Raw genomic sequence first — 71,548 nt, 5'->3', positions numbered from 1 at the left:
TAACGTATTAGCCATATACCAGTGTCTCTGCTTTGCCTTGTTTAGGTGTGACAACAGTATTTTTTTTATTCGATCGAACTCCGTAAGAACGGAAGTATCGATTCATACTTGTTCAATAAAGCGTTTAAACTTTTCTGGGACTCCGCAAGCTCGATGATTTCCGCACCATTTAGCTTGTTTTCGATATCCCAAACACGGGTACGGCGCGGAACAAGTTTCCCGCTTTTTTTTATTTATCATCGCTGACGTTAAACTTTGCTTTCTCTCTCTCTCTCTCTCTCTCTCTCTCTCTGTTTCTCTCTGTGATAAGTGTTCTCTCTTCAAGGCTATATTCAGCGCTCGATATTTTGGATTTTTTCTTGCCTCTCACGACTGTTGTAAAGTGTTGTCCTACCTTCAAGTTAATCCGATCTGCAAGCAGCGAGATATTTCTCGTAATGCACTTGGGATTTTTATTCCTTCTTCATTTTCCAATTCTTCACCTTGCTTATTTCGTTATGGATACCTTAGACATTGTTATTTCTCTTTAATTCATCTTTCTACCTTAAAGGGCATTCTCTGTCATGTTTGGGCATTGCAAACATAAAAGCGCGTGGTCGAATTCACGTAGCGTTCCTTTGATAAATGTTAGCGGCCATCGTAAAGGCAGCTCCGCTGATAATATGTCCAGCATAAGTATTGTCGGGAACATTTTTTCTCCCGAAAAACTAGTGCGTAAGAACTTTTTGCGAATACGGGCCTCGGTGCGTAGACCACGTCGTGATGCTCAAGTCCGTAAACTATTACGCCAATACACGTCCCATAAATAGCTAAAAATCCGAACGAAATCCCGTTCACCCTTCATCTCATATGATTCCCTCTCTTTCTCGCCAGCAGCGATGACGTCACAGGCTTGGCAACTTCGCGTGAGAGGCGTAGCTCCTGCACTTCATAAATGGCGCAAAAAACACGAGAGAGGTTTGTGATGCGTACGGTGCACAGGGCAGCCTATGGAAAGAAAGAAAGAAAGAAAGAAGGAAAGAAAGAAAGAAAGAAAGAAAGAAAGAAAGAAAGAAAGAGAGCGGTGGAGGAAAGGCAGGCAGGTTAGCCAGAGGCGAATTTTCCCTTTGCTTCCCTGCACTGGGGTGGGGGATACAGGCGTTGGAAAGAGGGCAAAGAATGAAAGAGAAAGGGAAAGGAAAAACAACAGGAACCGGTAACAGAAAAGGCGTTACAATCACAGCCTATGGAAATGCGCCGCTAAGTAACAAGGCAGGGGGGAAAGGGAAACAAGGGAGGATCGTGACGTAAACGCTACTTGGAGAGGAGAGTAGAAGGCAGAGAATTATTCTCGCTTGCAGGCTCCCATCTAGGCTTTAAGAGATGGCCTGTTGTGTGGGTAGGGCAGCTGCGCTTCCTCTCAACATAGCCCCGTATCACAGAATATCCGGTGCCGGCGTCCGGCGTCGGACGTCGTTTCGGCGAAAAGATGTTTGAACCAGCCCTATCTAGGTTCTCCATGTGACGCAAGGAAGCTACTGAACTAATCGAATTTCTCAAGCTAAAATACGTAGAAAAATCGTAAACTACGATTTACACACAACCTACACATATCTTAGCGTCGGACGGTAATTTGACTATACGAAAAAAATATAGTTCTGTTCAGCAAAAACTCAAAGAAACCTTTTTTCCAGCGTTTCATAGACCGGCCACAGCGTCCACCATTTGCGCGCGCCGGCACCCGAGAGTCTTGGGGGCCACGGAGCGACGCGCCCGGTTCCTTGCAACACCTCCAGATGGCGCTCGCCTTCTCCGCGTCGCGGACAACGCAAGAGGCCGCGTTTCTACCAGAAAGCCCGTCTTCGTGCATATAGTGTTCGCGGCCAGCGTTTCCCGGTAAACACATACAATTACATACGCTCCAGTTGCCAGGAAGCGTGAGAAGCAGGCAGGGACTTTCGAATGCTATCGCGTTCCACGCTTAAAGGCAAAGCTTAAGCGTCTTCTATCCTTTCGTTTGCTTCTATTCTTCCTATAGATAATCACTCTTTAAAACTCATTGCGGTAGTAGAACGCTCCCTTGAATGCGCTTTACGACTACTAGCATATCGGCCGAATTTTTATGGTGCCGCCTAAGCGGACCAACTTCGTTTCTACAATTAAGTTGCCGCTACTACTCCAGCCTCGTCAACCCTTGATGACAGTATTCAAAAGGAGCAGGAGAATTTGTTATAATATGTAAGTTGGAAACAGCACAAATTGCACGTTGGCAGTAAGCTATATGCAACGCTGGGTCATTTGAATATGTAATACTTCATTTTAGAAACCGACGCAGCCCAACACTTAGGCAAGCTAGCGCACTCTTTGACATTGGAGACGTGGCGCACATCTGAATTCACTCACCATCGCTTGCTTTCCCTCGATCCCTATATGCAACTGCGGCTGTTACCAGGTCTTCCGCGAAATGAGGAAACAGTGCTGTGCCGCTTACGTTTGGGCGTCGCATTCACAAATGCTTATGCATTTCTGATTGGAATGGCTGATAGCGCCGAGTGCAATGCCTGCGGTGTCGAGGAAACCATAGAACACCTACTGTGCTACTGCCCATCTTATGAAAATGAAAGGCAAGACCTCTGCACAGCTCTCAATCAGCTAGATGGAAAGCCGTTCACCTTGAACAAGATCTTGGGATCATGGCCTCGCATATCACAGCTACAAAAGGCCACAAAAGCGCTGCTGCGATATTTGAAAGCGACCGGATTGAGTCAGCGTCTATGATCCGGACTGAGTGACCGACTGATATCTCCAGTGGACTTTCTCTCTCTTTTTTTAAATCTTTCCGTCCCCCTTTCCCTTTCCCCAGTGTAGGGTAGCCAACCGGGCTCAGTCCTGGTTAACCTCCCTACCTTTCATTTATCATTTTCTCTCTCTCTCTCTCTGACTTCATTAGTTCTTTTGACTGAGACCTCAAGAGAACGATATGAAACGGGTCGACAAATAAGATATGGTTACGCTTCCGCACACCCTTCCCCTTCGTTCCGTAGCTTCGGCTAACCATTCTCCGAGTTCCGCAAGTGCTCATGACGTTCGCTCGTAGGTGACTTTAAAGCATTCGTCGTTCTTCTTTTTTTCCCTCTTTCCTGTCTTTTCTTTTGTGTAATCGAGGCAACCGTGTTCGTAGTTTCCAGTACGCGAATTTCTCGCGCGCTGCGCGGGAAGCAAAATTTTCTCGAATTATTATGATCCAGTCGCCAACCCTCGTAGAAATGTTTTTTTTTTTTTTTTTCAGAAGTATTACGTCCTTGTGCGCGCAAACGTCTCTTAAGAAGCTCGTTAAAATGCCTGCGAAATGGTACCTATAGAGATCAAGACGAGCGGCATCGGCTGCTTGTTTTGACAGGGCCGTCATTACGCGTCGCTTAATATCGCCGTCTCCAATTCGCCATGACGCTCGCCGGAGAAACTGAGTCGCATTTAGCGATCTCGAGTTTTCTGTTTAATCTGCTGTTCGGCTATACAAACTCGTGAATCATGCATTCAAGCCCCGAGAAGAGTTCTAAAAAATGTAAGAAGAAAAGAAGGCCTTGAGGCTGAAGAACGAGAAACGACTGACCTAATCTTTTCTTCTTTTTTTTTTTCAACTTTTCTGTGCCGCCGTTTCGATGGCAGCCTATATGTATTAATGGACCTCTGCTACGGACACTGGAAGCCGGAACTAGGAGGCAAGCGAGCACAGTAGCAGCTGCATAAGGACACACACGCAGATAACATTTCCACGAGCGCACTCCCCCCCCCCCCCCCTCCCGCCTCCCTCCGATGTCTACCATGGACGTATAAAACCCGCGCGTAGAGCTGCCTCTGAGAAAATAAGGCGCTGCAAACTACAGTAAGACACGAGAGTCAAGAAATCGGGTTTAAGGGAATTCTCATTTGCTTTCGCTCGAGTCATATACAGAGCTCCGGACTGACAAGTTTATGTTAGGCGGATTCGCGGATTCTCTCTTTCTTTTTCTCTCTGACCCGACGTCTTTTCTTTTTTTTCTTCCGTTGTACTCTTGTTAGTATATCGAAGAACCCTAACGCGAAGACAGCAAAAGCGAACGCGCGCACCAGTAAACGACTCGGCCGGGTCGCCAACTCCAACAGACATTTCATTGATCCTCACTTCATGAAAAGTCCTGTACTCCTCGGCTTTTTCTCTTTTCAGCGTTTATTTTCTTTTCTTTTTTTGCTCACTTTTAAAGCTACAATCCCTTGGAAGCGCATTCTTGGAAAATCGCTAAAGGACGACTAGGCGTGTACGCTTTGTCGAATGTTTCTGAAGTATCGCGCACAACGAAGAAAAGCCTATGCTGAAACGAGTTAAAAGATGCGAACAAAGTTTTTTGTTTTTTATCCGCGAGTTGCTAAGCTGCTTTCCTCAAAGAACCCCGTGTTGCGAAAAAAGAAAATCGCAATTCTTCTGTTGGAGTTGCGTTAGTCGAGATTTCGTCAACGAATCTTCTATAGAATGCGGCACTTCTAGTGCTTTTTTCTTTCTCCCTTATTCGCCAAGCAGCGTGATAGTTCAGGCATTGGTTCTTTTCTTTCTCACTCGCCTACGCGTAAAAGGGGCGTTCTCTGAAAACGGTGGCACAGTGCTTGTAACGTGTGTCCACAAACATTCATCTCCGGCTGAGCGTGTGTTTACTGCTCGTGAAAGGAATTGCTTTAGCGCCATTCCAGAGCGGCAGTTGAAGCTGCACCGTATGGCGAGAACTAAGTCATTGGTCTGCAAACCTAGTCTTGTTATAGTGTCTTCAAAGGGCGAGAGCATTGCGATTCATCTGGGAACAAATGTGCACGTCACGCCCTGCTAACATTCCCAAATCAAGGCGTCGCATTATATTTCTTTAGGCTTAGAGCACTTTCTTTCGTCTCCTGCGTTGTTTAGCTGCTCCTACTTTTTTAGGTAAACAAGCAAGAAAGAGCGCGCACAAGGTCGGGAAACTGTTATTCTAACGTAACTAAGGCCTGTGCTCTAAAAGGCTTTAGAGCAGACCACTACGACACACCAAAGTGGGTTCCAGCGATGTCTGTCTGCTGAAGTGATCGTGGCGCTTCAAGGAGACCGAAGCTTGAAGGAGTCAGGGCCTGCTCAAACGCATTGGACAGTCTAAAGGTGCATTTCTAAAGCGACTCCTCGTTGTAGCAATCGCCGTGAAGCGTTGTTGAAGAGTAGTGTGTCCTTGGCTGGAGAAGTGGCGCCACTCTCCACTCAGCCGAATGGAGAAAAGGCTTCGAGTCTACGCCTGTTAATATGCGGGTGAACCTGCTCGTTATCTTTTAATTTCATCACATTTTTCTTCTTTTTTCTTCAATTTGGCGGATCCTGTGGGCACTGTGGGAACCGACGTAAGAAAAGCCTTGGTTAGTGTTTGCGAAAAACAAAGTTCTTGCTTAGGAAGAGAGTCGGGGACGAAAAGAAAGAAAGAAAGAAAGAAAGAAATGCGGGGAGGTTAACCAGTACATGTAACCCAGTTTGCTACTTTACAGAAAGGGAGGGAAAATGGCGTAATGGAAATATAAAAGGTATTTAGTTCATTCAAATTGTACCGTCCTTTCTAAAACAACTCGAGCGTTTTTCTCTGATATTCCTGTGGGTGTCCTTTGCACAACCGCCGACTCTCCAATGTGTGTTCCCCGCGTTGTTGACCTTTGCCCGGAAATATGTAGCGCCTGCCTACTTTTGTAACGTCTCGTCAGTGTGTTGCACACGTTGCAACTCTCGGTAAGTTGGAACTAACATAGGAATCGATAGACGCACACGAAGCGAAGGCACACGATCACAGCCAGTAACGATCACTGCGCGCGGCGCCACAAACACCAATATCGTTAATAGAAATTTTACAAGCAGAGGACACTGCGAAGTTGAACACGTTTTCGCTTCGAAACGCCTCGCTCAACGCATAAACCGCGTGACGCTCCCGCATCGCAGGAACTGCCGACCGAAACCATTCTATCGCGCACGCTAACTAAACAGAGCATGCACGTGTCGTCACATCCGCTGCTGTCGTCGGCTTCCGCACTACCTTCCGCCATCTTGGGGTACCTTATCAACAGGCGCGTGCCTAGGCTGGCATAGGCCTATAGGTACCCCAACATGGCGCTGCCGTAAACCGGAAGCCGCGGAGTATCGTTGAATGACGAACGTGCAGACTATGTATACCGTGCCGAGCTCGTCCAGCACGAAATACTTCTGAAAGTATTCTGTCTGAAGCTCTGCTTTTCCCGCCGGCGTTTCGGCACGCATATCGGCGCTGCCCCACTTCGCGTTCAAGAGCCGGTGTGCATTCACTTTCCAAGAGGAGAATGTGGGAGAGAGAGAGAGAGAGAGAGAGAGGGGGGGAGGGAGGTCAGCCAACGTGTCCTAACTAGCAGGGCTGTACACTCTGCTTTATGACGTCACGCTGCTTGGGCTTAAACTTGAATTGCCAAGCCCGGCGTGACGAAAAAGCGGCGACATCGAAATCACCGGGGCTTACTCCGGAGCATACCCATTACATTCAAAGGCAAGTTGGGCAAGATAGCACGATGCCATATATCGAGGCGCACCGGCCTCGTGCTGTCTAGGAGGCGCTGGGTTAGCCAAGGTAAATACCCGCTGGCTCACATGGTCACAAAAAGGTCACAGAAGAGGTCAAAGGTCATAGAAAAGAAATAAAAATGTACACAGGAAAAAAATGCGCCTGTCATACACACTTGTTGGAATTTACGCTGTTAGTGAAGCGCGTAAATAAATGCTATACAACTAACGGCGATACGTACAATATTGTCTACTTTCGCGTTATGCAACGTGTAATTACACGAAATGTTTATATTTATCCACCAAGAAGGGCAAAACTTTATTTTCGTGCAATTTTTATGTCTACGCACTAAACCGCTCCCAAGCGCTATGCCGAAATGCATGCCCCCAATGGGGCAGATGCACATTGCAAGACGGATACGCAGCCACGTTACAAGGGTATGATGCCTGTCGAGGGAAGAACGGGAGCGACAAGTGCGTACAGAGAAAGTGCGACAAGTATCGCAATACATTTAGGGATTCTGTACCTTTTTTGTCGCAGTGAGACATGGCCATCCTTTCGGACTGGGCAATCACCAAGCGTCACGCGCTGAGTGTTCAACTAAAAGAAAATGAAATAAATCATAGCATCTGTATATATATATATATATATATATATATATATATATATATATATATATATATATATATATACATACATATATCTACAAATATATGCGGCGAGATAGCGACCGACCCAACTGCAGAGCAGGCTAACTTTCAGTCTTCGCACGCTAACGCGACGCAACGCTCTGCAAATTTCAGAATCGGTCATAGAGTCGACGATTCCTTTAGGCATGTCGCCACAACGGGTTAAAGCCTGCGTTGTCGACTTAGTCTGGACGGGTGTCACAGTACTCTCCCCTCCGTCGAGGGGCGACCGTCCACTTCGTCGAGTACGGTCGAAAGCGCTTTATTCTAGCCACAGTTCACTGTGAATTGTTTATTAAATTACGGGTTTTTACGTGCCAAAACCACTTTCTGATTATGAGGCACGCCGTAGTGTATGACTCCGGAAATTTCGACCAGCTGGGGTTCTTTAACGGGCACCTAAATCTAAGTGCACGGGTGTTTTCGCATTTCGCTCACATCGAAATGCCGTTGCCGTAACCGGGATGCGATCCCGCGACCTCGTGCTCATGCAGCCCAACACCGTAGCCACTGAGCAACCGCGGTGGGTTCGGCGTATTGGCGCTGTTTCGTTTTTGCGGTTTTGGTCAAAACGCGTAAGCACAAATGACTAAAGCTCTATTACCCGCTTCTGAAAACGCGCCCAGCACAAAATTTCGACAGCCTTACAGTTCAACGAACACGGTATACCTAACGACAACGAAGAACGCAGGAAGAGCGGATGCATCCTACGTCCAGCGGACTCTATTAAATAACTGATATCCTTAAAAAGCGAGAAAGGTTGTATATCGCTCTATAACTCACACCCTAACACCCAAAAAACTGTGTAAGGGTGAGATTTATAAATTGATTGACACTTTTTTTACGGATGTAAACTATTGTACAGCTCACTTCCTGGGACGAGCTTTTTGCGTGAGCCCGTTGCCGTGCCACCCTACCTCATCAAGCTGATGACGTCGATGCCGACGACGGTGCAGCGTCGTCGGGATCGCAGCCCAACGGCCCCGAGGAAATAGCACGAAACGTCCGGATTATTCAACGAGGCGCGTCTGCGAGACGCGCGTGCAGACACCAGCCGTTGGATCCTCTGGGCTGACAGGCAACAAGCACTGAACTCACATCTGTATACGTTGGCAGGGTTTCCCTTTCTATTCTTTTTCTTTTTCATTCTTCCTTTTTTTTTTTTTGCCACGGACTAAGAGTATTATTACCCCACTGACAGCCGTTCGTGCAGTGCTTTTTTTTTCTCGCCTTTGCATTCTCACGCATTTTTTTTACCGCCGGAGGAATTTGGTTCGCCATTTACATAACCCTGTTTGTCTGGCCTACTTCGCGTCGGTCTCTTCTCTCTCTCTCTCTTGTTCCTTTGCTTGTATAATCGCTCGTCTCTCCCTATTCCTCTTTCTCTTGGTGTTTGTGTGTCCTTGGATGTGCGTGCGTTTGCGTGCGTGGGCTTTTTATCTTTGTGTTCTTGTCTCGGAGTGTTTGTGCCTGTATGTGTCTCTGTGTGTCTGCACGTGTGGTGCTCGAGTGTTCGTGTTTGTGCGCCTGTTTGTGTGCGTGATGTGTGTTTGTGTCACAGGTGTGTGTGTGTCACAGGTGTTTGTATGTGTGCCGCTTGTTTGCGCGGGCGTGCCTTCAGTCACGCTTCCTTCATAAGCATCGTTCTTCTCGGCCGTGCCGGCAAACTAAAGAAAATCTCGCGATGAGAGACGGCGATTTCCGCGGCAAAACGATAGAGCTGTTGTTGGGAGAAGCGGAACTTTTGAATGTTCCGACGGAGCGAGTGAAAGAGAGAGCGGACGCCATTTTGTTTGTCTTGGTTTCGCAGCGTATGTATATCAAAGCGTCGAGCTTATAAAAACGCGCCTGGCGACGCGCATACCTGCGTGTATGTTTGCATTTGTAATCGCGGAAATTTGCCGGACTACACGTAAGCGAGGTTAAACAGGTTAGAAAGAACGGAAGCAGATCTGCCGCCGCATAGACGGGAAATATGCGCTAACAGACGAAGAAAGGAATGCAGATTGTACGAAAGGAATAGAAGCGGCACGAGAACGGTATTTCCGTTGGCTCGCGCCGCTGCCGCCGCAAATGCAAGAAGGAGCACTTCCCGACAACCTCGCACTTTGCGGGTCTGATGAACGTTGAAGGCAGGCGCAGGATTCGAATGTAAACAGGCGGCCCTGCAGCGTTCGTGGCGTCCGCAGAAAAAAAAAATAATGTGCAACTATGCAACGCCTGCGCTCGAGTCAGAAAGTTGAGGCAAACAAGCCGAGGTGCAATATCTTGTTACTTGTTCTTATAGCTTTCGAGTATAACACGCTTGTTCTTATTTTGTAAAATCAGCACTTGCGAGACACAAATTTCGCAATAGAAACGATAAAGAAGTACGTCGCCTGGCACGTAGTTACGGTGATGACGAAATTCGAAATTGCATTTCCAATGGGTCGCCGTATAGCCACTGCTGGGGGCGTTCGAAAAGACAAATAAAAAAAAAACAACCCATTTTTGCGCGGTCTCTATTGGTGTAGGGCTCTTTCGAGGACTCTCAGTATGCGCACGCGGATGTACTCGCACCAATCGGTTCGACTGACGAGAGCTCTTTGAAATGGCAATGTTGTCTGCATGAACGTGCGCAGCGACAACTCTTGCTCTTGGTCAAAGTTTATTTACGAGCAGTCTCGCGATGTCGCAAACAAAGCCAGCCTGATTTCTTCCTGCTTGCGCCGATCATTGACGCGGTTCTCCGGCTGGGCACCATGCGTGAATTCCTTGCCTTATTTCTCTATCATTATTATTATTGTTTTGCACCAAATAGAGGGCAGAGATAGGTCTATAGTCGCCTCGGGAAGCAAAATGATGTACAAATCTCTCATAAAACCAGTTTCCCCCATTATTGTGTATTTCGACAGTCCACAGACTGTCTATAGATGCCTTACAAACTACAATCTAGAGCACTCTAGGTATTCTTTAGGTGCTTCGAGGGCACCTTACAGACGACCTGTCCGATAACGCGGCAATTCTATGCGCACCCCACAATCTGTACAGATAATCGATAAATTGCGCGCAGCCGCGGTTCAGTAGTTATACCCTTGCACTGCTGAGCATGAGGTCGCGGGCTCGATACCCGGCAGCGGAGGCCGCATTCCGATGAAAGAGGGGGGTGCAAAGAAAAAGCAAAAAAAAAAAACATCTCTCCAGTACTGCGATTTCGGTGCACGTGAAAGAAACTCGAAGGAAGGAAAAAAGTGGAGAAGGAAGGCAGGGAGGTTAACCAGTTAAGCCTAACCGGTTTGCTACCCTACACATGGGAGCGGGATGGGGGGGATGAAAGATGGGAGGAGAGAGAGAGAGAGCACATAACACAACAAACACATCGTCAGTTACAGTCCGTCACTCTCGCGCGGTACGCGACATCACTGTCACAGCCGCTTGTCCAAGCCCGTATCCTTCATAAACCGAAGTAGCCCCTTCGTCGCCTTCAGCTGCGATGTCTTCTGTCGGCGATATGTGAAAATGGTTGCAACTGACAATGGTCTATTGTCCAGGTGCGCTAGAACGGACGCCATGGACTGTCTCTGAACATTATATTCAGGACAGTCGCACAGAATGTGTTCCATCGTCTCCTCGCAAGGACAGGCATTGCAGAGAGCGTTGTCGGCCATTCCAATGCGAAACGAGTAGGATTTCGTGAAGGCCACCCCTAGCCATAAGCGATAAAGCAGGGTGGCCTCACTTCGGCGGAGTCCAGTTGGCATACAGAGATGCATCAATGAGGGCAGGTCGTGTTGATGATTGCTGCGGTTGGTCTGGCTGCTTGGTGTGCACCATAGAGAGAGCGTGATCTCCCGTGCAAGCACTTGAAGCCTGCTGGCTGCGTCGGACCGTGAAAGTGGTATGGCCTCTTCCTGTGCGTCTTCAAGAGCTGTCCGAACGGCTTTATCGGCGTCTTCATTTCCTATGACGACGCAGTGACTTGGCAGCCACTGAAACGTCACGTGATGTCCTTTCTCATGTGATGTATGAAGTAGGCATCTAATATCGAGCACGAGCTGTTCAAATGGCCCGCGACGCAGAGCTGATAGCACAGATTGTAGGGCTGCCTTTGAGTCACTGAAAATTGACCATTGTCGAGGTGGTTCCCGATTGACGAAACAAAGTGCAGCGCGAAGAGCAGCTAGTTCCGCAGATGTAGATGTCGTTGGGTGGTCAGTCCTAAAGCTGATGGTAATACCTCTTGCTGGGACGACCACAGCACCGGACGAAACTCGAGGTGGTCAAAATTGATCCCGAGCTCCCCGTCCAATACGACATCCCTCAATATTCGCTGTGGAGTTTTTCTGCCGTTAAACGGGACAAAAATTGAATCAAATTGTGCCGTTAAACGGCACAATTTGATTTCGTAGAGAGAAAAAGAGAGAGAAGGGGAAACGTATTCCCAGTCTTTATGTATGACCAAGCGGAACAAATTCGCGTTATTGCGCAAGTTTACGCTTTATCCGAGAATTTAACTTTGCCTCACCAGGACGGCCGACCTCCGGATCGTATCATTGCTGGTGCTGACGCAGGTGCTGTTTCAAAGCGATAAGAATGAGTTCGAAGAACAAGGGACATCGGTAACGGTGGCACCAGTACGCAGACTGATGCATTTCTTGCGATTGTAGTTCAGAGGCGTGCGATTTTCGTTTAGGTCGAACAAAAGGCGTGCGGAGAAGAGCACGTTGCGTATTTTGCATTTCGCCTATTTTTGTGGCGGACCCCTGCATCTCTTTCGCCAGGCGCTCGCTTACTTCATGTGCTTCATTAAAGTCGCGTGCTTCCGCTGCCCCCTCCCCCCCCCACCCTCACCAACTGCAGCAGGTTTAAAGTACGTCCTGCAAGCGCGAACGCTTCTTCCCCACCTTGGCGCGCGATCAGAGAAGGCCGCGGTGGTACATTTACGTTGAAGTCATTGCGTGCACATGCAAGGACGACTCCTTATATCTCTTTCTCTTCTCTCTAAATCTTCGTGCTTTCCTTGCGTGCCCTTTTGGTAAAAGCCCTTGTTACACTTCCAACGTTTCCCACCACTTCCGACGTGTCGTATTGATTTAGTTTCACCCTCATGTCCTCCAGTTCACCATGCCTTCTCCCGTAACGTAAATTGCCTGCCTTCTATTCGATGTGCTTCTTTAAAACGTCCGCCTGCGCCTAATCATTCTCTGCCCCGGGCAACTTTTCTTTTTCGTTTTTCTTATCTATCTATCTATCTATCTATCTGTCTATCTATCTATCTATCTATCTATCTATCTATCTATCTATCTATCTATCTATCTATCTATCTATCTATCTATCTATCTATCTATCTATCTATCTATCTATCTATCTATCTATCTATCTATCTATCTATCTATCTATCTCTTTGCTCAGATGTCGTTGCACAGCCTCCAGAAGCAACAAGGAAAGAAGTAAAATGAGAATTTGCGCATGTAGGCGTGCCCTGGAACTTTTCTGCTGTTACTTCTTTCTCTTTTTTTCTCACTCTCTCTCTCTCCTCTGTCGCTCATTGTTTGTCGCTGCCGCGTTATCGGGAGCAGCAAGAGAGGCGAAATGACGGTCCGTACTCGCCAAACATTTTTAAAAGAGACACTAAATCAGTTCACGCTGATTATTATTGTCACCGAGGCGAGATGTAGGAGAAGGGTATATTTACAATGTATTTACAAAGAAAGCTAGGGCAAGAAATGATGTGTGATCCGGCCCACGTGCAAGCGACCTCATCATCGTCTTCATCGCCCTGCCAAACACCGCGTTCATCCATATCAATCGCTTCGTAACAATATATTTTCAAAACAATAATTCCAATATATTCGCCGTAATAAGCTGATTATTACGAGAACACAAAATGGTCAGTTTTATTTTTCAAATTTAGATCCAAAACCGCAGGGTCGATACGTCAGCGTGACGTCACCGATTTCACATTCACAGCGTGTTCTCGTATTTTGGCGGTTGTGGCGTAGTAAAGGTACTATCTGTCACTCTATAATTGCTGAATTATGTCTTTGGAGTAAATAAAATTCAGTCCAGCGTTATCGACATAACATTAACTAGGCTTGTGCAGAGGTCTTCGAACTCCGTGACGTCACTGGACCCTCGTGCTATTACCTCAAACGGGTGTCGCCACCTATCATTGGTTATTGTTTCTCTTCCGGCTTCCCCAGCTTATACAAACAAAGTCGGTGGTTAGATAATTTGTTTAATTGCTCTAGTTAAAATGTATGTCATATAATTTTCCGACTATCTGATCGAAATTCCTCTTATCCACTGCAAGGCCTACCAATTTACTTTCTACAACGAAGCTGTATATGGCTAGCCGATTCGTGTGTCCGTGCGTCCGTCCTTCCGTCCGTCCTTCTGTCGCCTGTGCGCCAAAAACTCCTCCAGTGCAACCCCATGCGCATGCGCGAAAAATAAAGAGGAATAGAGGTGCACGATTGGCTGCGCCAGTAGTGACGTCGTTGCGCTCCGTCGCAACCGAGCCCGCGCGCAGCAGTTTCTCTCCGGCTTCGACACGGGTAAGCCACACGTCATACGTACTCCTGAGGAGCAAGCAGCTTTCGACCAGCAACGCCGCGAGCAGAACCGTGAACGAGCTCGTCTACGCCGTGCCAATGTTTAAGCCCGGCACAAGAACAGGCTCGCGCAACCGAGCGCAAGCAGCAATTGCGTACCGAGGATCCGGCAACCTACCAAGCCGCCGTTTAATGAACCGCCGCGATTAACCAAGGGATAAAACACCGGGCCACATGCTTCATGTTTCATCTTCGCCGGTTAACCATCTGTGCAGAGTGCTTGGGCCGTGATATCCTTATACATTTTTTGTGTTGTTTGCTTAAACAGAGATCACTGACGATTGGTGGATTGGCCAACCATAATTTTGACCTTCCGTGCCTTCAGGGCACAAGCTTCCACAGGCTGTACAACTGCATTCTTAAAGGTTGCTCTCGTCCAATTCTGTTCAGATCTATGCCATGCTACCGAGCAGATAAAATTTAACTTTGACACAGTTCCAAAACACCCTGGCAAGGCAACTTATGCAGCTTCCTCACAAAACAGGACTGAACGCGTTTATGTAACCGTGTTATGTGCCGTTTACAGCAAACGGTACAGTTAAAAAAGAATCATTTTCGGCACGCTCCATTTTTCCGATTGCTATGTTGCAGTCCCCTCAAACGCATACCTTAAGAATTAAAACTAAATATAAAAAAATAAGTTCGGCATAATTTTGGCTTTCTTGCTCCTCCTCAGTTGTGACTGAATACGCCAAACCATGTTCACACTAAGTGCAGAGCGCGTTTGAGGGTGGACCGGCAAAAGTAAAAAGAAAAAAATGAACGATTGAAAACCATCTTTACTTCCTTACTTTTTTGGTAGTGTAATGGTTCTGCTACCCGTTGTTCACAAGCGTGTGTTAAGATTGCCCCATTTAGTAAGAATGATACAACCATGTTCATCAAACATTGCCCAGCCTCGGTTGCGCCAGCTTCCTCTACGACACTGATGTATCACACCGGCTTTGAACTTAGCGGTGTCGATTACTCACACCTAGAAGGGAGCTTACGAAGGTTTCGCCTGAGCCAAAAGCGTTCACACATTTCGCACACTCGTCGAGACCATTCGGTACAAAGCTCCATGGCACTTTTTTGGGGGGCAGAAGAAAAAAAGCACCCACTCCGAGCGTTGCCAAATAACGCGAAGTGCTGGCAAAGGCCGATGAACTCTTTATATACGATCGTTCCTTCGCATGTGTTCTCACACATTACGCTGCAGTGCTTTAGTAATGCGTGGTGTGTAGAATCATTGCCGTGCAGATATTGCACATAGTTTACAGAGAGCCCAACTGCTAGTGTGTACATTTGTTAGGAGCGTATGGCTTCCGTTGTGTTCCTTTATACTTTCCTTCTACATAATTATTCGTATATAATGAATTTCCTTGGATTCTATAACTTATATTTGCCGGGGGTTGGGGGTGGGGGGTGTTGTAATTAACGCGCGATACATTTTTTTTTACCTTCCCTTTTCATTCTCGCTGGCTTTCCTCCTGCTTCTCACCGGAATCACGGTGGCTTTCGTTGAACTGTGGATTTTCTCTCTGAAGCCACGCGCAATCGGGTGAAGACGTAATTCAAGTTTATTGTATCTCTCTGTCTTTCTCTCTCTCTCTCTCCCTCTCCCTCCCTTTTCTCTGGCCCCGTCACCCCCTCTACGTACATTGGACTCGGGAGCGAACGCTAAATCATGCTCTCTCTTCTTCACTTACGGTATAGATGGTGTTGAAATCCAGCCCCCTGGCGACCGCTTCCTCGAAGTAACAGAAACAGATCTCGAAAGCGTTGTTTTTGCATATCGTTTAATAATCCATCAATAGGTGCTGCCTGAATCCACTTCCCAGCGACGGCTCTATGTGGATAGTCGATGCTAATATCAAAGGCCATGTTTTTGCTAACTGCATGCGCCAGAATCGATCGCGGAGCCACTTATACCGACACCTCCTATATCCACTTTACCAGTTTGCTGTTATCCTTGCGTTTAGATGGCCGCTTACGGCGTCTTTCATCTTGGCTTGCTGCCTCCAAGCAGGAAACTGCCCTTGCTGACCATCGTGATTATCGTGAGGTGGCAGTTCACATGACTTCCCAGTGCATGATAGCGATCTATACAATTTTGCGCAAGGCATTCGCCGTGTGCCTGCATCACACTATGGTAAAAATACAGGGAAACTATATACAACGTCGCTTGTAGTGGCATTCGCAAAGACTGCAGCTGATAAATGTTCCCTCATTGTCTAATTTTATAAAAAAAAAAATTTCCAGCGCTGCTTCATTTCAACCGTCCGCCTGATGGGCCGTCCACTAAAGCTAAGCGCCAGCCCATCAGCAGCGGGCTGCACAGCGTATAGTGGCTCGCTTCAGCCGCCGACTCTTCCGTCTAGCGGCGTCGTTTAGAGCGGCGAGAGTTCGTCTAGCCTGGAAACCCTGACGATGGCTCGTTACGGCGCCGTTCCGGACGCACAAACAAGCACGCAACACGGGCTGTTGAAATATAAAGGGCCGCCGCATTTCTCTTCGGAGCAGTGGTTAGAGCACCGTCTCGGGTGGAACCAACGCTGTGGCGGTTGGGCCATCCCGCCGACGGTTCCGGCAGTAATCTCGGTGGAAAAATTTTCGGCCGGCCTCGGGACGTTGGCGGTGTGTACCGCTGTGAAGGGTGCTGCTGCGCGTTTGCCGAGCGGTCGTTATATCACCGCTATACAGCTGCCGGAGGCCCATTGAAGCAAACAATGAAACGTCAGAGTAACTTTCTTCGCCGCCAGTGCGCGGGCGTTTGAGTCCCTGTCTGTACGCGCAGGCCCTCCTGTCTCGCTTCTTCAACTGGCTCACGTGACGTACTCGGCCCGAGGCTGTCCGCATTTTCCTTGAAAGGCGGCATCCTTCTCGCTCGTTTCTAAGAGCTGTAGGTCTAACTCTTCCTTCATCCTCACACACACGCGCCTTGCTCATGCACACACACATACACACACACACACTCGCGGGCTCCATTTGTGATTTTGTAGGCGATCGAAGGCAACTTCATTGCAAACAGTTCTTATTCCCGTTTCCCTCATGACGCTAGTCGCGTGAACGGTGGTTCTTTTACTGTAGCAACAGCTTAGTGAAATCTGCCTTGAATACGGGCTCCGCTGCTGGTTTTTGAGCAGGCGGACTTTGGCCGTTGGCGTATAGAAAGACAGCGCGTTTTGAGTCGCACTCGCTTTTTCGCCACACGGACTGCGTTACGCGGCATACCGAGCTGCGCGGCAAGGGACAGCGACAAAAGAGTGACACCAAAATTGTGACATCATTGCTGCTTACGTTTTAGTGAGAATGGTTGTTTGCCCGAGTTCGTTGGTTGCACATACCAAGAATCATCTCCAGCAAAAAAAAAAAAAAAAAAAAAAAGCGAATACACCGACCGAAGAAACGCGGTGCGTCATCCTTCGTTCTGGGCCCTTGTCAGTGCTTTCTGCTGAAAAAAATCTTCTTGGTACATTTTCGTGTTTTCAACTGGAACTTGGTCACTATGCTGGGTGGGTCTGTATCGTGTAACGAGTTGCACTGCGAGTGTCTTCTTTACTAGTTAGCACTGTCAGTAGCCGTCACGCTTCAAGCTCAAGAGTCAGTCCCGCGGATCACTTTGGATAGCATGATGCACAGCTGTGCCTGCTTGAGAGTACACTGGTACTCTTATAGGGATCCTATAAAGTCCTTGTTACGGAACGCCTCCATGGATTTGATCGCGTGCTTGGATAGCAGAAGGCTTTGCGTCCGAAACTTTAGGCCAAAGCACACATTCTACAAGTGGCATTAACATTACTGCGACGTCAATTACGAACCTGAAACTGTGCGCGTTTTAAGGCGTTAGGTGCGTGTTCTTTCTCTGTGTAGACTTTAGCTTGATATATGTTATCGGGCGCTTTTCTCTCTGAACTACATTAGATGGCACTTTGAAAATGACGTTCTTCTGTAGACCTCCGAGGGCACGCCTTCAGTTACAGGACGCGGAAGCCGCATTTTCATGGGGAAGAAGGTAAAGACACTAATGGAGCCTGCTTTGGGCGCACGCTTTAAGAACCGCAGGGGTCAGAGTTATTCTGGAGCGCTCGACTACGGCATTCGTCATAAACTCCAGTGCCGTTTCGGCTCGTTAAGTACAGACCAAGAAAGGATTATTAGGTTATGAAACATTGGCAAGCCACGCATCTGAAATACCAAACAGAAAGGTCTTACCTTGATCGGAGGATTGGCGTGCCAGGAAAAACGCAAGACAGCTTGAAAAAACAACGAAACATTGGTGGTGACGTCAGCGTTGATGTACTCGCACTAGACCCATTCCGTAGAGTGATGCATCGTGACAGCCGTTGCTCCTCGCTGTATACGCACAGGTAATTATTTACTGATATGGAGTAATCTACTTGCGTTATAAGGGAACCAGAAGGCTCACGCACTGTAATATTGTATTGCAAAGAAACGAAGGCCCAAGAACCTCGAAAAATACTTTCAAATTAGCGATGCCACATTGACATGCCGGCTATGCGGTTGAGACGCGAAACTGGAGAGAGTGAAATTGGACAATAATTTTCTCAACTGATAATCAACCTTTTCCAGCCAAGTGAATGCGAGCTTAGTGTACAAAGAACATTTCACCAGAGGAGCTAGTTTTAAAGCAGCATTTTAATGCCCCTTTGAACCACAATTATCAGTGACAGTATGTACGGTAAGCCCTCGTTTAAATGAAGTCATGAAGACAAATGAAGACTAGCGGTATTTGGTTTGAAGCGGAAAGGCCGTAACAGAGTTGTAGTAAGCGCGATCATGAGAAATTTCGAAGAAAGCCATATTTAGAATGAAACCATTTTGTTATAACGAGAGGCTTACTGCAACTACCACTCATCTTCACTACTGTTTCGTGACGACCGCACGGGGCTGGAACCATCTACCTGCAATTGCCATGCAGCGCTCCAATCCACATCAATTCGAGGCGGCACTGGAACCGCGTTTTCACTGTAATTAAAACTCATCCTTCATGTCCTTGAGGTATAATAAATGAAACGAAACTTCTTTCACCCTTCGCGGTGGCTTAGCGGCTATAGTGTTGCACTGCTAAGCACGAGGTCGCGGGATCAGAACCCATGCCGCGGATACCCCGTATAGGTGGGGCCGAAATCCAAGAACGCCCATGTGCCGTGCATTCGGGGCACGTTAAACAATCCCCGGTAGTCAAAGCTATACCCGGAGTCGCCTCATTACGGCGTGCCTCGTAATCAAATCGTGGTTTTGGGGTTTTGGTGCGTAAAAGCTCCAGAATTCAATTGAGCTTCCTTCACTTCGTGCGCCCTTCCTTTCTCTCGCCCTTTCTTCGCGTCACTCCAAATCGACGGGAGATGGAAACCGCGCGCGCGCGCGCGTTCTCTATTCTTGAGGGGGCCGACAAAGGCGTGAAGCGAGTGCCCCGTCGTCTCGCCCCCGCGGTCCTTGGCCGGCGGTGGCATTGGACTCGCGCATGGCGCGCGTCCGCCATTCTTCGTGGCGTCTAATGAGGCGGCGGCGGGAGCGGCGACTGCTCGTTAGCGAAGCCGGGGAGGTCGCAGGGGGTGCACTCGTCCCGTCGCAGCGCAGCGGCATCTGGCTCGTCGCCTTTTCTTCCGCCGGGCGCATACCGCTCGAGCACGGCCGCGGCGAGGCTTCTCTCCTCGCTGCTGGGGCTTCCTCACTTCGCTTCGTTGCGCCCGGCGACAGATACGCGCGTGTGGCGCAACGCTGCTGGCGCAGAGAAGGGCGCCCGATCCCATTCGGTCTTTACCTCCCTGTCTTTCCTTCTCATCTACTTCTCTCCTGGGACAACAGTTGCGTGCAGTGCACGTTGAAAGCTGCGGCCTGTGTGCCAGCCACCAGCCCTAAGATGATAGATAGATAGATAGATAGATAGATAGATAGATAGATAGATAGATAGATAGATAGATAGATAGATAGATAGATAGATAGATAGATAGATAGATAGATAGATAGATAGATAGATAGATAGATAGATAGATAGATAGATAGATAGAGATAGATAGATAGATAGATAGATAGATAGATAGATAGATAGATAGATAGATAGATAGATAGATAGATAGATAGATAGATAGATAGATAGATAGATAGATAGATAGATAGATAGATAGATAGATAGATAGATAGATAGATAGATAGATGCACCACAGCACTTCGGGAATGATTGGGGCTATTTGGCATAGAATCATAGGATTACACCAGCACGAGGCACGAGTCGGGAAACTCCTGTCCTGAGCGGACCCTTCAGTTTTCTTTCTTTCTCTTTCTTTTTTTGCAACAGTGCAGGCACGTGATATATCCAGCTGACAAAAAGGATAACAGTGAGAGCATCAGATGAAAGAGAGGCGTACAATTTGCAGAAAGCTGACGCAGTCGTCCTCAAGGAAAGAAGAAAAAAGGCAGAGAGAGGATGAGTTCTTTGTGGGCTTGATGGACGATGGAGATTTAGTGCAGTTCAACCGACTGAACAGTCCGTTCAGAAGAAGATATATCCTGTCCATTTGTCCGCCGCTTGTCCTCCGGTGAGCAACTGTGGTCGAATTGAAAGGTCACGTATGGATTATAGTGGCTCAAAATGGGTGGGATAGGCGGGGGGGTGCGAGGGGGTGGGGGGAGTGCGGCTTTCTTCAATTCGTCCCCCATACATGTCGTTTTTTTTTCCTGGCGGACTGAAAGGATAACCGTAGCTGTCTGAGTAGTGCACGTAGCTAGAGAGACGGGCTTCGGGCGTCCTTCCGTTCTTAGCTCCCCCCCCCCCCCCCCCGTCGATGTTCTTGGCAACATGTGGGCTGCCACGCGTAATGCAACGGCAAATGTGTTAGCCTTGCAAGAAAAAGCTACGCCGTCCTTAGTATCCTGGTATCTCGCAGTCCGCCTCACTTTGAGTCAACTCCAAACCCTGCCAGCTCTCTGGCCACTACCCTTTTACCCTTTATCCCCAAGCTCACCTTCGTGTTCTGCTGTGTGCAAGACCGAGTTAGCGTATACTCGGCGACGAGCCCGCACCCTCGAGTTTTCTTAAAAAGAAAGACAGAGGCGCGTGCCTTTTGTTTTGTCCCCTTTCGTGAAACGTGCGTTATAATGGTTATAACAGGGCGAAGCAAACCTCGACAATGACGTCCGCCGTTGTGTTAGCTCAGCGTGACGCTCGCTTTTTGCGATTGAATAGCAGCTCCGATAAAGCGCGACGCTGCCAGCGGGTCTAGCAGATACCACGCTGTAACTATACGCAGTCCAAAGGCGTCGTCGCCCGGACGGCATGTCTGGCCCGTTAATTGTGTGACGGTGCTCTTTGTCCCGGCTGTCAGCTGTTGCACTGATTCAGGGGGGCTTCCAGCCAAAAGCGAAGGGTGCGTATTGTGCGCGCGTCGCTTTTGCGTCGCCTTCATTCATTTATTTATTATTATTCTTGAAATTGCAAACCGAGTAGTCGCGCTTCAGTAGCAGTTTTAATTATCCGCGAAGAGCGCGCCTACATCCTACGACAACGGCTGTGCTTTTAATAGCCTCTCGCATTCAGAATGACGGAACGCAGCTGCCCACCTTAATCGGGGCCACAGCCTACTTATTCAGATTTAATAAAGATTAAGTATAGCCTGGAGACTTGCAGAATAACCGAGGAAGCCTGCTTCGCTGTCGTCTGCAACAATATTTCTTGCCGCGCGTGGGCGTAGCGGTGATGTGACTAACAACGCTTTCTTGCTCACAGGAAAGCCTCCTGTGAGCAAGGCGCTCCAGCCTCTCAAAAGAGGCTGGAGCGCTATTGTTGCCCCTTTATTGTACTTCAGTCGTTCGCGCTGTTCTGTACCGTTCTCAGAAGTTGCGTCAGGACGTCGTCTGTTGAGTCCCTTAAAATGAGAGTCACGTCTTGGTGGCCTGGCTACGTGGGAGAAACAGAAAAGCAAAGGGAGAGATAAAAAAAAACTGCGCATGTCCTTGTGCTGTTCCTAAACAATTAGTACTGGAGGAACGGGGAGAGATTTCGCGATTGCGTACGACTGCACGCAACTATGTATACAACGCTATGGAACGACACGTAACGCTACGAACACGTACACAAAGCTATACTTGATGAAAAGAGCGCTACGAAGACGCATCAAGTATGCAAAACCAACTCGCCCACATCAAGCTTACGCTACAAAGCTATACTTTCGCTGCCGTGCAAAGATTTCTGCGCCATTCGCAGTGTCAGGCGTTGAAGTGCGCAGGCACACGCCAGGGCAAGCGCCCTGATGATGCACCCTGAACTATGGATTTTGCTGATAAAGACGTTCCTGGGGATGCACTTTCTTTCTTATCAGCATGACGCAACTGTGCTATATATATATATATATATATATATATATATATATATATATGTATATGTATATATTTTTGTGCGTGCGTGCGCGCGTGTGTGTGTGTGTGTGTGTGTGTGTGTGTGTGTGTGTGTGTGTGTGTGTGTGCGTGTGCGTGTGCGCGCGTGTGCGTGTGCGCGTGTGCGTGTGCGCGCGTGTGCGTGTGCGCGTGTGCGTGTGCGCGTGTGCGCGTGTGCGCGTGTGCGCGCGTGTGCGTGTGCGTGTGCGTGTGCGTGTGCGTGTGCGTGTGTGCGTGTGTGTGCGTGTGTGCGTGTGCGTGTGCGTGTGTGCGTGTGTGTGTGTGTGTGTGTGTGTGTGTGTGTGTGTGTGTGTGTGTGTGTGTGTGTGTGTGCACACTTCACACACACTTTTTTGACACTTTGACACTCCTAATGCTGACACAATGAAAACGTGCTCACGGGACACAAAATAAGAAAGAAGGACACAGCACTGGGGGTCACGCAGTTCTCAGCTATAGCGTTTCCCCTTCAATAACGACAAACTCACGAATATTCGGCAGGGTTGAGCGATTGCTATATTTAAATTCGCTGGCGCCGGCAGCAGATTTTCTTTGTTTGACATGCAAAGCATCTGCCATCGATTGTCAGGTGCATCGAAACTCGAGCTCGTGCAATAGCTGAAGGCCAGTGGTGTCTAGTTAGATAACCCTTTGACGCTGAGCCCGCCACAACGAAAGCTCTTCCGTTCCTTCACCATGACTCCTCGTCGTTCGTGTAAGGAATCCAAGGTGTTGTCGCAATGTGAACCAGCGGTGCCTTTGACACGGCTTCTGTCGGCACCAGCTCGGCTTCCTGTGGCCTGCCGATTTCCCGCGGCTTGTCGGGGTACTGACTTTGCTCGGTTCCTTGAGGCAGGATGGTCACGTGTTGCTCCTCGGCTTGCTGTGGCCTGCCGATCTCCCGCGGCTTGTCGGGGTACTGACTTTGCTCGGTTCCTTGAGGCAGGATGGTCACGTGTTGCTCCTCGGCTTGCTGTGGCCTGCCGATCTCCCGCGGCTTGTCGGGGTACTGACTTTGCTCGGTTCCTTGAGGCAGGATGGTCACGTGTTGCTCCTCGGCTTGCTGTGGCCTGCCGATCTCCCGCGGCTTGTCGGGGTACTGACTTTGCTCGGTTCCTTGAGGCAGGATGGTCACGTGTTGCTCCTCGGCTTGCTGTGGCCTGCCGATCTCCCGCGGCTTGTCGGTGTACTGACTTTGCTCGGTTCCTTGAGGCAGGATGGTACTGTGCTGCACGGATGTTTCGAGCGCCCCGTCGGTCTTCTGCGGCGCATTGCCCTGCTGGTGGGTTGTGTCGGTGCCCTGCAGAATGCCAGTTTAGCATAAGTATGATGCCCTCAAGTCTACAACGCGTTTCGCAAGCTATTTGCAGCGTCACGACTTCCGAGAAACGTTTTGGCAAGGCAGTGCTGTACACAATACCGAAGAACAACGCACGGCGCTAGCACAGCAAAAAAATAAAAATTTAACAAAGCGAGCGAAATAGAACATGCGTTGGCGGTCCAAGTTGTCTCCTGTGATATGACATCACATCAGCTTATGTTTTACGAGTAATAAATTATTTTGCAGCGCGTTTCTCGTATTAGGGCCATTTCATGGGGCGACAAACATATACATACATATATATATGTATATATAACTTGGTCGATTCGAAGCACGATTTCTTGCTCCGCGGCAACGGATCCGAATTGCACTGGTCGATGTGGAGCGGGTTCGCGCTTCCCGCTGGGGGTTTCGGATCAACACGCTCCTAGCCGGATCGCTCTCACTTGCTCCGTCACCGAGGCGCGGATTCGGGCGGAAATAGCTCGCCCCACTTCCGTCTTCGAGCGAAATTGGTACCCGGTTGGTACGCACAACATTGTGTTGCTTCGCAAAATGGCTGCGTTCGGTGCTGCGGCAGAGCTCGCGTTTAGCGATGAGAGCTCGGACGACAGCGATTACGAGGTGACGCAGGTGCTGTACGAAGCCTTCTATGCACGTTGTCCATGCACAATCCTTGCGGGCGCGACAAGGAAATGACGAACTCTACGAGAGTCGCGCTCAAATTACGCACGGTGGACGGCTACTTTAGCTGCGGTGGAAACGTACAGAGCGGAAGTCGGGCATGGTTTCCGGAACCGGTTTGTGTCACGTGTACGCAGACTTCCTGTGTGATCCCCCGCGGAGCGTTCTTGCGCTCCGCTGGCCGATTCGGATTTGTGAAACCCGAGCGCTCGCTCGAGGATTTCGGGGGCCGCTCCAGATCGGCCAGTGAAAAGCGCCATTACTTGTACTTTGTGTCATGGCAGCGCGGAAGCATACGAGGAAAGGATATAATGACGAGAAACTATCGAAACCGTGAATTTAACAAATAGGTTACGAAGGTACACATTTATCAGCAGCCGTGAGCGTCCCGTTTGAATACTTGTAAAGCGTGGAAGTATTTGGTTTTTAAGTATCCGGTGAGAGCGAGTTTGATAGCAACGCCTACTTACGTTCGCCTTGTCGGTCACTTGTGGTCGGTCGAACGGCGCCACTACTTCCGGCGATGGGAACATGACCACCGGCCCGGAGAGGGCGGGATCTAAGCGCAGGGTGCGGTCGATCATGCATGGCGACCGGGTCCACTTGATGGTGCGGGAGATGCCCACCTTCTGCAGCGTCTGGGACACGCGCGCCGTGATATCGGCGGGTATCACGCTCAGGGGATCCCGAAACGTCAGCGTCAGCTTGGACTTACTGTCTGCAAGATGCGCAGCACAAGATAGCTTTATCCAAACGTTAGAGACCTTGTCGTGCGCCTAACGTGTTAGCGCGGATAAAGTGGAAAAGGTTGACGACGCATGAATTTACAAGAGCTCTCTTAGATACACGCTTTGCACAAGCACACATAGTGGAGTCTGACCAAAGCGTCACGGCGAAGGCAAACGCATCTGAGGCCGCTGCTTGTTGGACTTAGCTCGTTTGTTTTGCCGTAGACGTATATAGGCAACGACGAACGAAGGGATAGACAGGACGAGACTTGCGCCAGTGCGTATCGGTTCCTTTGTTCATTTTTCTTTTAATTTTGCCCTGTGCTTTTTATTAGGCGTTTGGATAGTGGCTATTCTGTGATAGCTTAGCTTCCTATGTCTTGGAAAGAGACGAATACTGCTTTCGCAGCCCGTACAGGCATATCAAGGAAGTCCTATGTTCTAAGCATGGTGGTGCCAATCAGGGATGACTCATAACGTTGGATGAACGCGGAAACGTGAGTCACCCTGCTAGGATGCTGAGCGCCTGCAAATTAAAGCGCCCCCCATAATGCAGCTCATCACACACATTGCACCCAGTGCACTTGTACGCGCATATTCGCGGCAGCGTGAACTAATCTAATACTTTTTGTGATCAACTTCTATAGGCGATGTCCGCCAACTCTCCCGAATTGTTCGTAGGACTTACGAATTTGAACTTGTTTTAAAATTTCACGAATGTCCGGTCATGTTTTTACGAGAGACATGTTGAGTTTGCGAAAAAGAGTCTAAAGGTGCCGAAGGATGGGGCGACGCCAGATGACAGAAAGTGCACACAAGAAACAAAGTGTTATGGTATCTTCGTGGCTCCTGTGCGACCGCACTATACTATAGAGGGGCACTTGCTCCGAGCACGTTGCTTCTGAGAAGTTCCCGAAACCGATGAAATCGGCGATGACAGAGTCGCTGAAAAACTCACCGTGACTTAAAAATTATGGGTTGCTTGTCAGAGTGAAAGTAAATCTTCGTTACTACAATGCGTATGCATCCTGCAGAAGGTCTGCGCAGGGCAAACTTTAATAACGTGCTTGCTTTCCTCGCCCCCCACCCCCCGTTTCTATTAGTTTTTTTTTTCTTTTTTTTTGTCTGCGGAATTTTTAGGAGTTTTAATGCTCGCACGTTAGCAGGTGTGTTCTGGAAGAATAACTTTGTTTCTTCGTCATTACTGTGACACCCGGTTCAGGGACACATACTGCTCTGAGAGTATGCGATGTGTTCTTAGTGGCACCTTGCGGAGGTGTCACCAAGAACACATCGTAACGGTTGCGTAGCGCGTTGATTGGTCGGGTTGATCAGTCAATACATGATTATTAGCACCCGATGGCTAGTGTGGGCCGATCCTGTTGGCCACCCACAATCTCGCGCTTCAGAAGCACGTCGTTTTTCCGCGGTCGCTCGTTGTAGCTGGCTATCCAGATTACAATGATGATAACATCCCGTTGCACTTAAATATTGAATAATTTAACTTAGCTTCAGTGTCTTCTTGCGTTACGGAAAGGAGTGGGTGTACGATAGCCGCGGTCAGCCACGCAACATAAGTGTACGGGATTTATGGTCACAGAACATTTCCCGTTTAAAAATTACAACGTGTTAAACATGAAAAAATAAACGCAATACTATTTCAGGTTTAACGTAACAAGAAGCTATAATTACTGCTAGGTAAAAAAGGAAAAAATGCAATTGCGCACAATATCGTTATTCACATGCAGTAAGATTTGTCGAGATCCGAAATGCGTAGAAACACTTTCTAATGGATACGCTTCGTAATGAAGCACCACTTCGAGCTCCGAGTCAGGTGTGGTTCACAAAACGCTCGCAGTATGCGAACTGCTGTAGAATTTTCTTTGTATATCTAAAGAGTCATGTCATACGTTGTTTTTTTTTTTTATGTATGTTCCATAATTTCTACAAAAGAATACGCGCTCACAATGTCAGTTGCACTCACCTCCTTGGGAGCATATGTGCAGCAGCGCCCACGTATAGAAGTCCGTGTCCAGAATCTGCTGAAAGAATGATTCTGACAAAGTAAAAAAAAAAGAGAAAGGAACCAATGACTCACGTGTTGTGTACTTATCGCCCTACACTCGTTCAAAAGCATCACTACTTGTTGCCGGGCCACTTGGTCAACACTTGTTATGGTATACTGAGTCGTATTGCACCAGAACCATTCATTTAAAAGCGACCTTGATGCCACGTCCTCGCCAGCTCATATTCGCATACTTTGCGTAAGTGGTTTTCTTGGATTCGCCGTCGTCGCCCAGCGATTTCACTGCTGTCTCACTAAACCCGACATGATTGACAGAGGCCCGGGCATGTGTGAGTCACTCGAGCGCCTCAGGGAGAAAATGCTCTCACGTAATCTGTAGGATTTGAACCGGAGGGCTAGCACAACGATAAGAGAAGGACGAAACAAAACGGAAAATGTGTTGTGCTCTGTTCCACACCCCCCCCCCCCCTTTTTTTTTTTTGCCATAGCGTTCTTTCAATTCGCTACAAGCGTCGAAGATTCGAAGATCACGTATCAACACAGTCGGATGTTCCCCATTCTGACACTCTTACGCAAAGCAAGGTTTTCTAAACTCCGACTCTTTCTCTTTTTTTTTTTGTGTGTGTGTGTGTGTGTGTGCCTTGTGTCACACATCCATGTGCTAGCTGCGAGAGTGTTCCTCCTGTAATGCAGTAAAGAAACCGAGCTAGGCGTGTTGCTGCGACGTCCGTCTCCATCGTAAATAATTACGTAACTGACACGGAAAAAAAACATGTCACTCCGACGTCAGGCTGACATAGTTCAACTTGCAATGCCAGCGAAACCCGGAGCGTCGGCGCTATACTCGGTGAAAATGAATTATGACGTCAGCATCTCCTCCTACATACATTCTCGTTCCCTCAATGGCGTCACTAAACGCCAAGCTAAAAGGGGAGTGCGACATCACAAGTCGAACACGTCAGGGACGCCGTATATAGCCTTAGTAACCAGGCATTTTCGTTACTACATCTTCTCTCTCTTCGCGTAAATCTAGCTGGCGCAGCAGCAGCGATCGAGTCCCACAGTTTCTCCAGCAGTCACCACCAGGCAATGGTGGGCGGGTTTCCCACGCGGTCTCCATCAGCGATGTGTCTGCGCCGCGTTCGTATTTATTTACTTTTTTATATTTTCTTTTTCGGGGGGTAGAAGTGAAGCCGTCCGTGTGTTGCTCCCTTCGCCTCGGCATTTTCGCCTTGGACGCGGCCGCCGTTATCGGCTGCCCCCCGTCCATCATCGGGTCCGAGGCGTGGCACGCGCTGCGCCAGCGGCCAGTGCGGCACAAGAAAATTTCGTTGTTCTTATTTTATGGCAGCCCCTTGCCCCATTTGATTTTACTCGCGGGTGGCCATGCTCTCTCTCTCTCTTTATATATATATATATATATATATATATATATATATATATATATATATATATATATATATATATATATATATATATATATATATATATATATATATATATATATACATATATATATAGCACTTTCAAATTTTTTTAATGGTGTACTGTGGCTAATGTCACAATTCTAGTTCCTGAGCTGGTCTACTCGAAGCGGCGGACACCACGTGCACAAAAAATTTTAGATGCGAAATCGACGAAGTAATAGAAATTCACTAATTACGTTTTTAACGAATTACATTGTGGCCCATATTGCAAACTACGAACTCTAGTAGTGGACTTCGCAAGGCGGATCCACATGGAACGAGTTGTGTGCTTCAGTCCAATACGACATTTTGTTAACAAAGTAAAGAGAACGCCAATGCAAATACATATATATATATATATATATATATATATATATATATATCATAAGAAGCCAACAAACACTCACACCAAGGACAACATAGGGGAAATTACTTCTGCTTAACACATCAAATATAAAAACGATAAATTAATGGGAATAAAAGTGCACAAAAAAACTTGCCGCAGGTGGGGAACGATCCCACAACTTTCGCATTTCGCGTGCGATGCTATACCAATTGAGCATTTAGCTAACGCGGCGCCATTTCACCGTTCACATTTTTGGATATTTAGGTTTCCTAGGAGAACCCTGGGAGTGTGTATAAATATATATATATATATATATATATATATATCGTGTATTGCATTGACGAAGTGATATTAGTCATTCATGAGTAATTTGACGTGAACGGAGTGCGCGTGCGGTATTTTCTTTCTCTGCGTGTGCTCAGTTAAGTATCAACGATGAAGATTTGCTAACGACAGCCCGCCGTCGTTACGTGCACGGATAATTTACCCTACAACGGCGCCTATAGAGAAAGCTAACAAATTCAGCAGGGATATTTTTTTTTTTTCTAAATCAACCTTTCGGTATGTTAGTTCTAGAATTCCTGTAATGATGGTTCATTGCTGAAACTTCACCACAGTGCCGCATTGCAACACTATAATAGTGTCGTCATTGCTTCATAAATCACTCTTTTTTTTCTGTATACACGTTTTTACAGATGAGCGTGGGCGCAAGATCTGCGCTCGTGGTATATCCTGCCCTGGGAATGCAAGTTTTGACCACGTGATCATAATCAGATCATTGTGTTTAGCCAACGCGCACTAATGACAAGGCACCCCTTACGCACCATCTGTTCCTCTTTTTACTTATTATATTTTTTTTACAGTATAAGTATAACCTTCCTTACGCAAGCAATATGAAGCAACCACCGCCATCATAATAACTATAAAGATGGTAAAAATACTTCATGGTTTCTTTTTAATCCTTCCGTGGAACTTGACTTTCCTTTTCTTGAATAGACAAAGACGAGTAGTTTTTTGCGTATTACAATATACAGGAGGATCACTTTCAGGAACTGCAGATGTTCAAATGGCAGGTAGTAAACAATCTAACGTTAAAAGGGATGGATGTTAGCGCGACAAGGAAACAAAGACCTGAAAACTAGGAAGAACGCAAGGGAGACGCTAACACGCAAAGTATTTGTTCTTTCCTTTGCACGTGTGATTGAACAGCCACCCAAATCTTTAACTAGCGTGCGCGAGCGGTGACTTTTATGTGCGTCAGCGCCTTACGACGGAGCCAATTTGCAAACGAGGCGAGAGTAAGCGCATGCCCACAAAGCGCGATCAGCTAGGCCCATCGTCTGCTTGGCTATTCCTTCTTAAGGTCGTCACCCCATATCAGCGCACTTGAGACGAACAGGCAGCGTGAGTAGTCAAATGGTTTTGCTCGTATATTATGTTCCGAAAATCACAAAGAATGAACGAACCATATTCTTCGGCTTATCTCATGACTGGGGGCGTGTATAAATATTATTTTCTCGGTTGCTTTGTGATTTTCGGAACATAATGATTTGGGCGGCTGTACGTGCGATTCGAAGTGCCTTCTCTGCCTGTATTATTATTATTATTATTATTTCTTAAAGAAAATGGTATTTTCACAACAACTGAAATTGAGTAACCCGAAGACTGCTGCTTGCACTATCCCAGTTTGAACATACGTGTTAACCCTTTCTGCTAAGACAGGTGCGAACACTATCAAATTCTATCACACGCCCTTGAGATGTCAGAAACTGTCGCAATGTTTTGCCATAACCAATTCATTCATCGATATTCAAAGCTCAATCACATTGTGTTCCAAAAACAAACAAAAAGAAAATGCGATTTCGTCGTTGCACCCCGAGGTCTTCTCGCGGTGAAAAAAACAAAGCCTGTACGTATACGCGCAAATTCACCGCGGAAAACAGAGCACTATAGAACGCAACTTTTTTCAGAACGCTGCAAAATTTTTTTGCGCCAGCTCACCGCAGCTTTCCTCCCCCTCCCCTCTCTCTATCTCATCTTTCTATTCCCTCTCTCCCGTCCCCCAGAGCAGGGTAGCCAACTAGACGCAGTTCTGGTTAACATCCCTGCCTTCACTCTTTATTTCCTTCTGCTGCTGCAAAATTTCTTGCTCTTTTCAAGCATCTAACTAACACTGCGCCGATGGCTTCGCGACAATGACTGCACTGACGAGAACCTGCCCTGGTCTTTTCAATGACAGGAGGGCTATGCGAATCACGGAGAGAAGCGGGCAAGGACTCATTGCTTTGCATGGAGGTCACACGGCTTTTAGAAAGCTGAAGTGCAGAAAGAAGCTCGCGCCGCAAGCGCCAGATAGCACTTACTGTCTTTCTTTAGAAACTGCTGCGTCCCTTCCACCACGAAGTCAAATTTCTTCGTTCTAGCCACGTCGCCGTAGGGCCTGGAGAAGAAACAAAATGTGTCTGCATCATGGCGCCACGTGATAAAACCAATGCTCACTCGCTCCTTCCTTGCGAGTCATTTTTTACGTCCTACTTGTTCCCTCGTGCAATCTACGTGCGGAGAATTCAGTTTTCCCCGGACGACTTTTATCTCTCAGAGAACGTAAGAGGGAAAAGAAAATCAGTGGCTTAGCAATCAGTTCAGTTAGCAACGTTTAAGGAATGGCTGGATACCCTACATTGAGATAAAGCGTTAAAGTGATGAAATATAAGAGGAGCTAGACGAGATGAAAAATAAAATAAAATACATGCATAAATTAAACACACAGAAGCTCTTAAAGGCCGACTGGAACGCAATTTTCGACCGCGTAAGAAGCCCAGTTTCACATAATTTAGACATGTAGTAGCCTCTGTGCAAAATCATTGGACATTGCACATTTTGCGCCATGGTGCGCTGGAAACAAGCTGGTCAAAATGAGTCAAAAACAAACGCTGTAAGCTTCCCGCGGAAGACTAACAGGACTTTATTTCCCTATAGCGTTAAAGACGTTCTCCTGCCAAGAGCTCAGGGAACGAAGACCTTGGAGTGCACTTCGACAGCTCTCCGAGTTTCTCGCCCCTCGTTCAACAGACGAGGCAGCGTGCACTTCGATTGGCACGCTCGAAGCGCCGGACTCGTCGACCGACCAGACCGATCAGACGACTAGTAAACTACCGCCATGTGTAGTAAAGGATAACTAGCTGAGGCTGGCACGGCCGAGGTAGAGGGGCTCGGTGCTATAAGTGTGCGCAAACCGATGACCAGACAAGGCCGACTGCGGCCGTGATAAAGCATCGCCCGTTTCGCTTTGGAGGTATTGCATTCCTCGGTGGCTTGCCACCGCATCTACGCCATACAGCCGCCGCATCGCGTTCTCCTTCGTGTCAAATGCAGCATGCGGTTCCTGCTCGCTTCTGGCGCTGTGTCAGAGAGGATATTGTTCGTCTACTTCGACGCGTCCGATGTAGAGACGCACGAAATATCTCGAAGATGATGGCACTACCGGAAATGGTCGCCCGAGAATATCGCCCTTGAATACAACTTATTTTTCAACGTTACCTTCGGTTTTCGTGCGCCGTCGCGGCTTGTAGTACTTATAGTCACCCTTAGAACGCGTTTGCCAGGCAGATCTCGATGGGCAAATGGCTGCGCCGTTTAAATGTAGCTTGTGCAGCTTCGTCAACTGCAGTTTACACGCTTTGTGCGCGTCGGCTGGTCATCGTCACACTTCAATTCAGTTTCAGTTTATTATTCGTTCATAACAACTGGTTACGAGAAATGGTATACAGACAAGGGTCCCAAAGTCAGAGACTGCACCGGGACCCCTGGATTAGAAGTTACAAAAAAAACGTAATACAGAGCAGAGAAACAAAGTATGAAATAAGCAAAATATAACCTAAAAAACTGAGTGATGAGACACATAAAAGACAGAAGGAAGAGGAAAGATGCAAAATCAATAGTTTTTACACAGCTTCTAAGACTTGCTTGCAGGCAATACTTGCTTGCAACGCTGCAAGCTTTGCTTTGCCTGCGATGCACGCTTTCTCTCTCTGAAGCTGGGACAGGACAGACGTGTTCGGCATTCCACTTCTCGGCGTTGTGTACTGCACAACCATCGCTCGTGCTCGAGTACGTGTTCGAGCACCCGAGGGCCAAGCAAGGCGTCGGCATTCTCGCAACAGCTCAAGTCACGAGCGCAACAGCGAGAACGCACGCCGAGAGAGACGCCCGTCAACTCGCAAATGATGAGCGAGCAATGCGCCTGGCTGCCTAGGCGCAACATGGCGCAACTGAGAGGTCAAAAGAAGTATGGGGTTTTACGTGCCAAAACCACGATCTCATTATGAGGCACGCCGTAGTGGGGCACTCCGGAAATTTGAACCACCTGGGGTTCCTTAACATGCACCTAAGTGCACGGTTGTTTCCGAACTGAGAGATCAACAGTTGCGTACGGCTCTTCAATATTCGCCATATCCGCATCGCTACCGCTTTGTCGCCAGGTCTGCATAGGCGCTATTTAGTAGCCGCTAATTACAAAATTAGGCAATTGCCAGCCCTGCGTCTTTTCCATGATTACTTTTAGAGTATACGCTAGGCATTTATAGTCAATTTATCCCAAGTGACATTTCGTTGCAGTTGGCCTTTAAGGTGGGAAGAAACATTTCCACACTGATAAAAAGAAAACGCATTTTGCGCAACACGTTAATGTGATCACGAGATGAGGCAACAAATAGGAGCCGCCTGTCGCTTGGCGTGGCATTCACTAACCAGAGCTCATTTCGCGCTGAACTGGCCGAGGGTCATGCACGTGGCATCTCTGGCTGCGAGAGGACAATGCACCGTCTCCTCTGTGGCTGTCCTCACCACAGCGTGCAAATCAAAACTGATGCGTGTGGTACTTTTCTGCGCACGCGCCTGTCATCCCCGTCCTTATACACGCTATACACAGACTGAATACAGGCCTCCTGTCGGAGGAAATAATCTTTGGACAGTGCAGTCTGAGCAGACGCTATCACAGAGGAATTTAAACGCATTGCTGCGAGCTCCTTAAGGGCAGGCGGACTGGACGCGTCAGAATGCTAGACGTTAACGTTAGCCGTGGGAGCAATACAGTGACTCTAAGCTAGCGTGATTTGTCCCGTTACGATACTTGTGCGCTGAATTAATTAGGAGCGCAACGCACAAAGGGTCACCGGTTCAAGGACCTGGCAGGAACTGTTAGTGCTTAATGTCGTCCGATCTGCCTGGCTCTTCACGTATGTGTTACTGTGGTCTAAATGAACCGGACCGACTCCATCTTGGGAGGGGCAGGGAACCATCAGAGTTAAGCGGCTAACGCGAAGTCTTCATATAGGGTTTCTTGCGAAGGTGCTGATTTGGGAATGGCGTCGTGTGCACCTGGCTCGATTCGTTTTTTCTGCATCCCTATTTTTAGCGCTACAAGTGAACATTGCGCAGAGTTGGTCAACAAACACTGAGCCATTATGCAGCCGAAGTAAGCTTTTTAGCTTTGAAACTCACATATTTATCTTTTAGCTAAACTAAGTTTGCTTGCGAAAAAAAAAATCATGGACACACACTCGGCAATCAGCGGTGAGCTTTAGCGGGCTCTGACTTACTCTCTTTCTTTATTTTATTTTTCACGTGAATGTGTTTGTGCTTTTGCCGTTGACAATAAGTTATTTTTGAAGCCACCGATGATGCCTGCAACCTGTGTTCGGAAGCATATGAACGCGGTCCTACGTTCCAATTGGAGAGCTCTGTATACGATTTTAAATAGTCTAGACAACTTGCGTCGCGTGTTTTGACGGGGCCTATGGAATTCGTTGATAACAAAGTCGCGGTTTTGGAAACGCGCTTTACGGGATGAAGCGGAGAAGCGTGGCGTGAATGCGATGCAAGGCTGGTAATCATCTGGCTCCCAAAATTACCGGCTCAGAAAGTGAGTTCTGGGTTTGACATCTAGGCATCGCGTTCCACACGTGGCTGTGCAGAAAAGCACCGAGTGCGCTCTGAATGAGCCGAAGAGCCTCGAGTTCAAGGCATCAGTGATTACGTGAGCATGCTCAGTGAACTTAGTACAGGATTGCGAATGTTCAAAACGTGTCGTTACTACGAGTGCTTGGTCAGAAAGCCGAAAGTGCCTACCTCGAATCAACAGTATACTGAAAGGAAACTTCAAAGTTTGAAAAGCTAGCAATAACAAAAAATATACATAACGTTTTAAACGTTGAATAAACCTTTGCTTAAAAAGAGTTGCACAGCTACCACAGTCGTTTTCTTTTTGCGTCTTAAGAAGTTGTGGTAGTTATATCAAAGCCTGGAGCATCGTAGTCTTCGAAGCTGACACCTTTCGTAATTATAACTGAATGCACTGAGTTAATTTTGAAGCAACAGTGAGTCAGCAATCTCATTCCCAACTGATATCGACATTGTGTTTAATTAATGATGCGTACTTCGGGCCTTGATGTTTAAAGCGAAGCTTCCTTTGCCTATACTTTGCCGGGTTTGACGTGGCTGCCTGTTGAGTCGGTTGCTATTTCAGGAGATATGTTTGTGGGCGATATAGACACAAAACGTATGCTAAAGTACTCGCGAAGGAGCTTGTAGTATAACCCTTGTATGCTGTCCAAAAATCTGTACTGCTCGACCGAAACAAAAAGAAAAGCAACTTCCTACATAAAACATGAACATGCGATGTCGGCTCCCAGACATCTCTAAAACACACTAATCTCTCAGTAGAATAGTGCATTATGTTGCACAGGTTCTTTGATTTACTTTACGTTCTTATAACAGCCATTGGGTTCGTGCAACTGGGGTTTGTGCCCGCTCTTGGCCAATCCGACAGAATGCGCATGTCCCATTCTGACATAAGAGTTACAGAATCCCTAAACGTCACTGGATGCTTGTCGTACTTTTCTGTGCATGCGCTTGTCATCTACCTTTCTTCCCTCGACAGGCATCGGGTATCGCCTTCGTCCTTGTGACATCGCTGTGTGCGTACGTCTTACAACGTGCATCCACCTCAATGGGGGAAAGAGAGAGAGAGAAGGGAAGACGGAAAGGCAGGGAGGTTAACCAGACTGAGTCCAGTTTGCTACCCTACACGTGGGGAGGGGACTGGGGAGTGAAAGAGGGAGAGAGAGAACTTAGGTGTAGGATGTCCATAGTCGGGCACTCAATGGGAGTTTTCATTTGAGCAGGGCTTGTGAACGAGGCAGTACACGAAAATGAAAATTCCATCACAATAATGTTGTGAACTTCCTTGCGGTGGATAAACGTAAACATTCCGTGAGATTACACGTCGTATAGGATTAAAGTAGGCAAAATTGTACGCATCGCTGTTAGTTGTAACGCATGTATTTAACAGCTCCACTTTGAACTTCGCTTGACTTAGATTCCAACACGGGAGTTGCGTTTTTTTTTTCTTGGGTTTGTTCGAGACGCATAGTGGTTTTTTTGTTCAAGGCTCTACATGTTTATTTTATTTGCAGAAACTTTTTCAAACGCTTTCCCTACATTTTTAATTGATTCGACAGTGTCCACGACAAGTACTTTGTGCTCAGTAGCAAAAACGCCTTAAACATTGAGCGCCATGGCTGATAAATTTGATCTGCCATGTGAACTTGAATAATAATGAGGTGTTGCTCTTGAGCGTGTTGCTCTGTTCTGCTTCTTAGTTTCTTACTATTACGTGCTTGTTTGTATAACGCACGCTATCCATTTGCATTGAGTGTTCTTTTTTTTTTCGCCCCCAAGTTGGAAGTATAGAGTGCAGCTTTGTAAATATCGCCGCGTAGTAACTTAGGAAACCTAGTAACATGCATGTAGTAAACGTTTGGACTAGTTTGTGGGTCATTTTGAATATGCTTACAGCGTAACAGTGGACATGAACAGAGGCGAGAAAGAGCTTTTTCTGTCTTTTTTCTTCTCTGTTCTTTTTTTCGGTCCTTTGTGATGGCGCCCGGCTAGAAATTTGTGTGTTTATGTAACGTTTAGTATACCTGTTTGGGGAATGCCGCGGGTTGTTTGTACCTGTACCTGTACCTTGCGTCAATGGAAACGTCTCCTCGATTTTTTTTCTGTTTAGTCTTGTGCAAGGCTGTGAGCACATTCATATTTCGTGCAGCAGACAGCTGAATCGGTACGACCCTTACAATGGACTTGAGATAGTAATAATGTTGGGGAAACTCCGCGGTAACTTGTATTCAGTCTTTATACCATACACTAACGCGAAGATTTGCCCCTCTATAAATAGCCATCGTCTTTAGAGGAGCAACATTAAAGCAGTTCAGCTTGCGACCTACCGAATGGCTTCAGTTCGGCGTGGAATTGACAGCTTTATTCAGCATGTGTTTGCAAACGTGTAAGGGCTACGTACCCGTCTTGTTCTATCCATTTCATGGTTTGGTTGTCCACGTCGTACTTCCGCACGACGCACTTTTCGAGAGGACCGGGGTTGTTGAGCACTTCGTACCATTCGAGTCCGGAGAACTGCATATGGACGATTTCATACAGATTGCGTTCACACTGTAATGGTTTCCGCATTTTGCTTTCAGTGGCACTGAACAGCAACTTTAAACCGGTTTACAGTGGTACAGTTTGTTTTAAAAACTGCTATTTCCGTTAATGTGGCGTTAAATGTTTCACTTCTTGCGGAGAAACTTAACATCAAATCAAATCATGCATGGTTTTAACACCTCAACGGTGACGCACTGGCTATGAGCGAATCCGTAGGATCTTTAACTTACATTTAAATCTAAACAAATGAGCGTTTTTTTGTAACTGCAACACATGGGAACGCGACCACCTTGTCTGATAGGTGAACCCTCTGATGCTCAGTGACAGAACGACCTAGCCATTGAGGCACCATCGTGGGTAGTTGGGTTGTTTTTCGTGTTTGTATGTCCCTTTCTTTTCTTCTTTCACTCAGAAAAGTCACCCCCGGAATTTCAATGAGACGTAAAAATTTTTCGATTATGTATTGTTGTTATGTATTGTGAGCCGTTTTGGCTCTGTAGATGTTCTCAAAGCTCTCTAGTTTGTGCTACTGATTCTATTAAACTGTAAGGCTAAACTGTATCTTTCCTGATAAGGAATTCACTTGATGCGTGCATGCGCTGCTAAAATCCTTTACATCACAGAAAACTAGTGGCGAAACTGAAGACCAGCATGGCCACCGGACCCTTTCTTTTTTCGCGCGCTTTCTTTTTTTTTTTGAATTTTTCAAGCCTTCTCTTCCGAGAAGAGTAGTTGTTTTGCTATTCCAGAAACGTAATTGACCAATTTAATATTTCCTTTAGTGCTTCTGGAATATATCTTGTTCAGAAGTAATGGCAGCTATAGCAGAGCTCATATAAACAGGCTCCGAATTTGTAGAGAAACATTAAAATAGGTGCACATGTGGCTGGCGAGAGCTGAAAAGAGCCGTTCCGGCCAGCTATGGGCGTGTGTTAGAAAATACGAAATAATTTTTTTTTTAATTCTATCCTGTATCATTAGACATAAGAACCCCGGAGGTCACCGTAAACGAGGAATAAGGGGTCACTGAGCAACTGTAAACGGATTTCGATCAACAGCAGCTTCTCCACGTAAATACAACGCGCCCCTTCTCTGTCAACGTTGTGAGTTTGCCATAACATTGAGCGCGAGAGCATAGTATCTATCGAGAAAATTCTTTATCACATGCTGTTGAGTTCTCTTTCTTTTTATCGCCTTTGGTCTGGAACGTCCTTAGAAAAACATATTGTATTTCATCGCCAACATTCCCAGAGGTCGAGAGTGCGCTTGTGTTGTAACGAAACCGCTGAGAGCTCCGAAGTTTGGATGGGTGGGCACGATAGTTCTATGTATCGGCGATTCATTGAAACCTTATACGAGTCCAGATAGTTTACTTTTCTTTCTTTTTCTTTTCCTCAAGGACGGTAAAACACGAGATGTAAAACTGGATTTGCGTTCAAGATCGCCAATTGCATCTGTTTTGTTTCTTCTTTTTCATCAAAACAAGAGAGGGAGAGAGATATAAAACGTTATTTTGATTGGGCACGGAGCGATGTGCATCCCCGTTGTGGGTGGAACCTTCAGTCCAGGGCCCCCCGGTGGCATCAAAACAAGGAGTAACATTACCGGTACGACGTACTTAACCCTTACAAGCCGGCTATGCTGTGCGGGGTAAATTGAGCATGTTTGCAGCGCAATGGCACAAGCGCCTCGCAAGACAGACACGACAGGCGATGTACTCAGAGCGAATGCTTGGTCGCAGGCAAGCTTTATGATAATGACAATTTCACAATCGCGTCGCCAAATGTTACGCACCCAAAGGCTTGCGCAGTTGTGAGGAACTTCGCAAAAAAATAGGAATTGTGTGCAGTAAAATTTCAGTCATTGCTTAATTATGGCCTGCTATGTGTAGCTCGGCCCTCTTGTTTGTGCGAGGGCAAAAGGATGCTCTCTCACGTACCGCGAGGAGCATTGACAACATGATTGTAACTTAGTATCATAAGCTTGTGAAGTCCGACAGTAATCGTGAATTGAACGCCGGCTTTGCGATCGCTCGCGACATTGTACTCATTTACATTATACGTAAGCAGGGAGTGAAGAGTATGGGCCAACGAAAGCTCGTCTACGGACATCGAAGGGCGAACGCACTGATAACCTGACAAACACTCCGACGGTGGTGCTCACCTGGGCCCAGTTTGGTACGACGGCGGCCTTGTATATCGGGCAGCGGCAGGGTGCAAACTGGTGCGGCACCAGGTGCCAACCCAGGTGCCACATCACAGTCAGTAGCAAGGGCTGCTTTCGGCTGCTGCGCATAGCGTGGCCTGTTGCGAAACAGAAAATCCTGTGCTGAACTCGCGACAGTCGACGTGAGAACTTCGGCTGAAGAAGTTTTAAGGCGTCTGCTTTGAAGCCGAACCTACCGCCGTGTTGATCTGTCTTGTTAGCGGGAAATATAAAAGAAAAGAACACCACGTGACATGCCCGCTTGCGCGTCGTGATCGCACTGCTTCCAAGCGTTCAGCGCACAAATGAACATAGCATTTAGCCGGGTGTGCTGCCACTGCGTCTGCTTATCGCTATCATGAACCACCGCGCGGGCAGCAAGCACGTCGCTGGCGCAAATCGCACGCCGAACGCCTTCGTCACTGCCCTGTCGCCTTTTAAGCGGCAGCACGCGTTGTTAGATGGTTGTTTGTATGCGGACAGTTTGGGAGCGCTGCAATCACGGTGCGCAAGCGGGTAAGTGACGTGCTATTTTTTTTTTGTTTTTGTATTTCGCGGGCATCCGCAGTAAGCTGAAAAACACTAATACTTAATAGATAAAAAGTTAGAAACTGTGTAATCAGACGTTTTGCAAAACGCTATACAACTTGCTAATTTGAATTTTCTGCTTAACTTTGTTGCTTCAGGCGTTGGTTAATTAGTCTTGACTAATTATCTAATTCAGCCAGATAAAAAAAGATAGCGTGACACATTAAATACGAAAGTGAGCAACATGCATTTGGTCTCGTCCTCTTAGAGTGCATCGGCATAATTTTTTTAACTCTGGCTAAGGCTACCCCAGTGTAGGGTAGCCAACCGGGCTCAGTCCTGGTTAACCTCCCTACTTTTCATTTATCATTTTCTCTCTCTCTCTCTGGCTAAGGTTAGCTGAAACACCCATGACCGTAAAACTATAGATTTTTATCCTACTCCTACTACATGGCCAACGTATAGCGGATCTATTTCCTACGTACTGAGAAAGCAGCATTGGACGTATAGTCTTGTGTCACGCGCCCTCTTCAAAGCATCATGCCACCTCATGTCGGCATTGCACCGGTGTTCAGCCAACCATTATAATAAAAACTTGAAGCACTAAAAACGCACACACACACAAAAGAAATGCCAACTTTGCCCAATGTAGAGTCAGTGTGGCTCCCTGCTTTGCCCGGCTTACTCTGGGATTAAGGATACACGCTTTAGAAAAGGAAGTACATCAGACAGGCTAAAAGGCAATACATGCCTCGGTTTTCGTTTTTCTTACAAGTTGCCAACTGACTCACGAAACTATCCTTTCACATTGTAGGACTTTAAGGTATGTCAAGAAACCGTGACGCAACACTGCTGTGTCGGCGGTGGGTAGGAGTAGCATTCACCAACTCCTACAGCTATCGTATTGGAATGGCGGATTCACCAATGTGCGCTAAGTGCAAGTGTGAAGAGACCATAAGCCATCTTCTGTGCCACTGTTCTCGCTTCGATAACCAACGTCAGACTCTCCAGTGTGTCTTGAATAGACTGGACGACAGGCCATTTACAGAAGCAAAGATCTTGGGAGCCTGGCCTCACAGTTCCTTAGCCCAGAAAGCAGTTCCAGTGCTTCTTCACTACCTGAAGGCAACAGACTTGAGGGTCAGACTATAGACATCCCGCACCTCACTTAGTGCGTGTGAAAGTGCGGTATAGACTTACGGTTTCTCTTTCTCTCTCTTTCACTCCTCATTCCCCTCCCCCTGTGTAGGGTAGCAAACTGCACTCAGTCTGGTTAACCTCTCTGCCTTTTCTTCTTTCCTTCTCTCTCTCTCTCTCTCTCTCTCAAGAAAGCGTAACGAAATCGCTTAACAATATGTAGCTGTGCCCAGCCAGCATTGCACTTCACGTCTTTGATGAGATTGCTGTTGCGTTTCAATAATTTTATTATCGCCCTATCGGCTTCGCAGAACGACAAGACATTGGTTTGAGTACCCCGATCGGCGCTTGCGTTTCCCAGCGTAGTCGTTTTCTTATTCAGGTCTTTGCGTATCTCAATCTAAGCAGAATTTAGCCACAAGTATTACTCTTTGCCACTGCTCCCAATCTCTTATCCCTATTTACTCTTAGTTCACGCTGAGAGCGATATCGCTTACCTTAGAAACGAATCCACGAGTGTGTATCCAACTACGAGAGCTTGCAAGCACCTTTCAAGTTCGCCCTCCATCTGGGCAGTTTCGAGCGCAGCTGGTGAAGCCTCTCCAGCTGTCATAAACGCGCTTACAGTGTGACCGGGAAGAAGTGAGAGATAGTGATGAGAAAGAAGGCATTGTTCAGTTTGTTTTAATGCGCTTGAAACTAAGCTTGATTATATATATGTTCATGTAATGTTTTGTGAAAGGAATCTGTAGACAATGAGTGCTCGGTTGTAAATTTGCGCAGACGAATCCAGGCTTCTCTCGTCGAGTCATGGCTGTAACGTGAAGTTGCAAATGTTATACTATTTTTGTAGACACACGATCTGGCACCCAGCTCACAGAGCATTACAGAAGCCACGGTATTTTTTTTTTTATTTTGCAAGTTTATTTTGATTAAGATTCCGGTGCTTACAAATTGTTATCGGGTGCTCGCTATCTCTCCTTCTTTTCGTTCTCTTTCTCGAAATCAGGGAGCAAAAGCGTCACGCCACACTTTACGTCCTTCATTCTGGAGAACTCTTCTTTTAGTCGGCTTTAATTGCCTGTTGCCAAAAAGAGCCGGTTATGACATTCAATTCATCAGGTACAAGTACTTTCTTTGTCGTTTTCTCGTTCGCTCGTTTAAAACTAGGGCCTGCATTCGCAAAACGTTATAACGTTAAATGTGGGGCGCTATAACGTAAAGTTGTTGCAAACTTCTCTATTTTCAAATTCTGCAATCCGCCCTTCACGATTGGTCAAAAAAATGTTCGGGCCACCACCACTTCACCTGTCTGTTACGAGACGTCACGAAAACTGCGATAGTTCCCCATCTGAGATGACGTGCACACTGATTATGCGTGAATATACCGAATAAAAGAAAAAAAATCCTTCTCATTCGGTGACCTTTCGCCAGTCATCATCATCATCATCATCATCATCAGCCTAATTTATGTCCACCGCATGACGAAGGCCTCTCCCAGCGATCTCCAGTTGCCCCTGTTCTGCACCAACAGATTCCAACTAGCGCACGTGAATTTCCTAATTTCATCACCCCACCTAGTCTTCTGCCATCCTCCACCGCATTTCCCTTCTCTTGGTAACCATTCTGTAACCCTAATGGTCCACCAGTTATCTAACCTGTGCATTACATGGCCTACCCAGCTTCATTATTTCTCTTAATATCAGTTAGAATATTGGCTATCTCCGTTTGCTCCTTTTCGCCATTAGCCCTCTGCTATTGGTCAAATGTTTTCGGGCTGCGCCCACTTCACCTGTTTTTCACACGACGTCACAAAACTGCGAGAAGTCACCGCGTTGAAGACGCATTAATATGCCGAAAAAAAAAACTGATTTCTTTTTCTGAGTAGCCGGAGGCTCCCCGTTCTGAAATGAATAGAAGGTGGCTGCCCGCCGATTGCTCAGGCACTGGCTATTCGCACCTGTCAGAAAGTATGGATTTATAAGGGTCAGATCAGGATGCTAACACATTCTCAAGAAACGCTCCGGCAGAGCCAGTTTGGTGAGCGCCCTACTTCCGATGGCTGTGAAATCTTATTATGTTGAATCAATACAGTGAGTAGCGCAAGATTTTGCTACGGTCGAAACGAGTTGTCTATGAAGCGTATACTTTTTTGTAATTATGGGGTCTTATGTGCCAAAACCACCATCCGATTGAGGCAGATCCCCACGACGGACCGAGTCCGCGGGCCGCTCGGTCACGTGATGCGACGTCACGGCCCGCCGCGGTCCGGTCCGGCGCAGAGCACATCCACACGGCGGACCTCCATAGCAGACGGCAGAGCAGACCAACCAGCTACACTCTCGGCCAGAGTGTTATCATTGTTATCGTTCCAGCTCGAGTCCCACAAAGCCGGGAACTGCTCAACGACGTATACAAAATAAAAAAAACATCCTCGTCACTCCAAGAGGACACGGTGTTTAAAAAATATATCTGCTGCACGCACGTGTAGGCGGAACGGCGGACATGAAACGACTGGCTTTTGCTGAGCCGAAAACTAGATTGGATTTGGCTGAAGACACTCTGTTGCCGGAAAACATTCGTTGGCTAAGCCAAAATCACTGTGGTTTGCATGCGGTCCGCCGCCAAAACGGAAGCCGGAAAAGCCTCGGCGATTTGTTGGACCGCGAGGGCCGCGGTCTTGCGCGGGCCAACGGCGGTACGCACGAACTGGTGACGTCCTATCCCGTGATGCGCGGACCGCGGTCCAAAAGAGCAATTTGGTCCGTCGTGTTGATCGGCCTTTATGAGGCACGCAGTAGTGGGGGACTCTGGAATAATTTGGACCACCTGGGGTTCTTTAACGTCCACCTAAGTATAATTACACGGGTGTTTTCACATTTGGCACGTACCCAGAGAGAGAGAAAATAATGCAGAGAAAGGCGGGGAGGTTAACCAGAGAAAGTTCCGGTTGGCTACCCTGCGCAGGGGGAAGGGTTAAGGGGGATAGAAAGAGAAGCAGAGTGGAAGGGGGAGATAGAAAGAAAGGGAGACAAGCACGAACAAAGCGCGTACACTACAGAGCGGTAGGGGGCGTCATTCTTAGAGTCTGTCGTGAAGCCCCGTGGACCGCAAGAACCTTAGTAGGGCGAGTAATGCCTTCAACGCGGATGTTCTTTCGGAGCATTGGCCTAAAGCTTTCAGTTCTGAAAGTGGACGATTGTCCAACTGCACGTACCCAGTGATCCAAGTTGGCATCAGAGTGGCTCACTGGAAACCAGCACAGACCGAGTGGCAAGACCCAGTATGACCAGTCGGCGTCAAACAATTTCGTTGAACAGTGGTACCTACCCGCTCGCGCGTACAGGGATCCTCCATGTTGGCACGATAGAGGTTCGTGGAAGAGCGGTACTCGGCATTGGACCACTGAATGCCCAATGACCCATGTAGGCGGCACAACGGATACACACACACGCACACACACACACACACAGACACACGCACGCACACGCACGCACAAACACACACACATACTGTATGAATAAGGGGACATGCCAGCGCCACTACGCCTGGACGCACCGCGCACCTCGGGTGGCGCACGCCTGGCCGTCAGCCGCGGTCCGGCACAAGCTCGAGGAAACAACAGATGACAACCACGGGTGCACTCCGAAAGCATTTATCTGCGAGAAGAAAAGCAACACGGCTGTTTTGTACAAGAAGCCGATGTTTAATTACTCTGTAACGGTGAATACCCACTACACGTGCACAAAGCATCATCCCACCACCTTGACACTCTTTCGAACGAGCCTGCAGCGTGTGGGAATAAAATGATGTAACACATTTATTCACAAGCCGTCATAGTTTGTGGGCGAAAGGGTAGAACAAAGCTCGCTTCCTGTCATTTGCTTTATTCAATTTTTCATTTATTTGTTGCTACTAGCAATAATAAATTCTCACCAAAGCTTGCTGTCACCAGGGCGCCGGCATGTTGTTATGTTAGGCACACGAGCCTCGTAATGCCCGCGACTCCTGAATGCAGCAGACGACGCTCACACGTAACCCGCTAAGCTCCTCATCTGATTCTGCGCGCGCGCAGGTTGAATTCGCTTTGAGGGCGCTGTGCTATATCCCTCCTTGTACTTAAGTACGGCTATTGTACAGGGTGCCCCAGCTTACGTTCGCCAAACGTTTACGAGAGAAAAGAAAGGCTTAAGAAACACGGTGCAGGATACAATTTTAATACCTATGGTGTTCAGAGGACTCTCACGACCGAACACCGAAGGCTTTTTAATCGTATCTTCCACCTTGATTTTTAATCTTTCTTTTTCTTTTTTTTTAGAACAATTAGGCTAACGTTAGCTGGGACACAGTACAATGTAGCTGCGACCTGCCTGCCACCCATCCAAGCGCTTTCGCTGTAGAATAGTTCCAGTAGTTACAAGTCAAGGAACACGGCTTCCTCGAAAGCAAGCCTGTGTTTGGTGTCTACTTGCGGTTCGTTTTCAGAGCGATGAAAGGCGTTCCACTGCTCACCCTCCTTTCTTGTAACGATGATGTTGTCCTCTGTACGGATGGCAAGTCCTGGACCAGCGGCGGCGAATGCGGTGGCGACTGTGTTAAGCTTTCAGCTATTCGATACGTCTAAACTGCAAATTGGGAAAGCTAGAGTGTGTTATACGATTGGCTGGAGCGAGAACTGAGCGAGCAGTATAAGCACGAACAGATTATTTTCTTTATAACTGCAGGCAAACGGGAAGTCTAGGTTGGTTAGTTTAGAGGCGGCTAACCCAAAACGCAGCTTAGGAACTGACGCCTTCTGTTTCCCGATATAACACGAACACACATACCGCAGCGGCGCAAAATTGCTCACATTGTTTACACACTGTTCAAGTGAGGCCAGAAAAAACTTTCGGTGTAAGTAGAGCTCTCAGCACCCACTGTCCATCAAATCAGATTCATTAGGTTGCTACACTCAAGGAAATTAGGTGAATCAACTTAATTATCAAAATTACCTGGAGGGATCCGAAGCAGTATGCCTGCGGCTCCTACATTTCACTTATATGCAATAAATAAATTTGGCACAATATAGAAATGAAGTATAATAATAATAAAAAATTTAGAGTACACATCAGCGCGCTCAGACAATCACAATTACAAGACTGAAAAAACAAAAAAACAAAAACGAAACATTACTACGAAGGCGGGTCACTGCACAAAATCGTCCCCAGTAATTCGCGCACATGTTTGTACTTGTAAAGAAAGTATTTTTAGTGCACTGAAATTGTTCTTTCAAGGCCGCTAACTGACCATGGTACAATTATTGTCCCAAGAGACAATAGATGATTTCCCAGAGCCCAAGTTTAAACCATATCTGTTACCTTTGCTGGGCATGTAATGGGCAGTCCAATAGCACACCTCTGTATGTATTGAGACATAATCCATGGACCAACCAATAAAAACGCACGTCATTCCAAGTGCTTCAAGTTCAACTTCTCGGCTGTTCATGATATTGGGAATGGAACGTAAACGAAAAGGCTACACAAAGCAATAATAAATCCTTGTATATATCGGAGCGGTAATGCGAGTTGCAATCAACGCCCAAATTTTATTGATATCACCAGTGCCGTTGCGGAAGAGGAAATATTCCAGAATGTTTTTCCTTCTCAGAGAGTTGATTGTAGAAGAGAATAATAAGCAGCGATCGCCGATGGTGTCATTGGAAGTAGGGGCGAGGTCATGGAAGGCCTCTAAATTCTTTTTCATTAAATTTTTCAACGAACAAAGTTGTTGCGCAGATGTGTGCGTGCGTGCGTGCGTGCGTGTGTGTGTGTGCGTGCGTGTGTGCGTGTGTGCGCGTGTGTGTGTGTGTGCGTGTGTGTGTGTGTGTGTGCGCGTGTGTGTGTGTGTGTTTGTGTGTGCGTGTGTGTGTGTGTGTGTGTGTGTGTGTGTGTGCGTGCGTGTGTGTGTGTGTGTGTGTGTGTGTGTGTGTGTGTGTGTGTGTGTGTGTGTGTGTGTGTGTGTAATACGTGCACTGAGCGCGTATAGCGTGAAAAGAAGTATATATATATATTTGTTGTGGGGGCAGGAACAGTGACAGGTTGTGAAGCCACTTGGATTTCTGAAACGCTGATCACGTCGTGTCCAAGCATTGATCGCTGCTTACTCAAGTCTATCCTTAGCTTTAGACCGATACCACATGGGGGTATCGGGCCGTTGTCTATTAGACCAGAACACAGGTTTGTAAATGTGAGTACACCACATAAGAGAGCCGTGTCACACGGCGATCGCGACAAACTTAGGGAAGGGCGCGCTGGTTGTGTGTAACCTTCTTGACGCGACCGCATTAAGCGCCCCGGGTCGCAGAAAATCGGGCGTCACTTTCGGCGGAGTTGCCCGCGTGCGAAAATTACCTTATACATTGAGGTATACGCATAGTGGTATACGCAAATGCCGCGCCTTGCTATATAACGTGTGGTATGCGAGTTTGTTACCAGATCATATTCCACCACCGCAGTTGCTCATACCTTGCCTTACGTTCATGACGAAGTTATTCCTGGTAATTTCGGAAATGATGGCCCACAAACAAATGTCACGAAACAGATAACACCGACAGTGCATGTCTTTTATGTTAAGTCTTCTCAGACTTAGATATTGAAATTGTGAAACAATCACAGGAACCTGAAGATGATGTAATACTTTTTGGCGCCAGCTGTGCACTATCGCCCGCATCGGCCCACGCAAGGGGCCGCGTTTCTACCAGAAAGCGTTCGCCGCCAGCATTTCCTGGTAAACGTTACACTTACATGAGCTGAAGTTGCCGGAAAGTGTGAGAAGCAGTCAGGGACCTTTGAATGCTATCGTTTTCCGCTCTTCGAGGCGAAGCTTAAGCGTCCGTCAGGTTTTTGCGCAATTTTTTTATACTGTTAACACGATAGCTTCGAGTGAAAGCGTTAGTAAAATTAGGTGACATTCCTTTCTCGTAGCTTCACGGACATGTCACGCATTTCTATGTGGATGTATCTTGGGATGCTTCTTACCGTGCATGTGCTGAGTGCTGTCGCTTTGTGTAGGCTTAGCGATGTTACTCTACCGTGGGCGCAAGTGGACTCTTTCAGGTGTCCATGTAGCCTTCTTTCTTTTTTTTTGTTTTCCTGATTCGCCCGCAACGCCCATGAATTGCCCGAAAGTACACACAAAAGCTGAAAAGATAAGATATACAAACTGTAACTCGGTCAGCGACTGAACGAAGTCAACCGCGTATACTGGCTTGGCCGCGCACACTTCGACCTCATAGTGGCCTTGTGTGCTATAACCACAGAATTAAACGCGAAAGCGAAGTTTTAGAATAAAATACTCACTAAACGCAATCACTCGAAAGGGTTATATGTGAGGCTGCAACGCGTTCGGTCACTGAAGGTGGCATATAGAGAGAGCAATCAAGAAGAGGAAAGGGCAGGCGAAGTCAACCAGACGAGCGTCCGGCTTGCTACCCTACACTGGCGGCAAGAGAAAGGGGAAACAGAAAGAGGAAAAGAGGAAGAGAGTGAGCACTGAAGGCACGCGGGAGAATACACGGGAGCACTACAAGTGGTCACTCGGAGTCAGTTTCAGGTTAGGGAGTTGGCCTTGGTGTTGTTGTGTGGCCCAGTTTATGCGACCACAGCAAGGACGTGTTCACACGGTGCTGCATCGGCCAATAACCGGAAACGAAGGACGCAGGTGGGTTCGGCGAAGAGGGGACGCGGGAAACACCCACGCGTGGAAAGAAATCGGATTAGTGGCTGCGCTGTAGAAGAGGCACTAGATCTGCACCCTCACTAGGGACAAATGGGTAGACGGTCCGAGCTGAAGGGGAGCGTTCAGGGAGTTTCGGGCTTGGACTCGGACGGGCGCCTCGGCGTTTGAATAAAGCGTCACCTTATCGGACAACGGATCTTCATTCGCGCTGCCACCGCGCACTCGAATCATCGAGGGGCGCCTACTTCGGACCTTAAACACCTTCCCTCCTTAACTAGTGTTGAAGCTACCAGAGGATAAAGGGAAAGGAAATTAACCCTCGGTCAGCAGCACTTATAAGTACTGCACTAGTGCAGGAATCGCTTTTTTGTGCCAGTGACGGATGCGGCCACTGTCCGAATATCCTCGACTCAGAGATCGGCCTCGAGTGCAGTCGGTTTAAAATTGTCCCTAGAGAAAGGAAACGAACGTCGTAGCGAGGACAGATACTGCACAATGGGTGCTCGATGGTTTGGTCGCACCAGGAATCGCACGTCGGCTTATGGACCATTCACGCACGTTAGGAGCAAGCGTTTCGTAAACGACACTCCCAAGCACAAGCGACGCAGCAGCGTTGCTTCGCTCCGGGAAAGTCTACATGACAGTTGTAGTCGCAGAAGGGGTCTCACTTACGCTAATGTAAACATAAGAGCCAAAATTATGGCGATGCAACACAATCTGGAGATGACGGAAACGAAAGTTCTCGTATTCATTTGGCTTAAATTGATACCTTCCATTCCTTGAGAAGAGCGCGCGTTTGGAACGCGTCATACGCGCACGTGTTGGGACTTAGTATGGTATGGTATGGTGAAACTGTAAAGTCCTGCAGATCGTGAGTCTTCACGAAGCAGTATGGTGTGGTGCAACCTGTTCTCACCTTTTGTCTCTCGATACTCCAGTGTGTCTAGATCTACACGGACGCTTCACTCAGTTTCTTATCTGACTCCACTCTTGATTTTCCGGTCCCGTGACGTTATCCTATATTTTACTCCACAAGAGCTTTCTTAATATTATTACTACTACTGCTAGGAAAGGAGCAGCCCGTCACTGTTATAGGTAGATACATGTCTTTATTTTATTTAAATTTCGCTTAAAGAAAGCAGCAAAAATTATTCCAGTGTGCCTTCTATTCGGAGTGGAAGCATCGTGACATTGATATATATGCTGATTTCGTAGCCTAAATCTCCACTGCCCTGAGGAAGGCAGCCAGATCTCTTCCACGAGATCTCCTTCTTGTAGCCTGTTTTCCTGAGGGCCTTCATTGCTTGTGCGACCACGCGACCTTCCACACAGCCGTGCTTCCTCGTGACCAACAACACAAAGTGAGCCCCAGACGCTGCAAGTAGGAATGTGTATTAGCACAGTTTGCGCACTTTTTTTCAGAACGCCGTGTGGTGGGCAGATCCAGGGAGCCGCCCAACACGTGGGTTAATCGATGCAGCTAATATTCAAAATTTTAACGACATGTTCAGCGTATCGGCACTGTTTCCACATCACTATCTGTAATTGAAATGGCTTTCTTGAGCGGTCACGTACAGTCGGCGTCACCCTTGTGTAGAGCGCGGGAACGGCGCCCTCCTGGACGCTCCGGAGGCAGCCACGTTTGGGCCCAGCAAGTATCCGTTAGAGGTCGCTGGCTGGCTCCTGAGCTTAGTGTTCCTGTATATGCTCCCGCAGGGAGCAGAGTTGCGCATACCTTTTCCGGCGCCGCTCGCACCGCTATTGGCCGAGCGCGAAAAATGACGTCAAATGATCCGCGCCACTGCGAAGCCAACTTTACGGGCGCATCGCCGACTCATGCGAACTCGTCGTTTCCGTCAGTACCATCACCATTGCAATCAGTGGACCGTCGATCGTGCGTTCAGAGGAGCAGCTAGAAGCTCTTGCTTCTTGAATCTTTTTCTATTTGCAGATTTGCTGCTACTAAATAGTAAGCACTACTAAATAGTAAGTACTACTAAATAGTAATAGTAAATAAAAGTAAGCTTTGCTTAAAATGTGCACATGTCAACATTTGAAATGCGCTTAAATCTGTGTCTGCACCGCATGTATCGAAAACGTGCAGCTGTTGTGAACGATGGTTAGTGATAAATGGCGCTCTGTTAACGGTCACTGACATAACTGCAGGCACGATAGCTCTCTTGGCGACGGTCATTAATCGGCTGGTTTCGGCAGCCAAAATGCGCTAAGTGTCCACCTTACGTGTGTGAAGTTTTAAACACTCTTTAAAACATTTCTTGCTTTCTGGCCATGATAAGACAACCTCATATGCATGCTGAAAATCATTGCACCGTTTTTGTGGCAACGTACTGCGCGTTTGCGAGCGAACTTTGGAGCTGTTCGAGCCACGGGAGTATATTATTTTGGGGAATCGAAGGCGGTCCCACCCCATATTTGTACGTTCGTGTGTGTGTTTGTATATGCGTGTTTACATAGGTACATACAAAGTTTCGGTTGGTTGGAAGCCCACCCCCTCTGGCTGCACGAATGACTCGTTCGAGCGTAGCCTGTATTAACAAGTGCCCTTTGCTAAGCGCCTGCGAACAATTGGCGCTTGTAGCTCGCGACCACCAGAGAAAAAGGCGGAACACCGCGCGGCATTTGGCTCCTGCGCGCGCGAGGAGTGGCTTCGCTGCAGAGCTGGATCACGGCGGCGGAACTATGCGCAACTCTGCTCCCTGCGGGAGCATATACAGGAACACTACCTGAGCTTAAAGCTCCTTTGTAAAGTAGCGACACTCTCCTCCCCCGCCTTAACTCCTTCTCGTTTCTCCTCTCTTTCCCGCTCCCTCCTCGACCGTGGCGCCGCCTACACTGCTCGAGCGTAGCAGCGGCGCCAACGTGCGCTCCTCGCCACTCCGTAGACGCTTCTCGAGCAAAAACGGCGCTGATACACGGCGCGAGGGCCCACGTGATGCTATTAGGCCAATAGCGACGCAGCGTCGGCCCAGGCCAGAGCGCGCGAGGAGGAGGCGGCATTCTTCAAAGCGTGTTGCCACTTTACGAAGTTTAAGGGGCTTTACCTGAGCTGCCCCGCAGGCCGCGGTTCCCGCGCTCTACAAAAGCGTGACGCGGACTGTACGTGTGGCATCTTTGACGTGGTGGCCACGTACCGCTGGACACGCGGGAGATGGCCGTATAGATATGTGTGTACGCCTGTCTAAATGGATATATACAGTTGAACGTTTGCGCAGTGCGTTGTAGTTCTTATGTCTGTCCCTGTCTGTTTAGCGCTGTACTTTGGGATTCCACATTTTCCCGAAGCACAAACCGCATGGAGGAGTACTCCATGCAGTTTAAGAAAATAATCATTTGTATCGTGCAGTCTGCCTTCGTGCAAGAATTCATGGTGGAGTACAATTGATCCGCACATCGCAGTTGAGAGGAATTCCTGCGTTGTATGCCAGGACCCTCGTCGTGCCGTAGAAAACGAAGATCGCCTCTCAAAGCTGTGTGGAAATTTATCGCGGGCTGTGACTTGATTAATTTTCTGTAAACGGTAATTCATCTGCGTTTTAAACATTATCGCTTATTACTCATTCATTTTGATTAATTATTACTATTATTAATTTTTGTATGTAGCGATTGGGAAGGTGGACTTCGAGATGGTGGCGTTAGTCATCGCGACAAGGCAAGCGCGACAAAACAGAGACGCTGGCGATTAGAACTAGACAGCCCACAGCATTGCAGCATCAAGGGGAAAAAATGCTGTTTTTGAATAGGTTGTTTGAGTTATCGGCCTGTAGTGCTTGTTTTCTCGTGCTTAGTGGAACTCAGATTTACATCGTCGTACAATTTTGGGCGCGCATTTTCCTTAGCTGGTAACATGCAAGAGATTTATTGCAAATAAGTAGGTTTTCTCGTATTGGTTAGCTTCCGTATGGCAAGCACAGCATGCCCTTTACATTCTTTTACTGATAATGTTATCCAGCTGATAGTATGTAATTAATCCCCCCATTTATGGTAACCAGTATATATTGTTTTTTCTTGCGTTTCGTACATAGAGGTAGGAAGACTTTCGTTCAGTCCTTTTTATCTTCATTTACTTGCACCTAACAATCACCAGTGCGTTAAGAACCAGGGTGTATTTCTTTTATAAGAATAAAGGCTGTTTTATTGGTGCTGCATACCGTGAGCTGTGTACTATTTTCAGGCGCGAACCTAACCATATCTGTTCGTATCAATATCAAAAAAAAAAAAATCAAACAGTAGTACTAATTTACTGCAGCTCAAACTCTGGGCGAGAGAGCTTGAAAGAGAGTTTCCCGAGTTCTTTACAAATTGTGAGAATTCATAGTTGACTGGGACACTTGTGGTGCCCAAGAGTTATAATTTAGCCTTTTTCTTAATTTGATTCTGGCGCTTTAAGAGGCGCTCGATTGAGCGGACACGAAGCCCGAATCATAAACTGCCGAAAAATATTAGACGCAGGCTGACATATCTGGTGATAGGATAATGTCAGGGCGTACAAGTCTATAGATTGCGCATCTTGCGACATTCTCACCCTCCGGCCAGCAGTGGTAGATCAGAGCCCAGGTCCGACTATCCGACGCGATCAACTGCTCAAATTGTTGTTCTTGAAAGGAAGAAACAGAGAGGGGAAGAAAATTTGTAAATCCCTTGCACGCTGTGTTGTACATCTATCGGATGATAGTAAGTTCCAGCTTGTCAGTACAGAGAGTGTTTATTATTATTATTATTATTATTATTATCTTCACAAAATTTTTAGAAATTGCTGTGCAATATAGTACAATTCTAACCTTTGATCTAAATTACTGAAAAATGCGGCCATTGTTTCTGCGAGAAATCCAAGTGTTTATTTCAGTAAGTAACATAATTATTCTAATTAGCTTGTTTAATTGATTACATTAAGGCACATATATCAATATTCGAATTGTTGCCTCTGAATTGGAAAGGCGTACCCACTTGGAATGAATCCCAAGGAATTCACCAGTTTCAAAATATGGAATTTCAAGGTGCCCGGCGAAATGCACTGGCATTTCAATTAGTTTTGTGCTTCAATGCATGAACTAGCGTTCTTTCTTTTTTTTGTAACCAGTAAGTCGGAAAACCGTGCATTTTGACCTCAAGTCTGACGGCGCATATCTCGAAACGGTGCCATCCTCATAATTCGTTCCCTGTCGATAAACCTTACGTAATCGCTAGCTAAATTTCGTAGATTGAAATGTGTGCCACAAAGTAATCAATTAAAAGACAATTAGCGCAATTGTTTCCATTATTCGATTAAGCGTTTTGATTTCCCGCAGAATAATGGCCGCCTCATCGAGCAATATTGATCAAGGTTTAGAATTGTATCTTCTCAGGCAATTATTAAAAATTTGGTGCAGCTCAAGAAAGAACAAAAATAAACACTCCGTAACCATTACATTTTTTTAATGAACGCCTGGCAATAGAACACGTGGACTGTAGTGGTACAGCTGTTAGTGACATCGTCTGAGGCTTCGTCCAGCAACAGCACCTTAGGCGCTTGTTTATTTTTACAGAGCTGTTCTCGTCGAAGGAAAATGGCTATACCAGTATTTAAGCAATTTAGTAATCAGGGCTAGTAATTGACTAACTGTAATTTTAGCAGCCCTTAAGTATACGTCAAAGCAGACGACACGTGCATCTGGTGATTAATACGGCGGAAACACCAGGAGACGGCGCAAACCTTACTGCTCCAGATTTTGTCATTTTTGGGCGACCGGCAACGGTGGCGTTGGCTTTTCTCTTAACTTTTCTTTTATTTTCATTTGATGTATCGAAAGGAAATCTTTTTGCGCCCTTTTACTATTGCGTCCACTCGTTTCTCAAGCGCAATACTTTTCACGCCGAGTTTTCTTTATGTATTACACTGTACGAAATTATGCGGCCAAAAATTTCGTTGAGCTTGGTCTGTATTGACCACCCACTCCTATACTGAAACACGGTTGCCGCGTCATTGACCCTTTTATTTTCAACTCGATGCGACGAATCTATTTCGAACCGCATCAAACACGTGACTGTAAGCGAGTCTCACTCCCCTGACATTCCAGTTGTTCCGGTAGTAGCACAAACCTCCGCTTTGGCTTCTCTACTGCTTCTTTTTTTATGTTAATTGCATGCAGTGCCAACTTAATAGCTAAGTTTGTTCGCAGACTACTGCGTGGTTTGTAGAAAGATACCCTGACGTTGCTGGCCCTTCATCTCTTCAAATTGACCTTGATAACATGATTCCTTAGTGTTCTCGATTTGACATGGGCCTTAAAGCACACAAATAGAAATTCTTCGATTTCAGTAAACATTGAAATTTCACTCACGCGACGGCAATGGTTATGTATCGATAAAGAAGCGTCGGTCAGCCAGACGCTTCGGCAGCGCTTCGTAGTGATGTTTTTTTAGAACCAAGGTTCTGGGTTCTCTAAACTTTATTTCGTACGGGGTCGGTTAGCGCTGCCCACAGAGGTGAACGACAGAAACGCATTCGATCTCTCCTGCTTTGACTGCTGCAAACAAATAACCCAGTTCTCCTTTTTTTTTTTCTACGATGATCTGGCCCTGCTCTTTAATTCAGCGTGAGGGGGGTACAAATTCAACTCACCGTCTCTGTAGATAAATATGTCGCCTTGGTGGACTTTGAACGGATGCTTCGACCTCTCTCCCTTTGCGTTCGGTCTGCCACAAAATTTCAACAGGCACTGTTCAAACCTTCACCCAAGACGTTACCGCCGCTTAGCTGAGTCCAACACTCTCTGATATTACTTTCTTGCTGTACAATATACTGCGCTTGCTGTGAAGCTAACCAGAAAATGATATTGTAGCGAGAGAGCTATGAATGCTGCTTGACGCCACGCTGTTTTACAGTTGTCCTCCTATAAAGCGGCACAGATATGAACGAATTTAAACGGCGCCAGCGATACGAAGCGATAAACATGATACCAGAAAGAAAAATAAAGAAGAAATGAAGCTGCGTTCTTCCACTTGCCCAGCACCAGGGAGCACAACCTCCGCAAACCAGGGCGACTTGAAGAACACACAAGTTTTTTGACAAGTTATCAAGAAGTTATTTCTTGTGATCGAAAGTACATTGTTCGCGCACATATGCCGCCGTTTACTCCAACAGCTACCAAGCGAACACGTGCAAGGCATACTGCGTACATAGCGTCTTGCGCCACTTATCGAATCACTGTTCGGCACTGTGAGGGAAAGTGCAATTTCTCGCTTCGAAATATGTGTATTTTCTACAGGCGCAGCCTATGCGCTGTTTGTCGACTAGTATGGAGTTTTAGTCATCTTTGTTTATTACGAGCGTTCATTCCTTTGCTACTTTCTTCTCCACTTAAACTTTGGCCACCTCCCAAATTAGATCCGTACAGCATTTGTGTATTATATTTTCTTTTAGGGTTAACATCGCCTATTTGCTTTTCAAATCTTTCAGCCTGACTCTTATCTACCGTGTTATCAGCCTCTCGATCACGTGAAGTAGAATAAATACTGAAGCTCACATAATGCTGGATGCTAAACAATTGTTATGCCTAAGCATGAGCGTGACTGTGTACAAATGGTAACGCCATCTGGCCCTGCTGGCGGTACATAGGCGGCATTTGCACGCAAACCGCGCGTGCAGTAGTTACGTTCTCTCAACTCAACGCTTGATGGCGCAGTGATATCAATTTATCAGAGACGAACGGGTTCGTAAAATGCGGCAGGTGCCTCGTGGTGCGATGAGCGTGATTTCGAGGCTACACTGCATGCGTGGTATGCGGCTACACGAACATCGCGTCAGATGAACCAAATCCACAGTCTGAAAACTTCTTTTACGCCTACGGAATTTACCTTGTCCTCTAACAGTAATCGTCGTCAGCTTTTCGTGCACTTTCTCAATTAACACGCCTGCGCTCGATGCGTTCTTGTCGGAAACGCTTTGTTGCGAGGGAAGGAGAGAGCGAAATCTCCATAACTTACTGCAGATAATTCAATCAACGTATGTGTGACCACCTATATGTGTACATTGTAAAATAATGTACACCCTTCAAAAGGGTGCAGAGGTATGAGTTATAGAGGCATTTACACTCTTATTCATGTTAGGGTGTAAATTATTTCACATTGTAGCAACCTACATATACGAATTGCATTGCATCGCTTTGTATTGGGAAGGCGATCGGGGAGAGAAATGCTCCATAGGAGCAGGTGGCAGGAGAAATGAAAAAGAAAATGGCAAGGAAATTTAATATCATGATATGCACTGGTGAGCCGGTGGTGATAATAGTACGAGAATAATACTGCCTCTTCAAAGGACACACATTCACTGCTCCACCTAAGCACGCTGTGCTGGTTGGCCGGCAGGCAGAGCAGCCAAGCTGCGTGGCCAAATATACAGAAGTGTATATAAATAGAAAGGGCTACAGCTTGTCCAACAAAGCCGATGCCATGAAGGAATGAGAAATGGAAACTTAACGCTCGATGTTGATTCGAAGGAGAACGCATGGGAATTATAGCACGCTTCCTGTAGATGTAGTGGCTCTCGGGAAGCAGAGCTAAGTTCACTAAATATAACGAGTGCCTTTCGTTTCTGTAACCTGGTCATCCCAAGAAAAAAGTTTTGCGACTGTCTGTAACGATACCACAGTTATGACACGCTGACATAACTGCAAGTTGTTCGTGGCCCGAAATTTCCGGGAGCGCAGGGTTAAAGAAGGTGGGTTCGCGCGAGATAGGTGACAATTGTTTGGGGGCGAGGTAAGCTCCCAGAGGACGCAAATTTTTCTTAAAGCTTCATAACATTTCTTCAGAGATATGTTTCGCGTAAATTGGTGCTCGTGCATTAAAGTGCAAAGTTAGCAGTCGGCGACAGTGATCAAAACAAAAAAATAAAAAGTCAAGTTTACCCTTTCTTCTTGCGATAGTGGACCATTCCCGCCTTGGGAAAGTACGCCCTCGACAAGCACGCCGTAAATCGGTCGCGAGAGTGAAGTACTTCCAGCCACTCCTTTCGCGCGAACTGCAAATGCAACGCAAATGCCCTAAGTTGCAGTGCCCTGCGAGCCAACCCACGCTTTCTTACTCAGTGATATTTGTATAGTTTTAGCATATGACGATCTACTGTTACAGCTACCACTTTTGCCGCGTTAATGTTTTGCGCGTGCTAGCCGAGTCCCGCAAATGGTGACAAATGGCAGCAGTAACGGTAGAGAAAGCGGTGCTAAAGAAAAAAAAAACATTAGAGAAGGAAGAGTATTGCTACTGAAGAGCTTGGCATCTCAATATCTTAGCCCTAAACAAAAATAAAAAAAAAGAAAGAAACAATTGAATGACAGACCATTATGAGAGGGAAAAAATGAATTAATCAAAAGCTTTCACAACCGCCTATAGGGTGAAATAAATCATATTGCGCGCTAAAAATGTTGGCTTGCAAGTGCATGCATATCAGACGTACGGCAGAGTCAGCGAACGACCTCTTGCAAGCGACAGTGTCGTGCGTACACTTAATCGTTAAAGTAGTTCGATTCATAGCAAAGCGCGCGACAAGTAACTAGCGCAAGCGGTATGCGTGACCTCTGTACTGTTCACCCGGCCATACCTTCTTCCAATTGACGTGCATCACATTATGGAGCACCCTGCATGTCGGCTTCTTGGCTTCGATTGACGGAGCCAGTTGGATGGCAACGATCACCACCAATGCTGCCAAGGCGACGCGCATGGCTCCAGGTCCCGGATGTCCGGCTGCACTTGAGGGAGAGAGAACGAGCATTGCCAATATAAGGTTCGAATAGATTGATATAGGCACCATGAGAAAATACTATCTCGCGAGGATGCTGAGGCGGAGGAGGAGGAAAGAGAAAAGCAGAAGGCAGGGAGGTTAACCAGAATAACGTCCGGTTGGCTACCCTACACCTGGGGAATGGGAAAGGAGGAAGTATCAGCGATACATATAGAGCACATTCCTAAATGGATACTTAAGGGAAAGTTAACTTGGATTCGTAGATTACGCGTGTACGTAATAGGCGAATCTGTGACTGCTATACATTGGCCAACGACCCCGTATTGTTACTATATCAATGAAGAAGACCAATGTGACCAGTGTGTGAAGCACCTACACGAGGATTTGAAGGAGCACGTCGTGAACAATGCGTTTTCTGGTATTGGCAGTAACTCCGGCCGCCTGAGGAGTCGTGCAGGCCCGCCACACCAGCGAACACTACAGACTCGCTCGACGAACCTATCCACAAACCATTAACACGCTAAGAAGCCGTTGTTACGGCGACATCTTCAAACAAACACGTTCCTCCACCTCAAACTTCTACCGCTCCATACAACACCCGCTTTGCCTATACTCTCACAAATGCCAACACTGCGAACAATGCGCCTCACTCTACCGCAACCAACTGCGAATATGCCCTACACCGCCCACAAGTGTTCTTTCGAATCATCGGCGAAGGATAGCGCTATTCCGCTTGCACTTCAAGTAGATTTTCGGAACAGGCGGAAATCATCTGCATATGAAGTCACAACGGTAGATGAATAAAAAGATTCACTGATTAGTTTTTTTTTAATAATTGATTACCTTGTTTAATTTGCGTTATCGAATCCGTGCACTAGCGTTGCATAGCAGAAATCACATTACTTGTACCTCTTTCAAGGTATTCGTCCGCCCAAAAATTGTCAACAGGTGCATTGACGTGGCAGGTAGCGTTGTCCGAACGTCCCAACTGCTGTAGAGGTACTTTCGGGAAACTGTTAACTGGAACGCCTTCGCATGTCGTAGCGTATTTTGAGAACTGATATCTCGAAAGTGGTGGTGCTAGTCTCTAAACTTCTGCTCAGGGATAGGACTTGGTTATAACTTGGCTTCACCTCTGCGATTGCAACGTTCAGGGAACTAAAGCGAACATTTAAATGAAATTATTGAACCAACTATTTTCAGTAACTGAATGATTCTTTATATTACTGTCTGAACTAACGGGAGGACCTTAGCATATTGGTTCGATAAAATGCCAGTTTAAGGTCAGGTACCAGCCTATCCAATGCACACTCACCCGGAAGAAGCGCTCTTCTATGAAAATCGTGGGGACTAAACGCCCACGTGTTCATCGCTTATAAAGGCCACGGAAAGGAGATTTCTTATTCTTGCGTTCGGATCTGACCTGGTAGTTCTCGCAATTATTTTTTTTTTTTTGGAATCTGCGGAAAAACGTCTCTAATACGTGACTGCTAACTTTGGACGATCCATTGTTCTTTAGTGCTTTTGCCTACTCATATCGTGACAGCGACTTTTCTTGCTTTCTTTCATTTCTTTTTGTCAGCAATTTCCCAGTTTCTCTAGAGAGGACATTTTTAACATGTTTGGACGGCTCCCCAGAGCTTTTGTTCCTAGAAGACAAAGGCTTCAAAAAACCATTCTTCGAGTCTCCGGAGGTTCACTATCCTTACCATGCCGATGCGCTGAAGCCATAATTATCAGCGTATTCTCCTCTGTATGTGTTGGTCCGTATTTCGATGCTATTTTTACTACGTTTCCTGCTTAGAATAGCAACTCTGCCAAAGTGAGGCAAGTAGTCCGGTCATAGCAGTATAGCTCCGCGACTTTCGTGGTGCAATCGTTGTCGATTTGCGACTCCATCTACGGAATAAATTACTTCACATATTGCTATCACAACTTGTGGACGTAAGCTCACGTGGAATTATGCATTACTTGTGAACCTTTGTGCTTCTAGTATGCACGTACTACATTTTTGTCGCGAGCGAAGGAGGTGCGCTGTGGTCGCTCTAGGTAGCAACGTATCCCTCCGCGTTCTGTGGCAGATAAGTTCAGATCTGCGACGCTTTCCATGAAATGCTTACGTAATCTTTCCCGGCATAATAGTATGAGACCTAATGTTATATCGAGGTACATGACGCATGCCAGTATCTTTCGTTATGATGTGGCACATTATTTTTGGTCGCGGATGCGAGCAGTCAGAGAGCTCTTTCAACCCTTCGTAGCGTTGAGAGCCATGAATAAAGGGAAAATCAGACACCCACCCTATCGTAGCAATTGCTACAAAGGAAACCCATACGGGTTCCTCAAAGGAAAGCCTCATAGTTGAAGAAAAATTCGTCCTGGTCCGGGACTCGAACCCGGGACCACCGCCTTTCCGGGGCAGCCGCTCTACCATCTGAGCTAACCAGGCGGCTAGCAGATGGCAGGGCGAAGTCGAATTTGTCGACAACACGAAGCAAAGGCAAGAGTTTGACGTAGTAGTTCTGCGGAAACCCGCAAGGTGGAGAGAAGTAATGAATAAAGGGAAAATCAGACATCCACCCTGTCGTAGCAATTGCTACAAAGGAAACCCATACGGGTTCCTCAAAGGAAAGCCTCATAGTTGAAGAAAAATTCGTCCTGGTCCGGGACTCGAACCCGGGACCACCGCCTTTCCGGGGCAGCCGCTCTACCATCTGAGCTAACCAGGCGGCTAGCAGATGGCAGGGCGAAGTCGAATTTGTCGACAACACGAAGCAAAGGCAAGAGTTTGACGTAGTAGTTCTGCGGAAACCCGCAAGGTGGAGAGAAGTAATGAATAAAGGGAGACATCCACCCTATGATTCACCCTAGAGCCATGTATCCACCCTAGAGCCATGTATGAAACGGAATAAGAAAGAGAAAAAGCTACCTGCTGTCTTTTTTTTTTGTTTCTGTAACATGAGTACTTTTTTTTCGAGCAGTTCTTTTTTTTTTAAATCAAATACCAAAGTGTTTGGCTATGGTAAAAAAAAAAGAGAAAAAAATATATTTCATGTTTTCGAAGCGATGCGCTCTAGATTGATTTATTGCATTTATTATTATTTTCTGTTACTGCCACCCTGTCATATATATAGTTGTAAGATTTCATATGGTCCTGATGTCAGGAGAACATTTTCAGCTTTAGGCGAAAAATGTCTGCGCTGCGCATTCAGAAGCACGTGAGCGCTAAGTGGTTGTGCTTAGACGATTACACGATTATTTATTGTAATATCGGTGCGTGAAATTTTCTTACAGTCTTGGGTTCGTGCTTTTATCCGCCCGTCCGCCCGTCCATCCATGCATCCAACCATCCGCCCGTCAGTGACCGACCGACCGACCGACCGACTGACGGGCAGACGAATTAATTAAATGGCCGATCATTAGCATCCTCGCCATTGAATCCACATAGTGCAATCCTACGGCAGGGGACAGCACAAGGCCTAAGCTGCACGCTCCTTCCGTCCAGCTTAAAACGCCCCTGCCAGCTCGCGTGCCACTTCTGAGCCTACAGCGGAAAACCGCATATGTCTTCGCTAATAACGTTCATTAACGTCCAACGTTTAAGCAGCAAAACTTTTGTCTCTTCCGCTATACCGGCTTTGTGTAGCTGGCAAAACAATAGACGCAGCTCGGACAAACAAACGAACAGACGAACGAATAGTAAACGCTCTCCGTAATGACGGGCAGGTGCAGAGAGCGCCCCGCCCCAGCTGCTTTTGTCGATGGCGTCTCATTGACCGCCACGACGACTCTCGCGAGGGCTTCGAACAGTCGAGGCGACGCCGGAGAACAAAAGAGTGCGCGCCTGTTCCGTCCCGCGGATCGTCGCGTGCGGCAATTGTTTCGAGTGGGACTCCCGCTGCCCTTGCTGTCCGACGTGGCCGAGAAAAGCCCCGGAGGTCCCCCGCCCCTCCGCTGGGTCCTCTGTTTATGGGCCGCTAACGAAAGAGAAAACGAAAAAAAAAAGGAAACAAAAAAGAATCTTTACTTTCCCGGATCCTTAAATTAAAGCCTCTTGTTCGTGGTTGGTGACCTTAAAGCCAGCCTCGATGCAAGTAGGCACTAAGAAAGCGCACCCGGAAGTACGCAGAATCTGCGCGATTTAATGGTTCGAGTGCCCTCCCATGCGGGCAGCTGGTATCGGCGAGAAGTGAATGATTGTTTGGGGAGTTAGAGGGCGAATGTTCGTTTCGTGCTTTGGTTTTAATATATAATGGCGTAGCACGTTTCTTAATTTCATAACAACTGGATTAGAAGGCGAACGCGCGTTGATAATATCGTAGTTGGGATAGGGAAGACGCGAAGCCTGGCAAATCATGTGATGAATAGAGCAGGGAACAGTTTGTTTTAAAGGAAAAAAGAATGTTTATCTACCCGAATTCAGCTCCGAGTCACGAAGGAAACCTTTAGAGTTTCCTTAGTGGTTTCATCCTACTGTCTGCCGAACGACAAGTTTTCCCTTAGATGAGGCTTTCTCGACCATGCTTATTTCCGCGGAGCTGATTTGCCATGCTCAATGTCCCTGCATTAAGGTTGTCGATTAAGTAGGCTTCGCCCTGCGATCTGCTATATAGCCTCTTGATTAGCTCGGATGGTATAGAGTGACTGCTTCGGAAAAGCGTAAGTCCCGGGTTTGATCCCCATATCAGGACAACCTTTTTCTTCAACTGGGAAGCTCTTTTTTTTTTTCCTCAGAAGCCCGCGCGTGCTTCCTGTGTAGTTTCGTGCTATGCTTTCACGTGGGTGACATCATCTCCCTTTTCTCGAAGCGTCCGCTTCCTTGTCGATTTGCTGCAGAACTGATTTGGACACGAGCATTTTGTTCACTAGAGAAAGTGACTAAACGGTTTGATAAGGTTATGACAGTTCACCGTAATTGGGTAAGTGGTTAGGAAAGCGATCGCAGCGAGAGAACGGGCGCCAAGTAAAAGAAGAAACGAAGTCTATAAGGCGGTGTTGGTTTGGGTGGAGTGCTCACATAACCAAGTTTTCAGTCATTCGATGATCCGGGATTACATCAGTGCGTGCGGATGTCTTTAGGAAACTTAACAGTGAAAATGGTGCGGCATTGGAAGAGAGAGAGAGAGATAGAGAGACATTCTTTAATCGAAGCTGGATATGTTTTGTCGATTGTACGTCTATAGCATGCATACTACAGATGACAAGAGTGATGCATGAAATGAGACTTTCGTACCTAGAACGCACGCGAACGGCATACACAAGTAACGAATGCGAGAACATGAGGCAACCAGTAATCAAGAGAGAGAGAGAGAGAATGAAGAGGAAAGGCAGGGAGGTTAACCAGATATGAGTCTCCGGTTTGCTACCCTACACTGGGGATGGGGGATAGGGGTTAGAAAGATGACAGAGAGGAAAACGAAAAAAAAGTAATAATAATAAAAAAAAAGGGAACGCGCACACATGGAGACACACACACAAAAGGCGTTCCAGTTAAAGTCGTTCACACAGGCCGGTAGATCGCAAGAAGCGCAAAAGCGCTTGCACGGCCTTCTTCTGTGAAGGTAGGTCCTTTCGATGTTTTAGAATTCTTTTTTCGGATAGCGGTTGGTCGTCCAGTCGGTCAAGTTCGTGGCTAAGGCATGCCCTCTGTGGACTGTACTGCGGGCAGGCGCACAAAATATGGCCAATTGATTCTTCCTGGCCGCAGTGGTCACAGGTTGGTGTGTCGGTCATCCCTATGCGGAAGGCATAGGCTTTAGTAAAGGCAACGCCCAACCAAAGTCGATATAAAAGCGTGGCGTCTCTACGGCGAAGCTGTGATGGCGCTCGAAGACTTAATGTTGGATCAAGTGAGTACAGTCGCGTATTTCTTAAATGTGGCTCATTCCATTGTGACGCGGTGCACTGCCGAGCAAGTAGGCGGAGCTTCCGTGCCGCGTCAGTTCTAGAAACAGGAATTGGGACGTGGCGCTCCTCAGTATGGGCTGAGCGGGCAGCGTGATCCGCCCGTTCATTGCCGATAATCCCGCAGTGACTTGGAAGCCACTGGAAGGTTACTTCATGGCCTGCATCACTTATATGGTGTAACGTCTCTGTAATATGGAATATTAGCTGTTCGTGCGGTCCGCGTCGTAAAGGTGACAGTAGAGACTGCAGGGCCGCCTTCGAATCGCAGAATATTGTCCATTTGTGTGGCGGTTCATCACCAATGTGATGAAGGGCAGTAAAGAGCGCTGCGAGCTCTGCTGCCGTCGATGTTGTCGCGTGGGTCGTCTTAAATTTAATTGTTGTAGCTTTCGCTGGTATGACGATTGCCGCCGCGGAGCTGCTTGGAAGGACAGATCCATCAGTGTAAATATGCGTAGAGTCACGGTAGTTCTCGTACAAATATAGCAGCGTGAGCTGTCTAAGGGCTGGTGATGACAGATCAGCTTTTTTCGAGATACCAGGTATTGCGAGGTTGATTTTTGGCTGAGCGAGGCACCATGGAGGGATCGAAGGTCTCGCAGCCGGAGTGAAACACGCTGGCAATGATTCAACATATGCAGTTATCGTTTGGCTGAAAGATGTGTGTGGCCTGTCCGTTGGTAGAGAGGCTAAATGGTGACGAGGAGTCCTGGCTAGATGCCTTATATGGGTCCTGAGTACTTCAATTTCAATGTGGGTCTTGACAAGGTGGTCTCTAGCGATTGCTATCGTAGCCACTGTTGAAGCACTCTGAGGCAGGCCTAGACAGATCCGGAGCACTTGACCCTGAAGACTTTGTATTGTGCGTAGATTCGTTTTGCCTGTGTTGTTTATTGCTGGCAAGCCGTATCGCAGAAATCCTAGAAAGAGCACCCTGTACAGTTGTAACATGGCACTAGGCGACATTCCCCAGGTCTTGCCAGTGAAGAACTTGAACAGGTGGCAGATGCCTGTCAACCGTTTTTTCACGTATGATATGTGTGGGCTCCATGACAAGTCCCTGTCGATTATGACACCTAGAAACTTGTACGATCGGACCCGTCGTATTATTTGGCCATTTATCATTACACTGTAGTTTGCCATAGGTTTGCGCGTAAATGGCACTAGTGCGCATTTCTCGGAAGAAATTTCCAGGCCTCGATGACGGAGGTAGATAGCAGTTTGTGTGGCGGCTCTCTGAATTCTCGCTCGCAACTGTAGGCGTGTTACTGCAGATGTCCATATGCAGATGTCATCCGCGTACATTGATAGCCTGACTGTGGTTGGCACGTGCTCAAGGAGAGCAATTAGTGTTAGATTAAATAACACGGGGCTAAGTACACCGCCCTGGGGGACGCCACGGTAGCTATAATGTAGAGAAGTATGGCCTTCCTCGGTGCTTACAAAGAAGGATCGCATGGATAGATAGCTCCGTATCCATTGAAACATCCGACCACCCACTCCTACCTCTGCGAGAGCAGAGAGGATGGCTTCATGCGTAACGTTGTCATACGCCCCTTTAACGTCGAGGAATAAGGATGCGCAGAGACGCTTACGGCATTTCTCATGTTGAATGTAGGTTACCAGGTCGATGACGTTATCGATCGATGACCGACCACGTCGGAAGCCCGCCATGGCATCTGGGTAGGTGTTGTGGTACTCCAAGTACCACTCCAGGCGTCCTAGGACCATCCTCTCCATTACTTTGCCCACACAGCTCGCCAAAGCGATCGGGCGATATGATGAGAGCTCCAACGGCGACTTGCCAGGCTTCAGTAGTGGAACAAGGCGACTTGTCTTCCAGGTTGTTGGTAGCGTGCCATTTCTCCAAGATTCATTGTACACCTCAAGAAGAACTCCTCTCGCTCGCTCCCCCAGGTGACACAGAGCTCGGTAGGAAATTCCGTCAGGTCCTGGCGCTGATGTGTGGCTACACAAAGCTAATGCTGCCTTAAGTTCGTGGATCGAGAATGGTAGATCCAACCGGTGATCACGTGGTGGCGGACAGCTGCTCGAAGGCGATCGAATGTTGGTAGCTGTGAGTTGGCCGGATAATCTGGCGCAGAAATCCTCTGCCACGTCAATCTCCGATCTCTTTTGAGAGAGGGCAAGCGCCTTGAATGGGAATCGCTGTACGGGAAGTGTCCGCAGTCCGCGCACCGTTCTCCATAGTTGCGATAAAGGCTTGCGTGGATCTAGCGACTCACAGAAAGCAGCCCAACGTTGTGATTCGAGCTTGTCTAACCGGCGCTGTATCTTCTTTTGCGTGCGCCTGGCGGTCCGTAGATCGTCCATTGTTTTCGTACGTCGGTATCTTCGTTCAGCACGTCGTCGGATTGCTCGAAGTCGTTCTAGTTCCACATCAAAATCATTAAGTTTCGAGGAGCATGTTAGAGTACGCATAGTGTCTTGCACCACGCTCTTGATTGCCTCTTCCAAGTTGAAAGATGGATTGGCGTCACAGCGTTCTTCCATAATAGACTGAAATTTAGGCCAGTCCACTCTTTGGATCGTATCCCGTAATTTGGAGGCGGTCAATCCTCTAATCTTGATGTACGTGGGGATATGGTCGCTTCCGTGCGTCTCTATGTCCGCAAACCACCCTGCACGTCTGACTAGGCTTCGTGAGACGAAAGCCAAGTCAAGACAGCTGCTGTACGTGGAACCACGTAAGAACGTAGGACTTCCATCATTCAGCAGCCAAAGTTCATTACTGGAGGCGAAAGATACCAGAGCTCTGCCTCTTGCGTTGATGATCGGACTTCCCCAGAGGGTATGATGGGCGTTGAAATCTCCAATGATGACCCAGGGATTGGAAGTTGAGGAAAGGATGTCTCGTAGTCTTTTGTAATCAAATCGACTTGACGGAGATATGTAGGCGCCAACAAAAGTAAAGGCCAGATTCTTTTTCCTTACGTTTAGGCATATATATTGATTACTGTCATTAGGTGGTACAGGCTGATGAGTGTAGGTGAGGTCACGGCGAATAAACACCAAAACCTTACTGTTTTCATAAACAGCTGACGACATAAATGATTCATATCCAGAAAGTCTGATTTTGTTCGATAAGTTCGGCTCGCAAATGACGATGATGGGAAACATATTGGCGTACACGAAGCGACGGAAATCCGAAAGGCGCGCTCTGAGTCCGCGGGCATTCCACTGAAAAATAGCTGCTTGTCGGACCTCTTCCCTAAAAGACCGTGGCTGTGGAGCCATGATCTACTCAAGGGTTGCAAGCACCGGACTCAGAGCGTCCAGTACTTGAAGCGCACTTCTGGCAGACGGTGTGTGCATGTTGCTTAGCAGCACGCGAATGGCATTCATTAAAGGCCTGATAAGTTCTATCACTTGCTCATCCGTTTTCCGCGACTCGTCGGATACAGCACGTTGCTGTACTGGAGGCGGCTTCTTCTGCGGCTCTTCTGGCGGTCGTGTACGCGGAAGTGGCGGCCATTCCTTTGTGGAGAGAGATCTGGCAGTTTTCTCCCTTCCAACATCGGTGTTCGGAGTGTTGGAAACGTCCGCTGATGATGATGCTTGACGAGGTGACTTTTCCTGATAGCTTGCTGTTTTCCGCCGTGAAGACCTTCGTCGGTGACGTCGTCTTCGCCGTACTTTCACAGCGGCCTCTTTGTGGGTAGAGTTGTCTCTGACCATTTGTTTAAGAATGGTGATTTCTTTCTTGATCTGGGGACAGTCTTTGGAAGAGGCGCAGTGATCACCTTGACAGTTAGGACACTTCAACGTGGTTGCGCTGCAGTTGTCTTCTGAGTGGGCTTCGGCACATCGAGGGCACACGGCCGAATTTCTGCAAACACCCTTCACATGTCCAATCTTCTGACAATTGAAGCATTGCATTGGTCTTGGAATAAATGGTCGAACCTGGTGGCGAAAGTGGCCGACCTTCACGTAGGGTGGAAGGCAGTCGCCTTTGAAGGTTATCCTCACACAACGTGTGTTGCCGAGGCGACCAACATGCACAATCACGTTGTGTTTGCTTGCTGGTTTTATGAGAATTGGGAGGTCTGCATTAGATATTTCATTGTCAATGTCATAGATGACTCCTGTTATTGTGGAACCATTCGTTGGCACGATGGATCGGACCTTGATGTTTCCCAGCTGCGTTACATGTTGTAGTATGGTCAGTGCACTCGGGTTCATCACATCGATTGCCAGGATGTTTCGCCTAGTGTTTATCCTAACATCCTTGATCTCATTTGGCACGGTGTTTTCTAGATACACGAAGAGAGCTTGCCTGTTGAGGACGCGCAGGTTGTCGGTAGCGTTCTGTGGCACAAACAGGATGGAGTGAGGCCATCGCTGAGGAGCTGTTTTCACAGTGTTCGAGCTGGACGCCGAAGATGAGTTGATAATTCTTCGTTTGGCCTTGCGGTACTGGACAAGTCGAAAGCTGTCTTCCGAGGACTCGTCACCTGATGCGCAGTACAGCTCTGTGTCCTCGCTACCACTCGACGTATTTCCTCGCTTCCTCGAACCGATGTCCGCGGGTGAACGGGAACCGGGAGGATCCTCGGGGTGTTGTACATCCATCACCGCGATGGAGGGGGCGGTAGACCCCACAGGTGCAGTAAGAAGTCCAGAAAAACCAGTAATCAAGTTATCTGATTCGGTCCAGTACCCCGGGCAATGTCAATGTGGGACAACTGGCGTTGAGCGTTTGCTTTGCGGCTCGAAGAGTGCAATTTCCCCAGAGCGTTTTGCTCCCCACATCAGCAAGCACAGTAGTAGTGGTTCTCCGTTCCCGATGTATCGGGAACTGCTGGAGATTAGCACCATCTCTCAAGAACCGCCAGGGGGGGCTACAAAGAAAGAAAGCGTGCTTCAAGCCTATAGTCTAAGCGTGTTTCATGCTATGCTGCGCAACCTCTTGTATCACTGAGATCCTTGGCAAGCGGTTATTCCTAGCAGTCCTTAAGCCATTTCCATCCCTTTCATAGAATGGATCTATATTATCCTCTGAATCAGGGGGAAAAAGGAGAGTGAGGGTGGTTCACATGGGTTTTACACTCTCACAGCGAAAGTGTATAGCAAATAAAGCACTTTTTAAGGGTGCGCGAATGGTTCTTTTTCAGACCAAATCGAATAGTGCCAGAAGCGAAATCGAGTCGAATATCGAATATCTTTCGAACACCGGTCAGCCGTTTTCATTGTTAACGTAAAACGATGTTCGTATCCCAGTGTGTTCACAACGTCATCATGTTTCCGTCATTACAGTGCGTGCTATGAAGCGTTTGTTCATTAAAGGCGCAAATCGAACATTAGGAACAAATAAGCAATTTGTTCGCATACTCGGAACCTCTCGGTGAGTGCGGCTGAGGTGGAAGAGCCCGACTCCCTGGGTGACGTACAAAGTTCTCCGCTACGTTAATTGTCGTGCTTTATTATGTTTTTTATATAGCAGGTGGATTAATTTATCGCGCACTTGCTGCAATTTACTGTTCGACCATGCACAGTTTACGATATAGGATATTCGGAAACGATTCGAGAAATATTCTCATTTACTAATAGCGACTAATTGATTCGAAAACCCAATCAAATTGGACATTTATTTTTATTTGTTAATTGAAAGCTTAGAATCTTCCCACACTACTACAAAGATTCGTCGCAGACGCTTACAGGAAAGCCGCACCCTGTCTTCTTTGGTCGGCGTTGAATTGCGCGGAGCGACGTTGGGGCACCGTACGCTTGATCGCCGAAAAATAAAAAGGAAGACGAACGAATGCTCCCTCAATCGGGTACCCACGATTGCGCAGTGATTGCAGCATGCACTTCAAACCATTCCTAAGACAAAATTCAACACTTCAATATCGTTATACAACGCTCTTGCATAAGCCCTCGAGGGAAACCGGTCTGCTTTACGATTGGTAGCGACAGGCCATAGCAACACATCTTAGAAGTTAAGCTCAAGGAAGGTTTGGTGAAGCATGATTGAGCCCACAAATGGGAAAGATGATTTCGTAGCCTGGGCTTGTCTGAAGAAAGACTCGAAGCTGCAAGTGGGTTATTTTATAATGTTCTGAAACATAAGGCATACTTATTCGAACTCGCACCGAGTACAAAATGCTTCGTTGCCGCGCGCCTAGTTGCGCTTAAATAATATGAAGATGATGTGGAATTCTATTTTAAAAAATGAATCTTTTAAAGGCCCCCAATACAAAGCAAGCTGAAACGATGAGAGTGTCTTGATGAAAACGGCACGACGATTACGTCAGCGCGAGCCATGGCCAAGTCATCAAAGAGACAGCGAAGCATCAGAAGGCGCCGTTGGAGAACGGGAAGCTCTAACGAATGTCACGACCTTCGCCCCCCTCCCGAATGACCCCGCGACCTTTAGGGAGAAGAGGATGCGGCGATAGCTTTAGCGGCTGCTTGTGTGACCCACATTCCGAAGGGGGTCAAGCGTGGCGGCTTCAGGAAGCGAAGTTCCGGGTCTTGTTCCATTCTTTTTTTTTTTTTGGCAGCTGTTGTTGCCGCTTTGGCGGCACAGCTGAACGCTCTAGCGGTAAAACACCAAAGAACAGGAAGAAGAACTTTAAGAGAGGAAGGTGGTAGGTTAGGAAAGAAACCAAAATGCCTTACACGGTGTTGTGCGTCCAAAGATGAAAGGAAAAAAGTGGGAGGAGTAGGAAACGTGTTGGGCTACGAAGGAAGCCACGCGCACATAGCACGCCTGTGCATATGCGCGAGCGCACAGAGATGCGTCCGCTATTGACTATGCGGCAAAGGGGGAAAAACATAATAACAGCGCATGCGTAAAAGGCGGTACAGCCAGACCGTACCGCGTTCTATACTGCCTACCGCAGAAGGCGGTATACCAAACTATAAGAAACCTGTCCAACTTGACATCACACGATCGTGCTGAGGTCACCTCGGAGGAAGAGGGCGCCAGGTCGGCTCCCTCCGAATTCTTAGATCCGGGGTCCAGGAGACGAAAAGGTAAAATGGGGAATGCGAGGATACAAGTCGCTTGGGCAGAG

At 47.3% G+C, this 71,548-nt stretch overlaps 2 protein-coding genes across 2 annotated transcripts; both read right to left on the bottom strand.

The window, feature by feature from the left end:
• Positions 1–22,696: 22,696 nt before the first annotated feature.
• On the bottom strand, positions 22,697–41,709 carry LOC126516707 (uncharacterized). Its single transcript, XM_055064243.2, has 7 exons — positions 41,644–41,709; positions 39,440–39,579; positions 37,137–37,249; positions 31,138–31,214; positions 26,921–26,992; positions 24,679–24,926; positions 22,697–23,503 (listed from the first exon to the last, which is right to left on the bottom strand). Exons 2-7 carry the CDS (start codon positions 39,569–39,571, stop codon positions 22,895–22,897), a joined length of 1,251 nt encoding a protein of 416 aa, XP_054920218.1. The 5' UTR covers positions 39,572–39,579; positions 41,644–41,709; the 3' UTR covers positions 22,697–22,894.
• An 8,253-nt stretch (positions 41,710–49,962) lies between these two features.
• LOC129381410 (uncharacterized) lies at positions 49,963–60,584 on the bottom strand. Its single transcript, XM_055064255.2, has 6 exons — positions 59,917–60,584; positions 58,461–58,603; positions 57,769–57,881; positions 55,482–55,555; positions 53,406–53,477; positions 49,963–50,237 (listed from the first exon to the last, which is right to left on the bottom strand). Exons 1-6 carry the CDS (start codon positions 59,969–59,971, stop codon positions 50,011–50,013), a joined length of 684 nt encoding a protein of 227 aa, XP_054920230.1. The 5' UTR covers positions 59,972–60,584; the 3' UTR covers positions 49,963–50,010.
• Between the last annotated feature and the right edge of the window lie 10,964 nt (positions 60,585–71,548).

Source organism: Dermacentor andersoni, chromosome 3 (genome assembly GCF_023375885.2).
Source record: "Dermacentor andersoni chromosome 3, qqDerAnde1_hic_scaffold, whole genome shotgun sequence".
Classification (NCBI taxonomy): domain Eukaryota; kingdom Metazoa; phylum Arthropoda; class Arachnida; order Ixodida; family Ixodidae; genus Dermacentor; species Dermacentor andersoni.
Note: the sequence above shows the minus strand (reverse complement) of the source record. Positions and strands in the feature narration are given on the sequence as shown.

Bases quoted from the DNA above. Each gene is read 5' to 3' on its own strand.
- LOC126516707 (XM_055064243.2), bottom strand. From the start codon at position 39,571: ATGCGCAGCAGCCGAAAGCAGCCCTTGCTACTGACTGTGATGTGGCAC. The intron at 31,215-37,136 runs GTACGTAGCCCT...TTTCTTCTCCAG, and splicing joins AAATGGATAGAACAAGACGG to GCCCTACGGCGACGTGGCTA. The intron at 24,927-26,920 runs GTGAGTGCAACT...CGCATCTTGCAG, and splicing joins GCACATATGCTCCCAAGGAG to ACAGTAAGTCCAAGCTGACG.
- LOC129381410 (XM_055064255.2), bottom strand. From the start codon at position 59,971: ATGAACACGTGGGCGTTTAGTCCCCACGATTTTCATAGAAGAGCGCTT. The intron at 53,478-55,481 runs GTGAGTTGAATT...CTTCCTTTCAAG, and splicing joins CATATTTATCTACAGAGACG to AACAACAATTTGAGCAGTTG. The intron at 50,238-53,405 runs GTGAGAATGTCG...TCCTACTTGCAG, and splicing joins CTACCACTGCTGGCCGGAGG to CGTCTGGGGCTCACTTTGTG.